The sequence below is a fragment of the Pinus tabuliformis genome, chromosome Q, assembly GCF_031772625.1.
Source record: "Pinus tabuliformis cultivar Carrire ecotype Pingquan chromosome Q, CPIR1, whole genome shotgun sequence".
NCBI lineage: Eukaryota > Viridiplantae > Streptophyta > Pinopsida > Pinales > Pinaceae > Pinus > Pinus tabuliformis.
Window position 1 is genome coordinate 972354181 of NC_142296.1, and position 72089 is coordinate 972426269.

A 72089-nucleotide genomic window follows, 5' to 3' on the forward strand; every position below is an offset into this window, starting at 1 on the left:
TACAGATATGTAGAGCACTTCTGATGGTGATCGTTCTGCAAGTTCCCTTGTTTTTGTATAAACTGAAGAGGTCGGTGATCAGTGTGGATGACCATCTCCTTCCCCAGAATGTAATGCTTCCATTATTGGTAAGCCTAGACAATGGAATACATCTCTTTATCATAGGTGGGATACTTTTGAATTGTATAAGAAAGTGTCTCACTATGATAGGCCACTGGATGCCCGTGCTGGGTGAGGACTGCACCAATAGCATAGTCTGACATGTTTGTCTCGATTTCAAATGGTTGTTGTAGGTCTGACAGTGTGAGTACTAGTGCAGAGAAGAGTCGGTGCTTCAACTCAACGAACACATTTTGTTGGGACTCGAGCCAGGAAAACCTTGCTTTCACACTACCCTTAGTAATCTGACTCAAATTCCAAGTGATATGGGAGAATCCCAACACGAACCTCTGATAAAAATATACAAATACCAAAAAACTGCAAAGCTCTGTTGGAGTGGTTAGGGCTAGCCAATCCCGAATGATTTGCATCTTTGTCGGATCCACATGCATGCCATGCTCATCTATGATGAAACCAAAATATTGGACCTGGCTCATGCCAAAGGTGCATTTCTCCAAGTTGGCACATAGTTGGTGCTGCCGAAAGGTTTGAAGGACCTGTCGAATATGTTGCAAGTGTTCTTCCCAACTCTTGTTGAAGATGAGGATTTCGTCTAGATAAACAACTATGAATGAGTTGATGAAGGGCCACAAGATGTCATCCATCAGCCTCATAAAAGTAGTAGGGGTATTTATCAACCCAAAGGGCATAACCAACCATTCAAAAAGGCCTTCCTTGGATTTTAAGGTGGTCTTCCATGCATCTATGGGCTCTATTGGAACCTAGTGATAGCCAGACTTCATATCGATCTTGCTGAAATACTTGGCCCCCTTGAGTTGGTCCATAAGGTAATCAATCCGTGGGATTGGATACTTATTCCTGACAGTGATTTTGTTTAGTGTCTGATAATCAATGCAAAGCATCTCGGTCCCATCCTTCTTCTGTACAAGTACAATTGGGCTCCCACAAGGTGAGAGAACTTGGTCGGATGTGCCCTTTGCAAAAACTCCTGGATTTTTCGCTTGGTCTCTTCATTTTCCAGAATGGAGCGACGATATATCATACCATTGGGTAGAGGTGCTCTGGGAGTCATATCGATCGAATGCTTGACCTGACAGTGCAAGGGTACCCATGTGGGTGAGGAGAAGATGTCCTTGTATTATTCAACAACTGTATCCACCTGCTTCTGCTGCATGGAGGAACCCTTCCCGGGGGCCATGGATGTGGCTACGATCTTCCCCTTAATTTGAGAGAAAATCAGAAAGAAAACAAATTTCCTAGTTTGGGAGATGATCTTACTGCATTTCTTAGCAGAGATCAAAGATATGACGGTAGGTGGGGATACCTCCAGTATCCTGTATAACTTGATACCCAAAGAAATAATAAGAGAGTAGGGCTTAGACTCATATACAACATGTCGCTTCCACAAGTATGGTTGTCATAATAATACAACACAAAATTCAAGAGGAGCAACATGACACAGTACCTCATCCGCGAAGGGCTTGATGCTGTAGGAAAGGTGGCACTGTTGGCTGACGCAGAGATATCATCCTTGGTGAAGCCACCCGATGGTGTACTACTGCAGATGTGTTGTAATCGATAGGCCCAGCCGCTTCACAACCTCTGCTAAAATGAGGTTTTTTGTCTCCCACTGTTGACAATGAATTGTAGTGGAGAACCCTTCACCCACATCTGTGAGTGGAATAGAAGTTCACCCTCCTCTAGATCTTTAGGCACAATCTTCTGGATCTTGGTGGTGGCCACAGTGGCACTGGGATCCACGAAAATGATTTTCTTCCCTTTGTCATTCCCCTTATCAGGATCTAACTCAGAGTCAGAACATGAGTTTGACTCAGAATACTTTAGCTCGGCCACCAGTGACTTCTTGGACCGACACTCACTTGTGTTGTGAATGGATCTCTTATGGAACTCACACCACTTTCTTGTGTCCTTCTTTATCTTTGTGGTGTTGTTCTTTGCTTGTGGCTTCGACGGGTTATCCCGGGTTGCCCTGCCTTGGCTTTGCCCTTTTCTCTGCAGTTTGGGGGCACCTTTCCCTTGCTTCAGATTCGTAGATCCAAAGTCTTGTTTTTTCTGTTTAAACTTCTGCTCAATCTTGATAGTGTATCGGTACGTTGTGCCAAGTGAGGATATGTACATGAAATCCATCTCATCTTGGATGTACCTGTGTAGGCAGCCACACTACTTGAGTACTAAATGTTTCTCAGAATCGTTGATACCCAAATTCGTGCGAAGGGTATGAAAAAAATTGGTAAACTCCAGCACATCTTGGTCCCTTCCCTATGGCAGCATGGTCCACTTTATGTATTTATCCTCATAGCTTCTGACAGGGTAGTACTACTCCTTGATGGCGTCCCAGAACAAATTCCAAGTGGGTGCGATCGAGAATAGTGAGGGTGTAATTTCATCCTTCTTCTCACAGTAGGTTTCCCACCAGTCCTTGATGTGGGGGGCGACATTGAGAAGTGAAAAAGTAATCTTTTCCCGGCTGGAAAAATCATGAAGAAAAAATATCCTTCTAGCAGATTTAACCATTTATCTATGACGTCCACATCTATCTAACCCTCAAATATGGGGATGATAAAGTTAACTTGTACCTTAAAGGGTGTGGCACTTCTAGAATAACTGCTGGAAGGAGACGTGTCGCCCTTGGGTAGCCACTTAAGGATCTAGAAAAAGTTGTCCATCATCGTGTTCCTTTGCCACTCGAAGGATTATTTGAGCAAAATTTTGAAAGGATCTCCTGCCCCCTCGTCTTTATTCTCGTCTGCCATCTGAGGCCATCAGGATTTGTGAGGCTGGTCTTGCAAAGGTTCAACTAGTTTGAGCTCTGACCTCGTTAGGGGCATGAAAAGAAAACTAGAGAAAGAGAACATTGATCTGATACCATTGATCTGAACTTAAATACAAACATAAAAAATTATATATATATATATATATATATATATATATATATATATATATATATATAACCATAAATATAGAGATGTAGTAGAAATAAAACTTCATTTCATTAATATTAAATATTGAAATATGCTTACAAATAGAATGGAAATAAGACTAGCTCAGGCAATGGTAGCTTATCTCTAAGAAGAGATGTGGTGGCTACATGCCTCTCAATTGTCTTATAATGAGGCTTGGAGGCCTATTTATTATTGAGAAACAATGGAAAACCCTAAACATCCAAAAATACAACCCTAGGTGATGAAGCTCCAAAACTATGGGCCCTATTTGGGTAAATTCGTACATGTCGTAACTTTGGAATAGGATTTCCATTTGATGTGCACAATATCTCGTTAGAAAGATATGTCCGAGGACTACAAATTTCGAGTGGCCAACAATGATTAAAGACCCATGATGGCCTTGATTTTCCCAACAAACGTTGTTTAGGGCCTCAAAACGGCTTCAAAAGTTTAGGACTCGAAAAACTGTCAAAAAATAGTAAACTGAAAAACTAAAAGAGACAGTGGTGGGGGTTTAAGTGGAATAGGCAGGTGGCTGCCAACATCCACCTAGATCATGTTTTTTATGATCAAACGACCAAGTGTGAAAATTGATAGTGGAACTTTTTAGAAGTTACATGATGTTTAACACATCCACCAAGCCAATGGTATAATATGAATTGATAGAAGAAATGACACAAAAACCCTAGTCGAATGACACATGGTGCATTGTGATCGGTCAGAAGAGATAATGATGACAACATAGGGAACATGACATGTCATTTGTTGACATCAGCAGGATGATATGGCATCACCAGGGTGTGACACGTGGCAAGGATAAATGACACTTTCTGGCTGGCATAAAGTAGAAATATGGGTGATATGGACTATTTCAGCTACCAAAATTAACCAAGATCTTTTACTTCTATGATGTTATCATAATTTCATATGAAGGAGTATGAAAAACCACATGTGAATACTTTAAATAGGAGGAAACATAAGGAATACCATCAAATCTAAGAACACACACACATTGATAATATAGTTCACCCAGTGTGGGTTACGTCTCCCGACCTGGTGTCAAGAGTGGAGAGAACGCTTCACTAAATGATGCAAGATGATGATGATTACATGGTATATCCTTTGTCATTACAAGGATAAACTCCCTCATCAAGAGTGGCATGTCTCTCCATGAGACGTTCTACTATAGGAACTCTCACTCATATGGGCCCTTCTTCAACATGACAAGATAATAAATTCTCACATGATGTGGCATACAAGTATCCTTCAACATAATGGTATCAAGGATCTCAACAAAAAAATCATCATCTCATCAAATCAAAGGAAAGACATGGCATCACTTCATCATATACCTCCACTTGCGTGGATGGCCTGAAAATGTACAGCTCTACTAAAGAAATGAATTGCATCGTTGAGTTCTTGGCACGAAATCATGTCAAATGACTCTAAACTCGACCCCTTTCTGACATCATCAAAATCTGGACCCATGGGAATCTCGAAGATTCCTTCTCATTGGTTACCTAGAGTTTTTTTACTCAGAAGGAAATTCAAAGTTCACCACTGCACTCCTTGCGAAAAATTGAGTAATTTGAGTATAAAGTTGCCTTGGTTATGAAACTATCGAAAATTGGCCCTTAGGGAATATTTTAGATTCCTCATGATTCCAAAAAGATTCCTCTCTACAAGTTGACTGAAGATCTGCTACTCAGATGAAAAATCTAATCTTACGATCGCGCTCCTTGCAAAATTCTAAGAAAAATGACTATAAGTTCGCCATCATTTTGCCTCTATAAAAAATCAACCTCTAAGGAAATCTTTTAGATTCCTCAAGATTCTATAAACAAATATTCTCAAAAAGATTTTGTCTCGAAAAATGTGTCACCATGGTTCCGCTTTGGTCATTGTGTTAGGATTCCACCCTCATCCCTCGTGCACACTATTCCTTTTGACATCTGTTGGCCCTCGTTGTGTAATAATTGTGGTTTAAATAGTTTGGAAGCGATGAACTTTACAAGGTTAAGGCCTGTGGGTCGTTGGCTGTCAAATGTGTTAATTGGGTGGAGGTCCCACGGTCAAGCCCGTGTGCCTCACCCATATTTCTTGGAGTCGCTTGTTTTTTTTTTGGAGGAGTCAGCGACATGGTCGGGTGGGTTCTAACCTCGCCAACCCCATTTGTGTTGACCATTGTCAGGTTGGGCGGGTCTACTGATGGGTGGCTTGCCCACCACATTATATATATATATATATATATATATATATATATATATATTGTTTGGGGGGTGGCGGCCCGCCACCCCTTTTTCTATTATTTTATTTTTATTTTTGCATAGTAATAGTTAAAATTTTGGTGGTGGTTTTTTAAGGGTTATTGGACAAATTAAAGAGGTGAAAAATTTGCCTGTTCTGGCTGTTGGAATCCATAGCTGATAAGTGCCAAATTGTGGCCTCGTTAGTGGCTGCCAATCAGCCTAGTTTGACCAAAACTTTGACTGCCTATAACTTTCACATACCAACTCGAATTTAGGTATTGTTTGTCCGTTGAAAATCTTACGACGGGATATTTGATCCGACCCCGATTTCACTTGAATCCAGCAACTTTGATATTTGATCCTTTCCAAAGCCACTTCTGAATTTTGAGTGTTTTTGGAGTCACCTGGATCATTCCTACCCACTGAGGAGCTTTTGGTCCTCCAAAAGCATGAACATAATCTGCAACTGTTGTGTTACATTGTCTGCATAACAAGTGCCTTGACATGTCACACTTCCTTCTCCTTCACCCTTGTTCTTTAGAGTCATAAGTGATGAACCGACACTTGCATCTGTTGCAAACCTGTAGTACAATCTTTGCAAACTACATGTTCAATTACATGACCAATCTTGACCCAACCATCCCCATACTTTCCAAGTGTTTATAACACACACTCTTTGGTCAAGTGTACATCAAAATAGAAACCAATACCCTAGCTATCAATAAAAGGCCAAAAACATCATCATTTCTTCAATAAGCGACGAAAAACACATCATTAATTTTACATTTATATCGCAACACATGATTTACAAAATGTGACCATGAAAAGCTACTTTATCTAATAAAACTATCTCTGATTCATCAAAGTGAATGGGTCATCATCCTGCAGCTAATTCGCTTATTGAACAACTTTTCCAACTGGTTTTTGCATGAGTGCTTTGTCGTGGAGATGCTAGTCTGGATCGAGACTCCAACATGTGGCTCTTTTATGTCCACCTCTATTGCAATGATTGCAAAAGGTCTTCTTCCTCCATACCTGCTTAATCTTCTTCCTTCCTTGATGTGGAGAAGGCCTTTCACACCTCGTCCTCTTTCTTGTTGTCATTCTCTTCCAGCACTCGGCAAACACGTGGTTATGCAAGCCACAAAAAATACATGGTTTTATACGCCATAATTTCTGCTCATCGTTAAAAATATGCTTGTAATCAAAATGAACTCTAGAATACTGAGACTTTTTATACCTCTCTTGACTGTCTCTGGTGCAATCCTGGCAATGAGAGCTTTCCTTAGCTCTTCCTCTGCAATGTGCACTGTCATGGGAGGATTGTGATGTGTTCCCATCACCCTCTTTCCTTGATGGTTTCTAAAATTCCTTAGAAGCTTCTACTACCTTTGAGCACTCTCCTTTAGTGTATCACATCTTGGTAAGGAGTCTCAGGCCGGTTCTTAAAATGGGTACCTCAAGGATTTCAACAAAAATAGCATCATGTGAAAATGAAACTAAAGAATGATCAACACTATTTACCTTAGCTGTCGATTTTGAAGCATGTGATGATTGCTTCGCTAAGCCTTTGTTGCACTTCAACTCTTCCAAGGCCTCTTCCGTGGCTTGTAACTGAAACTGAGATTTCTGCTCCTCCTCTTTTTCTTCTTGTAGTAGTCTCCTCAATTCAGCATTCTCTCCTTGAAGGCTCTAATTGACCTCCTCATTCGAATAATGAGAAGATGAATAATCACTAGAAGATGGAGATGGAGCATCGTCCTTTGCTCTTTCTTCTCTTATTCCTCCCTTGCCATTTTATCCTCATAATTTGCATACATTAAATCTACCATGTTGGCCATCCTGCAAAAGGCCTCGTAGAGATCTCTGTCATCCTCCATTTTCTTTCTAGTTGCATGCCCAATTACTCACACGTTCAATTCACATCAGCAAGAAGACCACTCTGATACCAAAATTTATCTGGATCTCTTCAGCTACCAGAATTAACCAAGATCTTTTACTTTTGTGATGTTAGAGAATTGCATATGAAAGAGTATGACAAAACCACATGTGCATACTTTAAAGAAGAGGAAACATAAAAATGACCATCGAATAAAAGGCTCAAGAGTGGGGAGGATGCTTCATTAAATGCTGCAAGATGATGATGATTACATGGTCTATTATTTGTCATTACAAGGATAAACTCCCTCATCAAGAGTGGCATGTCTCTCCATTGCGCTCCTTGCAAAATTATAAGAAAAATACTATAAAATCGACATCATTTTGCCTCTGTCAAAAATCAACCTCCAAGGGAATCTTTTAGATTCCTCAAGATTCTACAAAAGGAATATTCTCAAAAATATATTGTCTCGAAAAATGTGTCTTCATGGTTCCACTTTTGTCACTCTATCAAGGTTCACCCCTTGACCCTCGTTCTCATTATACCTTTCGACCTCTGTTGGCCCTTGTTGGGTACTCACTGTGGTTTAAATAGTTTGGGAGCAACATACTTTACAAGGTTAAGGCCCATGAGCCGTTGGCAGTGAATCACATTAATTGGGTGGAGGTCTCGGGGTCAAGCCAACGGGCCTCACTTGTATTGCTTGGAGGCACTTGTTTTCTTTTGTTTTATTGGAGGGGTCACCTGTTGGGCAGAACGACCTACACGACTGGGATATTTCGAACCCTGTCGACCCCATTTGTGTTGACAACTGTCAGGTTGGGTGGGTTCGTCGGTGAGTGGCCCACCCACCACATTATACATATATATATATATTTCGTTTGGGGGGTGGCGGCCTGCCAACTTTTTTTTTCTTAATATTAATTTTTGCATAGTAATAGTTACAATTTTGGTGGCAGTTTTTTAAGGCTTACTGGACAAATTAAAGAGGTGAAAAATTCACCCATTCTGGTCACCAAAATCCGTTGCCGATAAGTGCCAAATTGTGGCCTCGGTAGTGGTTCTCAATGGGCCTAGATTGACCAAAACTTTGACTGGCCATAACTTTCACATACAAACTTGGATTGAGGTGTAGTTTGCGCTATTTTAAAGCTTGCAATGAGATATTTGATCTAACCCTGGTTTCACTTCAATATAACAACCTTTATTTTTGAGATTTTCCAAAGCCACTTCTGAATTTTGAGTGTTTCTGGAACTAGCTAGATCAATGGGTGACACATGCCACCTATCATGAGCTGCCATGTGGCATGGTGACATCATCATGAGAAAGACAAAGGACCTCTAGGGACCCAGTCTTGAGGCATGGTTATTTTAACGAGGCATGGGAGTCATTGTTCCTAAGCCCTAAATCATATCAATTTTATTCGAAAAATGTTAGAGCACGAGAATATGACAAACCTGTTGGGATTCTTCATGCCTTGGGCTTTTAGGAATAAAATTTGGAGTGCAGTAGACCCTCATAGCATCAGACCACATAGATGGATTAAAAACACATACCCCCATGTTCCTCACAAGACATAATTCAAATCAGCTCATATGACTTAGTTTCAAATATAATGTGAACTTTTGGTTTCATCTCGTTATGTATGGATGTGAAGGATATAGTTTCTTGATTGTGTATTGACATATAAAATTTTGGTTTGGTTTCTTAGTTTTGGTTTCATTTGTGAACGAGTTTGTTTTGGTTTTGCTAGCCTTAATGGCTCCATTACAATGACAATCCTCTATTCTTGGTGATGGTTTTGGAATATGTCTCTGCCATATAAATAGATCTTGTATCCAATCGGTTGTGGCACAACCAACTAAAAGTGTGGATTGATTTAATTGGCACAATGAATGGTACGAAGACCTGAAAAAATCATTCGACAAAGGTAGACCACAGTTTGATTACATGCACAAGCTTTGATCTAGATGTGGACACTATTAGCACTCTATAAATCCATTAAAGCTAAGAAAAGGGATCCCAGAGGTAACCACAAACCACTTGTAGGTTAAGATCCAGTCCCACTAACCTTGGAGAGGGCTGTCTTGCTGGATCAACTATCAATCAAAGACTTATAGGATATGGATTTTAGACTAGTTATTAAGTTATGAAAGTAGATGATATAAGGTTGAATGAAAATTGTTGGTAATGAGGGCCACCAAAGTATAAAATTATAGAACATCAAGGCATGCAGAAACCATCTAGATAACAAAGGAAAGATAGGAACATATTTCAAGTCGATTGTAGATTGTAGAATAGTGAAGAATGAGGGAAAACACATAAATATTCAGTCAAATATAATAGAGCATAAGGTTATGAATTCTGCTACACAACTTATAACCAAATATTATGAAGAAACATGACAAAGCAATAAATAATTATATCATGTATAAGATCCACAATTGTCCTGAGCATATAAAAATGATTTCAATACAAAATTTTCAGAAATGGATATTAAATTAACATAAGGAAAATACAGACTTGAAACGACACACCACAAGGATCTCTGAAACTGATAACACAGTCTTCTTTGAGCTTTTTTATTAAAATGTTAAACATAGAAGGCCTCTTCCTAGTCTCAAAAATTCCACTTTTCTCCCTTATTACATTGTATACTCAGCCATTAAATACCCTTTTAGGCCAAGGGCCAGATACATTGCATTGATCTAACTAAGTGGATCAAAGGTGCATTTTAGCATGGAAATAGCAAGATTCAGGTTAAACTTAGGAACAACAATGAACTCAGCAAAATCATTTTTATCCTCATCTGCCCATAATCCTCTGGAAAATCCCGAACTACCTACTATGCTGCCAAAAATCCTATCAAAAATCCCTCTTGATGCCTTGCTACATTTTATTTCTGCCTTATCGGCCTCCTTCAAGCTTATTGGGTTCCTCTGTGCTATGTTGCAACTGCGTAACAATCTTTGTTGGCGTGCCTTAATACAACTCACATTTCTTTACTTTGTGACCAAGGGTGAGACCAAGGCTTATTATATTGGAGCTTTTAGTTATGTGTTGCTTTGGGCTGTGCCGGATGAGGAATTTCCAATATGCCTAGCCACTCTGTCCTTAGGCATTATATTCATGGCCGGGACCTGGGACTCTAGGCCAAAATATTTTTAGGGGCTAAACCCTTTGGTTGGGACGGGGGTCCAATTCTTTGTAATATTACATTATAAACGATCCAAACATGAAATACATGGGACCAAAACATATATGTGCATGGGCCCTTTAAATAGTAGAAGTCAGAGATTGGTGATTTTATAACGTTGCACATGGTTGCACCTTTCAAAACTTACGATCTATGATGAGTGACGCGGCCCGGTCCATGTGGAAAGGGAATAAGGGAGGGCCGCGCCAAGGCTTTAGCACATAAAACCTTTGCAACCCTTTTTTACAAACTTTATAATTTTAACATATAAACATATATTCCTTATACTGCTGCCTGCTTTGATGCGCCAATAACCCTCGATTCTTTGAGTTCTTTGTGACCGTGGTGCTAGCCCCCACATCAGAGCCCCTTAATCGGAAGATTTCAACCGACAAACTTCTTTAGAGAAATGATATGCCTCATCTTGTGAACGACAATTATGATATGAAGTCATCCTTTTCCATGTGTTACAAGGTGAGTGGTGACACATGTTACCCTTTTTTGGCCTCTTATGACCCCTGAAAGCGTCGAATCCACCCACCACATGTCCACCGTATAGCCACATCATTGCTGATGTCAACTGCCACATGGAATATCAGAACCAATTACTGCTCGCCATGTATCTCTCTAGAGGAGAGAGAAAATACCTCGTCTTGCTCTAGTTTGTCAAATAAATCCTTTGTAAAATGTTTTCGACCCTCTCGGCACTTTAACACTAACAACACATTTTATGACGATTTAATCGCATATCACAACTTTATAATATCACAACATTTTAGAGTTGTCACCCCTACGACATACGAACGTCAATTTTCCTTCGCTATTGCAATGTGAAATATGTCCCGGACCCTCCAACGTGTCGATTCGCTGATTCCAATGTGCACAAGACCCCGTCTATTGTCGATCCGCCTATATATCTGATCGGCGATCACAAATCACTGATATTGCTCTGTTGTGGCACTATGCTTGAACCTTCCAATCGCCGATATGCGATATCAGTGATCACTGATCACGTATTTTCTCTGACCTCCACTGCTCCTCTTTTCCAAATCTCTGATATGCAGGATCTGGGACTCATACTTAGGTATTTTCCCTTTGTTCTTTAGTTTTGATGAGCAAATTTCAACTAGCTCTATCTTTCGATCTAGAAGTCAGTTTAAAGAACCAGATATACTATTGGAAATATACTTCTGAGTAATTTACAATGAAAACACCTATATCATGTTCTGAACTAGACTTCATATGTGAAAAATCTCCCAAATATTCATACATGTTTTGACCATAGGACTTCAAGGACTGAATGGCTCCTTTGACAAGTAAACCTTTAGGCTATGACACCTTAGTGATCCATAGGCTAAACTGACCAAATCAATAGTAAGAGGCCAACACAATTGATTCCTATTATGGGACCCTAATATCAGCTCCAATGGGGATGACATCCTCCTAGTGAGGTGCCAAGAATAAAAATCAGACTAGTGGCCTAACCATTGGGCAAGGGAGTCAACATTAAAAACCAACTAACTGCAAACTGACTAACTGAATTACATAGCTGAAAACTTTAAATAAAACAAGAAATTTGACAGCACATCACCAAAGTCTTAGGGCCTTCTCCTCGGGCTTCAAACCATGATGATAATTGTCCACACCTGTTCAAAGTATATACACTAGGTGATCTCTTCTCTCCAATGTAACCAGTCAAGAAAATGGCTACTTGACTGAGTTCTGCTCATAGTTTCCTTATCAAATAGAAGAAGAAAAAGAGTGGAAACCCAAAATTCAACTGATCCTCGAAACCAACATTTATAAAGAGTGAAAGCTTCCACAAATCCTACAACAAACTGGCCATGGAATGGAAATCCTATTCTTTCACTGGTTCTAAGAGGCCAACAAAAGAATCTTCAAAAACATAATTGGTTACCTTCACCTGATGATCAGTAAGAGGACTCCATTCTAGAGAAAAGGAAACACTCAGTTCATCAATCTTACCCTCTTTAATTGAGGCAACCACCTTATCCACAACAATAATGTGCACAACCATAGGATCCAAGACACCCTTCTCTTCTTGAGCAAACTCTTCATTTTTTGAAACTGGAGGCAGATCTTCATGTGCAAGAGGTTCAAAAACAACCTCTCCTTTTTCACTTCTCTCCTCTTCTTGATCATTAACATTCTGTTGAATATATTCATTAGGCTCAAGAGGAAAACCTGCTGCATTTCTTCATGAATCTCTGTCTCATTAGTTTCGTCTTCAATTGTAGAAATCGTTGCCTACTGGGAATCTTCATGAATATCTGGGCAACAGACCTTTTTTGTTCTCCATTCTTGACATTGGGATGAAAATTTATAAAGGGCTTCTTTAATTTCATCATCCATAAATTCTTCATATCCATAAAATTTTTCGAGATGTTGGAAGAAATCTTCAAAACACGCACAACATTTTTCAGAAAGAGGTAGGGGAGGACAAAATTCCTTAAAATGTCCATAAACGACTTTGTGAAAATCTGCAAGAGAACACAAATTGGCAGGTGGAAAAACTTCATACCAGGATCTAACTTTGTCTTCTAAGGTTGCCATGAAAATTTTCATTAAACAATCCTCAGGAAACTTAACCCTAAGTTTATATACATGCAAATGAAACTTGAACAAATGTAAAGCAACACCATCTCCTTTTTTATCTTTAAACTTCAGCAAATAAGTTTGCCAATCTACACAAGGCATAGGATTTGGAAAACCTGGAATAATGATCTGTCCATAGGTGCAAACCTGAAATTTATTCTTGAACCCATATTGAAAATAGTCAATAAAAATTAATGACCTTTGTTCTGGATCCTTTGAAATCAGAGTTTCTAGGTGAAAGATTCAAAATTTCTATGTCTTTTAGTTGTTCACCATCAACAACCAGATTTGAAACTTTGATGATTTTTCCCAGAGAAAATCAAACCTTTATTTCTCAGCAATGGCGCCACTATGTTAGCACTCCGTAAATCCCTTATGGTTGAGAAAAGGGACCCCATAGGTAACCAAAAGCCACTTGTAGCTTAAGGTCCAGTTCCCCTAACCTTGGAGAGGGCTCTCTCGCTAGATCAACTATCAATCAAAGACTAATAGGATATGGATTTTAGACTGGTTATTAAGTTCAAAAAGTAGATGATATAAAGTTGAATGAAAATTTTTGGGAGTGAGGACCACTAAAGTATAAGATTATAGAACATCAAAGCATGCATAAGCCATATATATAGTAGAGGCAAGATAGGCACATATTTCAAGCTGATTGTCAATTGTAGTATAGTGAAGAATGAGGGAAAACATATAAATATTCAGTCAAATGTAACAGAGCAGAAGGTTATGTTGACGGTGCTGGACCCGCCAACATGTCAGGGGATATCTGTGGTAAGAAGTCCCAACTAGACCTCAAACCATTTGATGTAGGAGTCCTAGTAGTGGGTAATATGGTATCACCTTGACCACAGTTGCATGTAGAGGTAAGTAAGATGTACTTGTTGGTAGCAAGGGTGTGACATGTGCAACAAGCCAAGGAAGGTGCATGAATAGTTCTAACACACGGAAGGTGGAGTGAGTACGCCCCTTGGAGACCTGTGGAAACAGGTGGCTTGGAAGGGAACGCAAGAGCAAAGATGCATCACGAAGTAGAAGGCAAGCAAACCAACAATACAAAGTGATGGTTAAACCAACATCACATCTCAGTAAGATTCATACATACATATACAGAAAGAGTCTATACATATGTGCGTAAGTAAATAGATACATATATCATTGGAGTAACCAAGATAAATGAAATACAATAACAACATATGCATGAAATGTATTGGCTATGTTATATTAAGAAGTGAAAGTTAAAAACATACAGTACAACCATGACCAACCACTAGTCCTGATAATGGAATGCTACACTCACTGCCACCTACTCCTCCAAAGAGATGTACTAGCTCTGCACTGTGGAGAAGTCAAGGCTCGTTACAATACTCTCCAAAATTTCTCTAAGATACTCCTATCGGAAGCTTGGCTACCTAAAAGCCTATACAATGACTTATGAGGTTCTATAAATAGAAAAGGGTGGGTTGACCCTTGACATTCCCCTTTGTGACTCTTCACCTACCCTCATGACTCTTCACCTACTACATGACTGTTACATTCAACTATCGACACTTGGACTTTCACTTTACAAGATGTTACATACAATCTGCACATGTACCCATGTGAGACAAAATAGGCTTGAGCAAGCCATGCAAGCTATCACTAAGACTTAGATAGTTGTGGGAAGACCAACTCTTCGACATCCTCGTGATGATCGATGGTGGCAAACTGATGCCAAGCTTGGTCGTCCATGATGGTGTCTGCGTGCTCAATGGTGACATCCTGTTGAAAGAAATATCTTGCCCCTGTTGCATCCGGTTACAGTGATATGGCTCCTTTGTCCAACTCATCTGATTAACATGTGCATCATCGCCTTGAGTGTAGCTGGACCAGAAACATATTTATGCATAGTGTCTACGATGATCTTCAAGTGTGTGCTGGTGACTAGGCGCATCAACCTGTTGAAATACATGTTCAGCTTCGGTCGAACTTGGTTCTTGTCTTCGCCTAGGTGAGTCTGCTACTGAATGGGTCTATACCCTGTATGGGTGCGGTTTCATCATTTTGTGCATGTTGTGCCTCTTATTGTACCTATTCCTGCTGCAACTCCTTCTATTGTCTGTGCAACTCTCGTTCTTCCTTGAGTTTCTGCTTTGGCACCTATAACTCTTTCCCCATTTCTCTCTCTTCCTTCACGCTATCCTCTTGCCGCACCGTTGCTTCATAGCATTAATCTCCAAAGTTGCTTTCATCACGATTGGATCTGCTTTGAACTTGCAGCTATGCTCCGCCTCTTCGTTGTCAACAACATTCCTCTTGCATTCGTCGCACACAGGTGTGCTACCTTATGTTGTTGCTGATGGTACTACTCGTTATGATGCCACTGCCATTTTATCTTGATATCCTTGTCCATGAACAACTTGATGTCTTCATAGATAGGCAAGTTCATAGACAATTGATCGACCACATCCCTAGTTGCGCTCTCAACAATGTCTTTTACTTTGCTCTCCTAGAAATCATTCTACCTGTGCTGCTGAGAGGCAGACGAACACCTGTGATACTTGGAGACATAGAAACACTCATGGAAAGCAATTTTTCAGTTGAAAAACAAAATAAACTGGAGGAATGACACGCAACATACCTGTGTCACTATCTGTGAAGATTGTGCAATTTTCACCGGGAGGCTGAGAGACTGACTACCGGAACTGCGCAAAATACAGTTCGGACTATCGGGACGCTGACTGATTGTTGGAATTGTGTAATGTGCAATCCAGGCTGACCTGCTGGGGGTTGAGATTGCGCAATGCACAATTTCATTCAGTAAGGCATGCAAGCCCAGGGACTACATTGCGCAATTTTCTGGGCCAGTAGAGCACTGCCTCTCAGAATTACACAAATCAAGCTTGGAGGACAGTGTCTGGCCAGTTTTGCACATTTTCTGCGAGGAAGGAAGAGCCTTCTGTCTCAGAAATGTGCAATGTTGTCCGGGTAAGGCAAGGCCCTAGCCAATGTTGCCCAGATCCGCTGACGTGCGAATGAAAACATGTGAAGCTTTGAATGCATGGTGAAACTGAGTGTAGGCAAGAGTGAATGATCATGCATGAAAATAGTGAATGAAAGATTCAGAAAATGGGAAAACATGTATGCATGTGAAACGGATCGCTGCATCGGCGACCGTTGGTGAAAAAATAGTGTCATGCATGTGACAGTAGTAGATGCAAACGAAAAACTAAAACGGTTGCTTTTACATGCTAACATGATTGCAAACGACAACAAGAATTCATAGAAATCAAGCAGACAACACCCACACAAGCCAAAACACAAAAAGCGACAGTAATGTTGCACAAGACATGTAAAGTGGACTTACTCAGAAATAGCTGAGTTGGATGTGCCGAAGACTCCTAGATGCGATGTGGGATGTCAGAGCTCCAAGATTGGTGTGAAGAATGAGCTTTGCAGCGTTGAATAAATAAGTTTGCGACTCATGATGCATATGCCACAAATCTAGGGAAAAACAACACTTGGAGGGTAGTTTCTAAAACAATCTTTGCATGTAACCTCTAGTTGCTAAAAATAGATCCCTAAAATCTAGGGATGCCTTTTGCATGTTGCTTTTTTTTTTTTCGGGAAATGAAACCTATGCATGAAAATCACTTTTGTTGGGTCCCGAAGGAACTGGTCAACCTGAAGGCACATGCAACACCCTGCAAGCCTGGGAGAGGGATTTGCGCAGTTTCTGGGCGGAGCTGGGCTGGCTGTCCCTGAGGGATTGTGCAATTTATGGGGTCAGCAGGTGACTGTCTCCTAGAATTGCACAATTTCTCAGTTCAGGCCTAGTGTAGGGCCATATTGCGCAGTTTTATGAGGGAAGCTTGTCTGGCTGTTCTGCACAATTTTGGAACCGACCAGGCTGCCTAGCAAATTTGTGCAATTTTTGGAGGGAAGGTTGGTTCCCCTCCATAATTGCGCAATTTTTTGGGGGATCTGCTTAGCCAACAAATAGTCTAAGTCCGGAAAGGCAAACTCTGAAGGGAGTGTGGTAAACTGACATGCATAGGCTCGCAAGGCACTGGAAAACAAATGAAGCCTATGTACTTGACAGTGCAAGTCATGTTGCTAAGCATGGTTGGTAGGGAGTCTCCAAAACGAATCTAAGGAAAAATTTTGGAGGGTGGTTGTAGCCGCTACAACACGTTATGAATTCTGCTACACAACTTATAACCAAATATTCAGAAGAAACATGACAGAGCAATAAATAATTCTATCATGTATAAGATACACAATTGTTCTGAGCATATAAAAATGAATTCGAGACAACAATTTCAGAAATGGATATTAAATTAACATAAAGAAAATATAGACTTGAAATCACGCACCACGGGAATATCTGGAAATGATAACACAGTCTGGTATGAGCTTTTTTATTAAAATATTAAACATACAGGGCCTATTCCTACTCTCAACAATTCCCCTTTTCTCCCTTATTACATCGTATACTCATCCATTAAATACCCTTTTAGGTCCAGGGCCAGATATATTGCATTGATCCAACTAAGTGGATCAAAGGTGATTTTTAGCATGGAAGCAACAAGATTCGAGTTAAACTTAGGAATAACAATGAACTCAACAAAATAATTTTTATCCTCATCTTCCCTTAATCCTCTGGAAAATCCCGAACTGTTTGCTATGATGTCAAAAATCTAGTCAAAAAGCATTTAGGATGCCTTGGTACATTTTTTTTGCCTTATCAGCATCCTTCAAGCTTATCGGTTTCCTTTGTGCTGCGCTGCAACTGTGTAACAGTATTTGTTGGCGTGCGTTAATACATTCCCGCATTTCTTGACTTTGTGACCAGGGATGAGACTAAGGCTTATTATACCGGAGCTTTTAGTTGTGTGTTGTTTTGTACTGCATGGGATGAGTACTTTCCGATATGCCTAGCCCCTTTGTGCTTAGTTGAAATCTTCATGACCGAGACTTAGGGACTCAGGGCCAAAGCCTTTTTAGGGGCTAAACCCTTTGGCTGGGATGAGGGGCCAATTCTTTGTAATATTACATTATAAATGGTCCAAACATGAAATACATGGGACCACAACAAATATGCGCCTGGGCCCTTTAAATATCGTAAGTCGGAGATCAATGATTTCATTACGTTGCACTTGGTTGCACCTTTCAAAACTTGCGATCTCCGATGAGTAATGCGGCTTGGTCCACGTGGAAAGGGAATAGGGGATGGCCTCAGCCAAGGCTTTAGCACATAAAACCTTTGTTAACCTTTTCTGCCCAAATTTATAATTTAACAATATAAACATATATTCCTTATACCATTGCCCACTTTGATGCACCAATAGTCCTCGGTTCTTTGAGTTCTCTGTGACCGTGGCGCTAGCCCCCACATCAAAGCCCCTCAATTGGAAGATTTCAACTGGCGAACTTCTTTCGAGCAGCGATATGCCTCATCCTGTGAATGACAATTGCGATTTGAGGTCATCCTTTGCCACGTGTCACATGATGAGTGGTGACACGTGTCACCATTTTTTGGCCTCTTGTGACCCCTGAAAGTGTTGTATCCGCCTACCACGTGTCCACCGTACAACCACAGAATTGCTGACGTCAGCTGCCACATGGCATATCGGAACCAACTGCTACTCACCACGTGTCTTTCTGGAGGATAGAGAAAATACCTCGTCCTACTCTGGTTTGTCAAATAAATCCTTTGTAAAAAAAATTCAGCCCTCCCGATGCTTTAACACTAACAACATATTGTTAGGACTCTGGACACCACATATCTCCACAATGGTATGATATTGTCCACTTTGGGCCTAAGCCCGCATGGATTTGCTTTTGTACTTACCCCAAAAGGCCTCATACCAATGGAGATATTTGTCCATCCTTATATATCCATGATCCTCCCCACTTCTAGTCAATGTGGGACTTTGGTCGTATACCCAACAATCCTCCCCTCGAACAAAGGACCATCGAGCCTCCCCTCAAACGATTATCCCTCCGTCCACTCTCTACCAACCAGGATTCTCTGCTCCAATGCGTTGGAAGCACATGCCTTACATGGAAGCACCACCTGCATCGAGAGCTTGCTCTTCCCAGGTCAACTCCTCTTCACCGTGTTGGGACCAGGACACGTCCATGAAGAATCCGGAGCACACCGTCTGTCTAACCGAGCTCATCCACGGATCCCATCGTGATATTACCGGGGCCCACCACCTTCGTTCGGCATTCCGAGAATTCATCCACTTGGCTAACTTCGGGGCATGGCTTTGATACCACTTGTTAGGACTCTGGACACCACATATCTCCACAATGGTATGATATTGTCCACTTTGGGCCTAAGCCCGCATGGATTTGCTTTTGTACTTACCCCAAAAGGCCTCATACCAATGGAGATATTTGTCCATCCTTATATATCCATGATCCTCCCCACTTCTAGTCAATGTGGGACTTTGGTCGTATACCCAACACATATTTTCCGACGATTTAATCGCATATCACAACTTTATAATATCACAACATTTTAGAGATGTCACCCCTACAACATATGAGTGCCAATAGCTAATTGCGATACATCGATTTTCCTTCGCTGTTGCGATGTGCGATATGTCCCAGACCCTCCGATGTGGCGATTCGCCAATTGTGATCCACCGATATATTTGCTCAGTGATCGCAAATCGTCGATATTGCTCTGTTGTGGCACTATGCTTGAACCTTTTGATCGTCGATATGTGATGTCGGCGATCGTTGATCGCATATTTTCTTCCTGCCTCCACTGCTCCTCTTTTCCAAATTTTCAATATGCAAGATTCGAGACTAATACTTAGGCATTTTCCCTTTTTTATCTGGTTTTGATGAGCAAATTTCAACTGGCTCTATCTTTTGATCTGGAAGTCAGTTTGAAGAAGTAGATATATTGTTGGAAAGCTTCTTCTGAATCATTTACAATGAAAACACCTGCATCATAATATGAACCACAATTCATATGCAAAAAATCACCCAAAAGTTAAAACCCGTTTTGACCACAAGACTTCAAGGATTGGATGGTACCTTTGACAAGTAAACCTTTAGGCTATGACACCTTAGTGATTCATAGGCTAAACTGACCAAATGAATAGTAAGAGGCCAACATCACTGATTCCTATTATGGGACCTTAACAGACACGAGGAGTATGTATAGTATGGTGATTGGGCCTTACATCCTTTTCATTTGAATTCTTGGTAATTAAAAAATATATGTCAGAGGTGTTACACTCAAGCAACACAGGGCATCACAATTGGAAGTCAGTTTGAAGAAGCAGATATACTGTTGGAAAGATTCTTCTGAATCATTTACAATGAAAACACCTGCATCATAATATGAACCACAATTCATATGCAAAAAATCACCCAAAAGTTCAGACCCGTTTTGACCACAAGACTTCAAGGATTGGATGGTACCTTTGACAAGTAAACCTTTAGGCTATGACACCTTAGTGATTCATAGGCTAAACTGACCAAATGAATAGTAAGAGACCAACATCACTGATTCCTATTATGGGACCCTAATAGACACGAAGAGTATGTACAGTATGGTGATTGGGCCTTGCATCCTTTTCATTTGAATTCTCGGTAATTAAAAAATACATATCAGAGGTGTTACACTCAAGCAACACAGGGCATCACAATTGGTATTGAGTTCTAGTGGCAACTCCAAGGTCATAGGTTTGATTTCCATCAATTGCCAGGTTCAATTAATCACATATATATATCCATTCTATCAAACTTTTAGCAACCCACCAATGGGAATTTGTAGCACCGACGCCAAATTATGTTCATTTTGTAGAAGCACGCCCCAAAAGTGAGAAATTGTAGAACCATTAATTTATTATATAGTTTGGTTTGGTTTTTATGAGTTTTTGGGCTCAATATTGGTCCAAATTGAGTTCCAGAAGAAGTATGAAGATCATGACTTAATGGTGGATGCTTCTGAAGGCTTGGAAAGCCTTTTTGATGTTAATTTGGTTACCATAATCACTTTTTCAATTTTTGAGGGTCTATGAGCAGGTTGTTGTGGTTTTTGGATACATGGTGAAAATAGGTTCCAAGAAGTGGTTTGAGTGACCAGATCGATGAACAAGTTGGAAAAAAGTCTTGACAATAGCTTAACATCTAGCTGTAGTGGTTTATATGACTATCTTTGCAGTGGTAACAATATTTGTAGGTTTCGAATTTATTGCAGTGACAATATGTGCAGGTTGTGATAATAATGACAATATGTGTAGATTGTGATGGTGTCAATAGTGAGTACAGATTGTGATTATTTCTCTTTATTAACCATATATGAACAATGGATCGTGTTTGAAAATGATATGAAATAGAAGTCCATAAGGAATTGAAGAAGGAAGTGGGTGCCCCCACTAAGGTTAGAGGCTCAATTAGGTTCGAGCCTAGAGTATGTGGGAGCCTACTCATCGCTTGGGATGGAACCTCAATTAGGTTGGAGCTTAGAGTAGGTTGGAGCCTGCTCATCATTGAGGTTGGTTCCTTAATAAGGTTGTGGCCTATAGTGAGTAGTTTCTTGCATACTTTTGAGGTAGGTTCCCCGCAAGTGGCAACTTGCATTACTTTGGGGTGGTTTCCTCCAACAAGTTGGATCCTGCAAATCTATGTAATGAATTGAAGATAAAGAAGAAGAAGGATTTGTAGTTTTCTTCCATATGAGTTTCTATGTAAAAATATTGTGTCTCTTTGTGATGTGATGACTTCTTGATGTGTTATTGATGTGATGGTAGCTTTATGCTGCATTGTTTCTTTGGATGATATGATGCATATGGTTATGGTTTATTGCTATATGATTGTTTGATTATGAAGAATTATGAAATGTTCATTTCCATAATGTACACCTCAAAGCCACCCTAATGCATGGGAATGGTGTCTCTCTTATGATCAAAGCAGTAGCATAAGGGTATGATTAATCTCCAAAATCCAACCTCTAGCTTGTGGATGGTAGTAAATATATAGGAGAGGATGGTAGTTTAGGAATTCTTATCCATTTACCAATCTAGGCTTGAGATCCACTCTTGATGGGAGGATGAGCTCAAGGGATAAGAAGGTGAAAACTCCAAGGTAGGGGAGATAGGATTCAAAGTTCTTATCCAAGGTAAATGGTTGTAACAACTCTTGGAAGCTTCTAGAAGAGGAAGCTTCAGGATTCTTCTTATTTTTCCCAAATTTTCTTGATCAATGCACCCCCAACAAGGGAAAACTTTCTTTGTGTTGATTTCTGATAGCATCGGATGTGCTCTAAGCCTCAAAATTTGCAAGGAGGCTAGGACACATGTATTCTAGAATACCCAAAAATAGTTTTGTGAAATTCCACCCAGAGACAACTTTATTAAAATAATTAATTATTTTTAATCGATGCCTAAGTCTAAACTTAGGGAAGTAAAATAATTAAAGGGTATTTATTAAACTGGGGGTGAAACTTCTAGAAGAAGACGAGGATCAAGACAAAATTATCTAAGCCATTGATTAGAATCTAATCTAGGCCGTTGATTTATCAATGAGAGGATTATAAGAAGAGGCTTGATGGGCATTTGGAAAACACATCAGGTGAGAGATCAGAGATTGATTTTCTCAAGAGAGTAGTGCAACAATTGCTGGAGAAGGTGATCGAGGAGATTTTTTGCAGTGAGGGGCAGGGATAATTTTTTTGAGGAATTTTTCCTGATCCAGAGAGTTCAAGGCATAGAGGGCAGAGAGTAGTCCAGAGACGCAGCATAGAGCTATACTGTGGCAGTGCAGAGCTTCAGAAGGAGTCTGTATTTTTGTTGGGGAACAATCGGGATCTAGTGTTAGAGCTGGGGTGTGAGATCGGGAGGCTAGAGGGCCGAAGTTTCCAGCGAGTAGAGGATCAAGGGGAGGTGCAGCACAGTCCCAGCAGTAGTGACGCAGTAACTGTGTGGGTGTGACACATTACTGCGCAGAGACAGTGCAGAGGCTCATCTCTAGTGCAGATCGGTGCCGAATTTCCCATTGACAGGGTGAGATCATCTCATTATATTTTTGTCTAGTTTGATCTCTATATAGGATTTCTAGTTTGGGCATTCGAAGAATTATGCTTAGAAGTTACTGCATAATAATATAAATGCTTAGCTACTGCATCGGTTTTCCCGCATTGGGTTTTTCCAGGGACATTTTTATAAAAACAACGGTGTCAATTGAGTGTGCTATTTCTTTCTTGCTCAGTTCTTGTTTCCACATATTATTTAAGTTGTGAAGGCTGTAGTTGTATTTATTTCGATGTTTAGTGTATAATATTGTAAATAACTTGATTAAGTAGGAGAAATATAATCAGTTGTTGCAGTAGTGATTCGGGGTTTCCGAATTTTCACATGGTATTAGAGCACATGTGAAGTAAGAGAGCATACCTGAAGAGCCCAACTTTGAAGAGAAAGAGGGAGATCAAAGTGCTACATAGGCAGCAGATCGAATCCCCAGAAGGATTGCACAGTCTAGTCCAGGAGGGAAAGATTCTCAAGGAAGATCTCTCTCTGTGTGATTTGACATAGATGTAATATTTACAAATCAAGATTTGTCAGCGACAGAGGGAGTAGCGCAACAGAAGCTTCAACGCGGAGTAGTCTTTAGGTGAGACACAATTTTCTACAACAGTTACAGGGCTAGAAAAATGTCAGAATAAGGACGGAGACACTTTTTGAGGGAATTTCTTCCTCAAAGAATTCCTAGCCAAGGAATTTGATTTCTTAATTGTTGAGCAGTAGTAGAAAGGAGAAGATCTACTAACTCCAACAGGGAGTGCGTAGGCCAGTCTAGCAGCAATGTAGAGGAGAGAGGAGGTAGTTTTAGATTTTGTTAGCAGATATGGCAGCTAATGGGATGATAGATCAAGATCGGTTGGATGGAGCATCCATGTGATCTAGAAGGCCATGATCTCCTTCCTTTTCTATGAGCATAATCTCAAAGCCTATGTCGATAGTGTGGTACCTGAACCTACAGATGCAGATCCACTCAAGAAGTACAAGGCTAAGATGGCGAAGGCCAAGCAGTTGATCCTCGGTGGAGTGAGGGATCATATTGTATGTCACATAGTTGGAAAAGGGACTTCCAAGGAGATGTGGGATGCCTTGGCTACGTTCTATTAGGGATCTTCCGAGCAACGAAAGAGAGAAAATGAGATATGTGAGGATGCAGAAGGGGGAACGCATTAATCTGTTCATATCAAAGCCTCAGGAGTTTCGAGACTCGTTGGCAGCTGTAGGATCAGTGCCTTAGCCCACCGAGATGGTGAGGTTGGCCCTAAATTCAATCTCAAAAGAATGGAAAGTGTTTGTCCAGAGTATCTTGGGCAGAGAGAGATTGTCGGATTGGGAAGGGATGTGGGTCGTTCTTCAGCAGGAATAGATGACGCGAGACTTAGTCAAGTGCAAACTCGATAGCAACAACAGCAGTGGGATGAAGCCCAATGAGGAGGAAGAGAATGCAACCCTTGCATCAAAGGGACAATAGGAGCAGCGGAGGTGGAAGAAGGACTCTAAAACATCAAATGTTTCCAGTGTGGTGAATTTGGTCACTACGATACATAGTTTCCTCTCAAGAAGAAGGACAAGGATGAGAAACATGATTCGTAGGCTGCAACTGCAAAGATCGAGGAGGAGGAGTTTGTCATGATTGCCCATATACCTCCAGGGGAGAGGTGGGGTGATCTAGTACTATAGTTTGAAAGAACTACAGATGGGCAGGGTCCTTGAGGAGTCAACCTCTTGGATCAATACCTTACTATGGGAGCCCATATCAGAAGTAGTAGGATGGACCAATTTCAGTTGGTGCAGGTGAGTGCCGAAGTGACAATTGCAGTGGCTAGAAGTGCCAGACACTGAGCAACTCAAAGCAGAGTTGGCAACAATGCAGTTTTCACAGTGCAGAGTCAGCAACAATGTAGAGACTAGCAGTAGTCAGAACTCCAACAACAGATGCATCATGCTAAACACCTGTTCAGTATTTTGGATGTTTTTCCATTGCAGTTGTTGTAGAAGGCAACAATAGCAGTTGGAGCAGAGTTGCAGTGCATATGCAGTTGGCAACAACATGTAGAGTTAGTGGAAACACAGGTGCAACATTTTCACAGTAGTTGGTGGGGAGTGATGTCATGCATCAACGATGCAAAGAGAGATGTTACATAGTTAGGGTGATGCTTTAGCAGGTTACATTACTAGAGCACATTCCTCGCTAAGAGGGAGTGTCAATATTTGATAGCATCGGATGTGCTCTAAGCCTCAAAATTTGCAGGGAGGCTAGGACACATGTATTCCAGAATACCCATAAATCGTTTTGGGAAATTCCACATGGAGACAATTTTATTAAAATAATTAATTAGTTTTAATGGATGCCTAAGTCTAAACATAGGAAATTAAAATAATTAAAGGGTATTAATTAAACTGGGGGTGAAACTTCTAGAAGAAGATGAAGATCAAGCCAAAATGATCTAAGCCATTGATGAGAATCTAATTTGAGTCGTTGATTGATCAACGAGCGGATTATAAGAAGAGGCTTGATGGGCATTTGGAAAACACATCGAGTGAGAGATTAGAGATTGATTTTCTTAAGAGAGCGCAGTAGTTGCTAGAGAAGGTGATCGAGGAGATTTCTTGCAGTGAGGGGTAGGGATAATTTTCCAAAGGAAGTTTTCCTGATCTGGAGAGTGCAAGGTAGAGAGGGCAGAGAATAGTCCGAAGAGGCAGCGCTGGGCCATGCAGAGGTAGCATAGAGCTACGTTGTGGTAGTGCAGAGATTCAAAGGGAGTTTGTATTTCTACTGGGAACAATCATGATCTAGTGACAGAGTTGGGATGTGAGATCGGGAGGCTAGAGGGTCGAAGTTTCCAGTAGTTTCTAGTGAGCATAGGATCGAGAGGAGGTGCAACGCAGTCCCAATAGTAGTGATGCAGTAACTACGTGGGTGTGATGCAGTACTGTGCAGAGACAATGTAGAGGCTCATCTCCAGCGCAGATCAGTGCCGAATTTCCCAGTGATAGGGTGAGATCATCTCACTATCCTTTTGTCTAGTTAGATCATTGTATAGTATTTCTAGTTTGGGCATTCGAAGAATTGTACTAAAAAATTACTGCATAATAATACAAACACTCGGTTGTTGCACCGGTTTTCCCGCATTGGGTTTTTCAGGGACATTTTTCCAAAAACAACGGTGTCACTTGTGTGTGCTATTTCTTTCTTGCTCAATTCTTGTTTCCACATATTATTTAAGTTGTGAAGGCTGTAGTTGTATTTATTTTGATGTTTACCATATAATACTGTAAATAACTTGATTCAGTAGGAGAAATATAATCAGTTTCTACAGTAGTGATTTAGGGTTTTCAAATTTTCACACTTTGATCAGAGTAGGTACAGAACTGAGCAACCTACCACTCAAAGCAGTTCCCTAAGGGGCCAAGGTGCGATGGGCCTTAAAAGCACTAAAATGAAGCAGTAAAGGTTAGAAACTCGGGGATTTAAGAGAGTCATGCTTAGGGCTTTGTGTAGGGAAGATGATAAGGTGTTAATGGATGTTGATGGATCGAGTTTGTAGGCCTATTAACTAGATGTGACAAAATGGCCTATAACAAGCAAGAACATGGGACGACTTCCATGTTGGTCTTAGATCAAGCCCTCAAACTCTCGGCCTTACTCTTCAACCTTCAACACCTTTGCTCCCTTGACGACCTTCTTAGAACATGAGTATCTTGGCCTCCTTCAGTAGAACTTGTCCCTCCTAGTTCACTCTTAGCATAAGATAAATTACATCTTCTCTTACACACAATACATCATATGAACCTCTTCTTAGGCTTCTTTTATACTTTTCCTTGGGTCGCTTAGGAAACCTTCTAGATCTAGGGTTTAGCCTTTTTGACCCTTAGAATAAATAATTATTTCTATTTTGGTCCTAAATCCACTGCTTGGGTCCAAAACCCCACTTTTGGGTAAATTTTCGAACAAATAACTTTTTGGTGGGCTGTGCTCTCTCTTGGAAATACCTTCCAATCTACCAATAATCTAACAGTCAATGGAAGATGTATCACTAATACTATATACATAATTGAAAGATACAAAATAGGGAGCGACGTGTAAAACAAAGGAGCAACATACAAGAACTATGATAAAACAAAGCTGAAGATATAAAGAAGGGATCTAACACCGGTGCTTGCTCCTTTTGGTTAGTGCCTGCATTTCTTAGGGGACTGGTGTCTCCTTCTAGTTGGTGCTAGTAATCAATGCAATAGTAGATTGGTGGCTAAAAAATCATTCAATAATAAAGGTTTCAAACACACATATATAGTGAATTCTTATGTAGCTGATGTGATTGATCTTATATATGTAATGAAGTGTTTTTATTGTTGATTTACCATTATTCTGATTCACCGCCACCCCCTCCCACAGTATAATCATATTTCCAACAAGAGATTCATACCTACATTGTCATTAAAGAAAACTACCCAAACAAAAACATATATGTAATGAAGTGTTTTGATTGGTTGATTTACCATTATTTTGATCCACCGCCACCCTCTCCCACAGTATAATCATATTTCCAACAAGAGATTCATACGTACATTATCATTAAATAAAACTACCTAAACAAAAACATACTATACAGAGATGTGCACAGTGCACAAGACTAGTATGATCACATCTCGTTAGTGTATATTCCCCTCCCACAATATAATCATATTTCCAACCAGAGATTCATACATAAATTGTCATTAAAGAAAACTACTCAAACACAAACATACTATAAAGAGATGTGCACAAGACTAGTATGATCACACCTTGTTTGTGTATATTCATATCCCAACATACTTAACCCATTGTCATTAAAGAAAACTACCCAAACAAAAACATACTATACAAAGATGTGCACAAGACTAGTATGATCACACCTCGTTGGTGTATATTCCCCTCCCACTATATAATCATATTTCCAACAATACTATACAGAGATGTGCACAAGACTAGTATGATCACACCTCGTTGATGTATATTCCTATCCCAACATACTTAACCCATTATCATTAAAGAAAACTACCCAAACAAAAACATATTATATAGAGATGTGCACAAGACTAGTATGATCACACCTCGTTGGTGTATATTCCCCTCCCACAATATAATCATATTTCCAACAAGAGATTCATATGTAATTTTTCATTAAAGAAAACTACCGAATTAAAGAAAACTACCCAAACAAAAACATACTATATCATATTTCCAACAAGAGATTCACATGTAAATTTTCATTAAAGAAAACTACCGAATTAAAGAAAACTACCCAACACTATGAATCTTGTGCATAAACTTGAGCACACTTGAATCTCGTGCATAAGCTTTCAAAATGTCATCCACCATATATGCCATCAGCTTTCAAAATAATATCATCTATTCCCCTCCCACAATATAATCATATTTCCAACAAGAGATTCATATGTAATTTTTCATTAAAGAAAACTACCGAATTAAAGAAAACTACCCAAACAAAAACATACTATATCATATTTCCAACAAGAGATTCACATGTAAATTTTCATTAAAGAAAACTACCGAATTAAAGAAAACTACCCAACACTATGAATCTTGTGCATAAACTTGAGCACACTTGAATCTCGTGCATAAGCTTTCAAAATGTCATCCACCATATATGCCATCAGCTTTCAAAATAATATCATCTGCCATATATGCAATCACAAGGTAAGAATTGTTGGAATTGCAGATATTAGTTGTTGAGATTACATATTTTGGGTTTAATAAGGGTTTTAACGCAGTTTAAGTAAAAACTATGTGTTCCAAAAAGCAGTTTAAGTAAATGAAAAATTACCTAGAATTGCATATATTAGTTGTTGAGATTACATATTTTGAGGTTAACAAGGGTTTTTCAGGATGCTGAATCAATCTATTTAAAATTACCTAAAATTGCAGATATTAGTTGTTAAGATTACATATTTTAAGGTTAATAAGGGTTTTTCAGAATGTTAAATCAATCTATATATTCAAAAACATAGTTTAAGTAAATGAAAATTACAATCACCGACAATTACATAACCAAATTCTGATTATAGTTATCTAAAAAATAAAATAAAATAAAATGAAATGTAATATAAAAATATAAAAATAAAAAGATAAAATATTTTTACTTATCACACTATTAATTAAGACTATTATCTATTCCCTTGAAATTATCTATTCTATGATATAATATAATTAACTAAATTGCTAAAAATAATAAGCCTACAGCAATCCAAATAATATAACTAACTAAATTGCTAAAAATAATAAGCCTATAGCAATCCAAACTTACATAGACAACTTTTAAAGAAATCAAACTACAAAATTAATATGGCAGAGGATAAAGATTACAGAATTCAAAATGCATAGACAACAAACTTTATGAGAATAAATAAAATTATGCAACATCTACTTTATCAACAAGAAATAAAGCGTCCCCACAGATATACTCTATTTCTACATAAAGAAGGAAGGCATTAGACAACGTGCCTCAGGAGTGAGCCAAATCTAAGGAGTGAGCCAAATCTAAATGAGTTAGAAATATGACGATTATAGCAACGTTCTTGGTTTCCCAGAATAACCCTAAATCCCATAACTACCTCTAGCTATCTCTTGAAAGATCACCCATTTTCCCGAGAAGTATGAAAATCTTACCTAATGGAGAGTGCGAGGTGGACTTTTACATGCAAGGCTTCCACCGTAATTTTCATTGCATGAAGAATCCACCCAAACATGTTATGAAGTATCTATAAGTAGTAAGTAATCAATTTTCTTTACCATTCAACTGCCATTGGTGTCTTTGATTCTCACTCCTTTCATTGCATGAAGAATCCTCCAAACATGTCATGAAGTATCTATAAGTAGTAAGTACTCAATTTTCTTTACCATTCAACTGCCATTGGTGTCTTTGATTCTCACTCAAAGAGCTTTAGATAATCATTAACTAATTTATACTTCAATTAACTTTGCACTTTGCACCTTACCAAACTGTCATTACGTAAATGTCATTTTTTTATAATTTATTTTCAGTTTTAGTTTTTCATGTCAGTATTTTCAATTAGTGATTTGTTATAATTGTTATTATTATGCAATTTTAAGGTCATGCCCTTTGTTTGTGGGACAAGGGACGTGTATGAGACTCCACCAAATGAGTGTATGAGACCCCCCTTATTTGTGAAAGACCCCACCAAAATTGGTGTATGAGACAAGGGACCCGCACAGCAATTTCACTACTAATTTCACTACTAAGTCTACGAAGGCATACATACTCCACCCCATATTTTGAACCTATGACCTCTTAGGAAAAAACACATGCTCTTAACCATTAAGCCAACTTATGCTGTATTGAAATATAAAGAAATACAAAACACATTATGATTGTCATAGACAAAATAAACATTAAGCATTATGGTTAATTTGATTTTATTTTGGGGCACCAAATTCACTTTCAAAACATTTTGTAATAAGCTTTTGTCATCTTTTGGTTAGAAATTAAAGTTAATGTTGATTACTATAAGAATAATCTTTAGTTCAAAATGAATATAGTCAAATAGCAATGAATTTTTTCAGTTTAAATTGTGGATGTACTACATGATATCCAGCATAAGGAAAGACAAGCAAGATGGAAGTCTCTCTCCATTTCAAGAATGGGTCATCAAAGAATATGCTTTAACTTGCGTACAAAAATTGTGCCTTTGCAGTGTATTTAGAATTTAGAGTCTTTAAGAAGACTAAGAAAGTCAAGATTAAGCCCATCAATATACAGAAGAATCATATTTATTTAAATTTTGTATTCTATAAAACACCTTGCACACCATTGAAAATGGTGTTACTGTCTCATAAAATTTCACCTGAATGGAAGTTTATAAGTCACCAGACCCAGAGTACGGTGAGATGCATTTTTGCAATAGAATGACCTTCCAAATTTACCCAAAATCCCTAAATCCTGAGGCATATGAGAACCTGTGAATCAACACACGGTTCAAATGCAAAGTGAAAACCTTGCTTTGCCTTCACACCGAGTTGTCACTGACCATGCCAAAACACCAAAATTCTACTATAATTTTAAACTGTTCTGAAATCCTTGCTGGTTATAGAACTTCAGGCAGAGACCAGGGATTTCCTTTAAGAAAGTCGTTAGAGTTGTCTTCTGTGAAATCTTGACAACTCTGATTTGCCTGTTGCACTGCTTTGGGAGCAGGTGAATTTCCAATCATTGAAGAGGACAGGGTCATCAGGTTACCCTTCTGTTGAATGTTGGTTGGGGCAGGTGATTGCACATTAACGGTTCCAGTCAGACTTGCCATGCAGAATGAAGGGATTCCTTCAACTTGAGCTGAATCTGTTGGAACAAATGATGTTGGTATTTGGCAATCTGCTTTCTTCCATCTTGATTTCATGTTTTGAAGCCACATTGCCGCTGAAGCAAGGCACTTGCCCGCTTCCCCAAGTGGATCGGTTGATGCTGCAAAGGAGGCTACCAAATGTTCAGCAAGTTGCTTTCCTTCTGTTGCAACCCTGTTGTCATGGTTGGACAGACAAAGAACAATGTTTCAATTATCCCATTTCAATTATTTCTACAAATACAAACATCAAATATAATTCTCTGTTCTGCATAGCAAAGTACTGATATTTGTAATTTGGTCTCTGTTTTCTTTTTGGATAAATTATTCATTTCTTAGAATGAGTTGTTTTTCTGAAGAAGCTCAATATCTTCGTTTACAACCCAAATTGTTCTTTATTGCAAATAATATTTCAATGCAAAGTACTAATAAGCGGACCTTAACATACCTTGGCATAGATATGCAGCCAGGAAAGCCTCCATTACCTCCAATGTGTTGTGGTCCAAAAGGCGGTAGCTTCTCAAAACCTGTCCCTGTCCATGGATTAAAATCACGACAGAAATTCGAACCAATAGGCGCCATTTTATGATGTGGAATGTTAAAGCCACCTGGTGGGAACATACCCCGAGTCATAGCCATGTGCTCTTCATTTGTGACCTGCTATTTTTCAATAGGAAAAAAAATGGTACCATGAGACCTTTACTAAGATGTTCCAATCTGGAACTAGGAAAATGGGGACCTTGAGCCGACAGAAACATTTTATGGTTATTTTGTTACTCACCCTTGTTCTCTTATTTAGATTCTTTTGTGGGTTGCAAGGGAGGATATTTTGAACTACTTACCATGGGATAACCCATTGCCACTGGTTTCGGAAAATCTCCTCTGCTGGTGTTTAATGACTCTAAGTAAGCTCTAACAATTGCATCCCCAGCAGGGCCTCTTTTTTTCTTGCACTTATGGCACTGCATGAATAAATTTTTCAAAAGGCTTAAATTATGTGATGGGTAACGAGACTTTCTGAAGTTCAACATGCTGATAATAATCAGCAATACATACTACCTGGGTCCTTCGAGGATAGTTTACATTATTGCACTGGGAATCTTCACAAACCCAATTTCCATCTTCCAGTGCACGAGGCTGTTTGCTCCAGGAATCACCATTTTTTTGCTCAGCTGCTCCTTGCATCCTGTTTCCATAACACTAGCAATTAGACTTGCAATAACCACATTAAAACCCGTCATCCAAAAAAGTGCACTACCATATCTAAAACTGGTAGTCTTAATCTTGTGCTTATGTGAAGAGTATCTGAAGAGTAGCTGCAATCAGGAATTGAGGTGCTCTACAGTTTAGGATTAATAAAAAAAGGTTAGGTGCTAATCTCAATATTTAATAAATATTTTATGATGACGCAAAAATATTGAAGTTACCAAGAGTGTTTTAATCTCTTTCTGAGCTGAATAGACCATGGTTAAAAAATACTTATGCAACTGCAATGAGGAAGTGAGGTGCTCTGCAGTTTAGGATTAATGAACAAGGGGTCAGGTGCAAACCTCACTATTAATAAATGGTTCATCACGATGCAAAAATATTGAAGTTTAGCCACCGCTTTTTAATCTCTTTCGGTGTTTAATAGACCATGGTTAATCCATGTTAGTGTTACAGCATTAAATCATAAAAGTTTCACAGATTGCAAGGATGTATATAGAACTAATAATTTTATATGAAGAGTAATTGTAATGAGAAAGTGAAGTCTTCTGCAATTCAGGATTAATTAAAAAAAGGTGAGGTGGAAAACTCAGCATTTAATAAATGGTTCATGATAATGCAAAACATTGGGATTTACCCTTCAAGTTACTTAATCTTTTTCAGTGTTTGATAGACCATGGTTGAAAAAAAATCCATCTTAATGTTATAACCTAACAATAAAAGTTTGCTATAACATTAAAACTTTTAGAGATTGCAAGGATGAATATAGAATTAATAGTTTTGGAATTATTCTGACATGAGGTCAATGCTAGATTGAGGCATTTTCTCAGACTTGAAACTTTGATGTATTATCTTTAAGAGCTGTAACAGTATAGGTTTTCAATAACAAAAGTAAAAACTATGCAAAATATTATTGGATGATCATTTTAGAGCACAATATAAATTAGACTACTTGCAAATCGATTTCAAACATCAGAATTCTAGAATCCAAAGTTAATAATAAAACTTTCTTTCATATTACTTATATCCTCCTACACTACACGCAAGCATATAAATAACACCTCTAAAAATAAAAATAAAAATAAAACTGATAGACCTGTGCTTTTTTGAGATTAAAGCATTCTGCCAAACAAAACCATAATAAAATAGATAACAATTCATGTCCTTAGGGCATCGTTCTCATGAGTGTTTTATATCCTAAACATGGTTCAAATCATTGGAGACACATGTTGTCTTTAGTGGATCGCCTTGCTGATGTAAGTGTGTCCAAGCAACTGGGCCAAGTACAAGTCTTAAGGCAAATTTAACAGAATACATACCCCACCCTTGGCTGCTACGCTCCGTTGTTATATTCCAAAATTGGGAAAAAAGCACTGGGCAAGATTAAAATCAATTCAGAAGAATCGGAAGGATTGTGATACCTGTGCTGGTGCTGGTTATTCGTCATTTGACACGACCTATATTCTGGCGAATAATGTTGCCCCAATTACAAGAAGACTGTTACAAAAGCAAACACACGCAAAAGTTGACCTATTATTGAAGATGCAGATGATTGATGGCGAGGAATGGATGGTTGGAGGAGGCGAGGGGTTGGAGGCCTCTCGCCCTCTTACTTCAACTTACCCTCACCTTCATCATCATCGTTTGGAAAATTGGTGGTTAAGTCATGTCCGGATGGCATGTAAGTTAGGCAGTTGGTGGCAGTTAGCAAACACCACCCATACCTTGTCATTTTCCCACCGCCAACGGTTAACATAAACTCATTTCACGCATTAAACTTAATCCAAATATTCAAGTGGGTGGGCCTTGATATAGAGTGGAGTTGATTCGGACCACCACTTATATTTTATTTTTTTTGGGTGAATTTTAGGTGAATCCATTGGCTTGACATGGAGTGGAGTTCATTTGGACCATCGCCATTATTTTTTCCCGGTGAATTTATTTGGGTTCTGTACATGGTTCACAAGGCTAATTAAGGAGATTTGAACTTCAAACCACTTACTTCACACATATTCATATCACTGTCGTTTACAAGGTTAATTAAAAGGATTTGAATGTCAAATCACATACTTCACACATATTTCATATCGTCATGGTTCACAAGGCTAATTAAGGGGATTTGAACTTTAAATCACATATTTCATATCACCATTATTACCAATTGAGCTACCACGAAAACAATACTTATAAGCTTTTATTAAACTACTAATCATTATAAGGGTGGAAGCTATATGACATTTGTACTATAGTACAACTTGCATGGCATAGATTGTATTTCACATTTGTATGTCATAGACATGTATTTATATTAGACATGCATCATTCTCTATATTATGCATATATCACACTCAATGATGCAAGTATGACACATTTTATATGTTCATATATCTTTGTTAGTATTATTCTAGATTCATGTAATTGTTACCTTTCTCATATTAGTCATAGTTGTATCACCTTGCTTAAACCCTGCATTTCTACAACTTTGGATAAATGACATTTATTAAGTGCCCAAGTTTACTTGCTTTCTTGAGGATAAGTAATTGTTGCAAAACATAATATTGCATTGGTTGTAAGTGATTTGTAAAAGTTCTATTTATCATAGATATTATCATTTAGAACTCACTAGAACTTTTATACTTCAATTTTTTCTTAAATTTATTAAAATTAACCATAATTAATTAAGAGTATTTTAATAATGAGACTTTTAAAATTTGATAAAAGTGGATAAAAAACTTTATACTATAATTTTTTTGTGGAGTAAGTAGTGACCTTTTTGCTTGGAGTGCCTTAACAAAACACTCATTCATCATCAATCCAAAGCCCCTTGGAAAACTTTACACTATATTACTAAATATATAAATAGAATATTAATTTTATTTAAAGAAAAATTAAACTTTACATTCAACACTAAGTCAAACTTTCCTCTTTTGAAAAAAATGAGGCTTCCTACATTTATTTGTAAGGCCTACTTTGGTAAAGGTTTTGATATCCATGCATATGTTATACAATCAGGAGACCATGGATGTAAAGATACCTCAACATATGTTTTTAGGTTTCTTTCCTTCCAATTTATTTATACATATTTTAATTCTAAATAATTGATTTGCATGCTTCTAATTCATCATAGGTTTGTTCATCTTAATGTAAATGAATATGTTGTAGTTTTAATGTTTATGCTTTGTAGCATTTTTAGCCATTATGAACATTCTAACATTATTGCTAAAGTGAGGCGTTATATTGTCATATAAATGATCTCACCATCATTGAAAGAGAGGATGGAGAGAGTGGAGCTGTCACTTAATGGTCGAGAGAAAATGGAAGTCTTGGGAAAAGGTGAAGACCAAAGGACTGTCCTGAAGAGGGGAACCAGTCAATCTGTATGGGTCAAGGTCTATTGGGGCAAGTGTGACCATGTTACTTGCAGAACACTGCCCAGAAGCACTAAAATCAAAGAGCGGCAAGATAGAGATCATGAATGTTTGGGATCTTGTGTTGAGAGTGTTGTTGTTGACCATAAACAAAGTGGCTGGGGCTCAAGTGTTAGGATATTCCGACACATAGGATATAGTTAAGTTCAACTTGGTCTAGTATAGAGTTAGGTTAGAGTTAGGTAAAGTGTGTTTCTTTACCATTGTACATTTTGTAACTTACAATCTGACGGTCACGATATGTAGTGATCCGACGGTTCACTCTCACCTCGGTATTACCGACACTTGATCCGTGGCTTGACACCCGATTGGTCCATGAGTTCTATTTAAAGTGCATGGAGGGTCATTGTTCGGGTAATCCGTGCATGAGAGAAGCTTATGTAAATTTTCATTCTTTGATTAATAAATTGCCTGTAGTACCCACGTTGGGACAGGCCGTGGACTGTTTCCCTCCTTGCACTTTGAGGGTTTTAACCACGTCAAAAATACTGGTGTATTGATTTGAGATCTGGTTGTGAGCGGTGTCCTTTTGGTGTTCTTTCTGAGGAACTTACCCTGTAAATTCCTTCATGGTATTAGAGCTATTTGAGGGCCGCGTCCGTTGGTGATCCAAATCTGAAGCCGGTAGAACTGCATGCGGCTGTCGTTTCCTAGATCTGCTGTTTCTGACTGCTTTCGGGCCGAGAGGACTGCTCTGTTGCGTTCGGAGCATCTGTTCCAGTGAGGAACCCCTTTCGTTTCACGCGAAAAGGTTTCCGGTAGCCCTAGCTGCGTCATTTTTCAGATCGGGAGGTATACAATGTTTTTTTGCAGTTTACTGTTATTTTCTCTCTGCTTATTTCGGTCTCAGTTTATTTAGCCTTTTTTTTTAACCGGATCTATACCTTTCATTTCTGCGTATGCTCTTTGCCCTGCGACTCTGTGCGATCTGGGCAAATCAGAAACAGAAAGGAAGGATTTTTCTCATGCGTATGCTCTTTTCCCTGCACCTTAGTGTGATCTCGGAAAATTAGAAACATTGAGAAAAATATTTAGTTTTTCGGCTAAAGCTAACTTTGAGATTTTTTTTTTAAATTTCTAGTTTTTTTGGCTAAAGCTAACTTCGAGCCACAAGGTTCGTTTTTCTTTGCATATTCGTGTTGGGTTTTGTGTTTTGTAGGGAAAAAGAGCTTTCTCAAGGCAAGCACGCAAACCAAGGCCCCCCCCCCTCTCTCTCTCTCTCTCAATTTTTTTGTATAGATCAATTGGTTCAAAGCTATTTTAAGAGAGTAGAGGTCTTGGGTTCAAGTCTCCATTTTGTGGGGGCGGATTTTTTTTCATTCCCGCACATTCGCGCACTTTGCCGGCAACATCAACAATTTTTTTTCAAAAAGCCATAACTTCTTCATCCGGAAGCCTTTTTCAGAGCCGTTTTTTTTTAAACCGCCTATTTTTTCGAGATCTATCCATTGGAACACTTACTTTCAGCATCTTCAGCTTCAGTTTTTAAAAAAAAATGGAAAGTCCATGCCAAGTTATTCTTGACAGCACTAACTACTTCCAATGGGTAGCCTACATGGAAGATTTACTTAGAAGTAAAGGTCTCTTCAGAATAGCCACAGACCAAGAGAAGAAACCAAAAGATGAAGACAAGGCTGCAAAATGGGAAAATAGACAAGATCAAGCACGTGGTTTGATAGGGATGTCTATTTCTCCTGATCTTAGATTCCACATTGCAGAACTTGAGACTCCTCATGAAGCATTAGAAAAACTCGCTAAAGTTTTTGGGATTAAAAATGAAATTAGAGCCCATCAACTTGAAAATGAGCTGCTTACTTTGGATCCTAATAATTTTTCTTGCATTGAAGATTTCTTGTCCAAATTCAAGACCCTTAGATATCTCTTGGAAGGTGTTAAAGTTAAGAAAGAAGATGGTAACCTTATTTATTCCATCCTTACTAAGTTGGGACCAGCCTACTCTGTATTTGTTTCCACTTTCCATTCTACAAGGGAAGCTTTCATTTGTCAAGGAAAAGACTACAAGGCCCCTTCCTTTGACTCCTTTTGTGATTTCTTAATAAGAGAACAAGAAAAACTCTTACACCTTGGTCTTCTTAATCTTGGAAACTCTTCCACGAAAGCGTTAGCTGCCCAGCAGCAACCAAATTCAAAGAATCCTAAGAAGTCATATCCTCAAAAGAATGGTCCTAAACCATCTCAGCCTCAAAATGAAAGATCATTTCAGCAAAATGATAAGACCAATAAAAACAAATGGAAGAAGACTGATAGACATTGTAACTTTTGTAATCGAGATGGCCACTTAGAATCTAAATGCTTTAAGAAGATGGAAGCCTTGGAAGCCGCAATGAAGAAACATAACATCCATGTGGAGCCTACTTCAACTTCAACTTCCGGAATGGCACTTTCTGCATGTCATTGTCAATCATCTCAGTCTGGTTATGCATTAAATGTATCTTCTTCTTCTTCTCATTCTCATGAGTGGCTCATTGATTCTGGAGCCTCTTGTCACATGGCCAAAAACCAAGCCATGTTTTCTTCTTTAAATGATTGTAACACCAAAAATATATATGTTGGTGATGATAGATCTCTTAATGTTGTAGGGACTGGAACTGTTCATCTAGACAATGGTCAGTTTAATGATGTATTATGTGTTCCAACCTTATCCTGCAACCTTCTATCTGTCTATCAGATAACTCATTCAGGTGAAGGTAAAATTGTTGAATTTTCACCTCATGATGTTGTAATCAAGGATCTAAAAGATCCTCAACAGATTCTAGCTACTGGTCTTGTTGATGATTCCAAAAGGTTGTATAAGTTTCACAACTTTGGGTCATCAAATCTTCCCTCAGTATTTGTTGCTCATAATGATGAAGTGAGCAAACTTTGGCATGAGCGATTTGGTCACTTAAACTATCGCTCCCTTCAGCATCTATGTAAAGAAAATATGGTGACAGGTCTTCCTATGGTATCTTGCAGAGATGGTGTTTGTTCCGGATGTGTACTCGGAAAACATCATCGGGACAGTTTTGACAAACGTGCCTCTTGGCACGCCTCAGCCCCTTTACAGCTTGTGCACAGTGATTTATGTGGTCCTCTTCCTGTTGCTTCATTCTCTGGCTGCAAGTACTTCTTAACTTTCATTGATGATTTCTCCAGACGCACTTGGGTATACTTCTTAAAACTCAAGAGCGAAGTATTTAACACCTTTTTGGCCTTCAAAGCCTTTGTTGAAAAACAATCTGGACATCAAATTCTTAAGCTAAGAACTGATAATGGTGGAGAATATGTTAAAAACACATTCATCAACTTTTGCACCGAAAATGGAATTCAAATGCAACATACTGTTCCATACACTCCACAACAAAATGGTGTAGCTGAAAGGAAAAATCGCACCTTAAAGGAAATGGCTAATTGTATGCTGCAATCTAAAGGACTCAGTCTTAGTTTTTGGGCCGAAGCAATTAATTGTGCAAATTATATAATCAATCGCACTCCTACTAAGGTTCTAGAGAATATCACTCCAAAAGAAGCTTGGAGTTCCATTAAACCAGATGTAAGTCACTTTCGTGTGTTTGGAAGTGAAGCATGGGCCCATATTCCAGATGAAAAGCATAAAGCTTTAGAACCTAAGAGTGAGAAATGTACTTTTGTTGGATATTCTGAAGATGTAAAAGGTTATAGACTTATTCCATTTAAGTCCAAAAATGTTATCATTAGAAGAGATGTAAAATTTGATGAAAATAAATCGGCCTGCGAGCCTAGTCCGGCGAATGTGCCACCTCTTCCTATCTCTTCTACTTTTGAAAACATTTCTTCTTCAGATGATGAAAGCGAGGATGATAATCCTCCCCCACCTTCTCAGGATCCTCAACTTCCAAGATGGGTCCGTGCTACTCGGGATGCAGCAGGTGATCTTGCCGATGATCCTACAGATCAGCGACGTACACGTTCTCAGTTTGAAAGAGCCTCTTCTTTACTGGCTCAAGCTCCAGTAAATCATGATCCTGACACTTTTGCAGAAGCTTCAGGCCATCCACATTGGGAAGCAGCTATGAATGAAGAATATCATTCATTGATGACAAATGATACATGGGATCTTGTTCCTCTACCAAAGGGACGCAAACTTGTTAGATGTAAATGGGTTTACAGAACCAAGTATGGACCAGATGGGAAAGTTGATAAACATAAAGCTCGTCTCGTTGCTAAGGGCTTTTCACAGGTTGAAGGCATTGACTACACTGAAACCTTCTCCCCTGTTGCCAAAATGAACTCTATCCGCCTTGTTCTTTCCCTTGCTGCCTCTTTAAAATGGGAAGTCCATCAGATGGATGTTAAATCTGCCTTCTTGCATGGGGACTTGCAGGAAGAAATCTATATGGAACAACCCATTGGCTTCATACAAACAGACTCCAGCCTTGTTTGTCGACTTAAGAAATCCCTTTATGGCCTCAAGCAAGCTCCTCGGGCTTGGTATGCCAAAATGGATAGCTTTCTTTTAGAATCTGGCTTTTCTAGGTGTCATTCTGACAATACTGTCTACACCAAGAAAGTGGGCAACTCTCTTATCATCCTTGTTCTTTATGTTGATGATCTTATTCTTACTGGTAGTGATCCCAACCTTATAAACCATGTGAAGTCCAGCCTTAAAAAGAAATTTGAAATGACAGACTTAGGACACTTACACTATTTTCTCGGTCTTCAAGTCTTGCAATCCCAGGAGGGTATTTTCCTTTCCCAGTCCAAGTATGCTTGTGATATTCTTCGTCATTTTCACATGGAAGACTGTAAGCCAGCCCCTTCTCCCTTTCAGTCTGGAGTCAAACTTTCAGTCTCTTGTACTTCTCCTGAAGTTGATGCTACCTTATACCGTCAACTTGTCGGAAAACTCTTGTATTTAACCCATACTCGTCCTGATCTTTCCTTTGCTGTTGGCCTTGTTGCTCGTTTTATGCAAAACCCCCGTGAAAGTCATTGGAAAGCAGCTAAAAGAATACTTCGTTATGTTCGAGGTACAGTACAGTTTGGGATTCATTACAGTGCCAAAGCAGCTCCTCTGTTAGTTGGTTTCACTGATTCTGATTGGGCTGGTGACCCTGATGATCGGAAGTCTACTGCCGGTTATGTCTTCACTCTTGGTTCAGGACCTATTACATGGGCTTGTAAGAAACAGGCTGCCATTTCTCTTTCGTCAGCAGAAGCAGAGTATCGTGGTGCCGTGGAAGCTAGTAAGGAAGCCTTGTGGCTTCGTCAGATCCTATCAGAGTTTGGCTTTGAGCAACAACATCCAACCACACTTTGGTGTGATAATCAAAGTGCCATTCAGCTATGCAAAGATCCAGTCCAGCATCAGCGCAGCAAACACATTGAACTACACATGCACTTCATCAGAAAGCTCATTCATGACCATGTTCTTGAAGTGCAATATTGTCCAACAGATGATCAGGTTGCAGACATCTTCACAAAGGCTCTCACAGAGGCGAAGTTCACTAAACTTCGATATATGCTTGGAGTTCAGGAAGTTGTCACTAAGGGGGGATAGGCTCTAGTGCCTCCTTCCTTCTCCTATTGTGTCATATTTGTAAATCCTTCAATCCTATCCCAAGTTGTTCTTAAGGGGGGATGTTAGGATATTCCGACACATAGGATATAGTTAAGTTCAACTTGGTCTAGTATAGAGTTAGGTTAGAGTTAGGTAAAGTGTGTTTCTTTACCGTTGTACATTTTGTAACTTACAATCCGACGGTCACGATATGTAGTGATCTGACGGTTCACTCTCACCTCGGTATTACCGACACTTGATCCGTGGCTTGACACCCGATTGGTCCATGAGTTCTATTTAAAGTGCATGGAGGGTCATTGTTCGGGTAATCCGTGCATGAGAGAAGCTTATGTAAATTTTCATTCTTTGATTAATAAATTGCCTGTAGTACCCACGTTGGGACAGGCCGTGGACTGTTTCCCTCCTTGCACTTTGAGGGTTTTAACCACGTCGAAAATACTGGTGTATTGATTTGAGATCTGGTTGTGAGCGGTGTCCTTTTGGTGTTCTTTCTGAGGAACTTACCCTATAAATTCCTTCATCAGGCACATCATGAAACCAACAAGTCGAAGTTTCAGTATGTTATCGATTGTACGGCGCCGACTATCTTCAACTGAGCGGAAGCCATTAAGGTAAACATCAAGTGCCAACTATCAAAAGCCAAGGCGGGAAACCTGAAGCAGTTTTGCTACGGTTCTGTTATAGTGACCTTCTTTTTGGAGCGGATCCGCTATTTTACTACCAGCTTGCTGAGGTGGAACGCCATTGCCACGAGACCCACGGATGGTCCGTTGGAGTGCATTGATGCCTAGGATTACCGAGGGCCAACAGATGTCCTATAAGCTCGCCTTCTTCTCATTTTAACAGCAACAAATGATCGTAGTAGAGGATTAGCCCTACAAGGGTACCGACTTCCGCAGTGACTAGATATGCCGCTCCCAAAAGGGAGGATTATGATGATGGAGGTAAAAAAAACAATTTTAATTTTTGATATTTTATTGTTTTTTGAAATATATGCATTCATGACATTTCGATTTTATAAATGCAGATGTGGGACCAGAGTGTTCTGCCAGGATGTCCTCGATTGCCAGACGCGTTTCTCGGTAGTTCGATGTCACTCCTTATCAGGAAGGAAGCGATAATGAGGAGGAGATCGTGCAGAATCTCGAGGGATTGACCCACGGTATCCCAGAGTATGCCCGAATGGGTGACATCCCATGCCACTATCAGAGGCAAAAAGTGGGGGTATCAGATCGGATCCGCCCACTACTGACTCGTGTAGTACGAGAAGTTACGTGCTACCATGAGCATCATGCTGAGTAGTGCATTGGTATATCATTCCACATTTTTGAGGCCTGCGAGCCATGGATGTATTTGAATGCACATATTATTGTTTGTGGTTTTGATGTATGACAAACATTATCGATATATATATATCTATATGTATATGCTATATTTCCTTACTTACTATGGTACAAATGTTTTGTCTTTGATTTTTTTACATGTTTGGCAAATGTCTATCCAACATATAATTAGCTAATGCATCTGTCAATGTATTCATATGCCTAGGAATATGATGATATGTAATGTAATCAAAATTTCTCTCCAATAGATGAATACGTAGATACATTCTCAATATTTGAGGGTTTCTGACGGAATATTGCTCGTTGAGTTGAAGAACAACAAGTTGTGAATCAAGGTTGACAACCAATTCCCGGATGTCAAGAGCGATAGCTTCTAACAACAATTCGATAACTATGCTATACTTAGCAATGTTATTAGTTGTTCGACCTAGACAAATACCTTGAAGATCAATCAACTCACCATGGGGGTCATAAATGGCCCATGCTGCGGATGATAGATTCTGGGTACTACGACAAGCACCATTAGCGAAACCGATGTGAGGAGACACCGACATCTGCAAAGCAGGTAGAAACATAATAAGCAGGAAAGTTGCTTGCAAAACAACACACCAAACCACACTGCACAAAAATGAATAACACACTATTGTACAAAAGTAGCCATGCAAGATGACCTAAGCATAGTAATTTTTGAGATAAATCCCATTACGAGGCTTGTCTAAGGGATTTCCCTCATAATCAATAAGCTCATAGGCCCCTTTCTATAACACACATTTAACAATGTAGGGCCCATGCCATATAGGTTCGAACTTGCCTGCCCCTAGCTTATCATTAGCCTGATCATACAAAAGAACCAAATCACCCTCGAAAAAAGCTCGAGGAGAGATAGATTGGTCAAAATGGGACTTGACCCGCTTTTTTTGTGCTTCAATGACCAAAGCAACAAGACGATGAGTCTCATCCAGTCATTCTAAATACAAGAGGTACTCTTCTTGAGGTGAGGTCTTGGGGAGAAGTTCGATAGCCAACTTGAGGGATGGAATTTTGCACTCAATCCGTAAAGTTGCTTCCAGACCGTAGACTATCTGGAACGGAGTGAATCCAGTTGCGTCCTTGGTCGATGTTCGGTAAGCCCACAGAGCGGAAAAGAGAATGAGATGCCAATTTGACTTGTGCATCCCGATGGTGTGTTGAAGCATTGTAACCAAGACTTTGTTCACAGCTTCAACTTGGCCATTGGGTTGAGGGTAATATGGGGTTGAGCCATCGTGGTGCAAACCCAACGTAGAAGTCAGCTCAGCCATCCATCAGACTTCAGTTACGAAGCTTCTAGACCTGGAAGTTTCGACTCCATATTTAAAAAACTTTCCAAAAGAGGATCGGTGCGATTGGAAAAGGGCTCAGTTGCTCCGTATGGCGCTAGTGCTAGTTTTAATCTCTACAAATTGGCGCGAGTAGGAAACTGGTCAGTAGCACCGGTCTCGTAAACTAGGGTAAAAGGAAGATTCTTGGGAAATTATGCAAAAGGGAATTGTTTTTCTCATGAAGAGGGACATGATGGGAGTTTCTTCATGATGGGAAAGCATGTAGGGTTCACTGTATAGGTCCTCCTGGATTGTGGACGGGGATTACAGGGACAATGACAACATGTTGTGTAATAGGGAGGGGAAGTGTGGACATGGGAGTTGAAATTGCTTAGTGATCATTAAATAGGGGCCAAGAGTAGGGTTGAGAGGCCATCGTGTGTTTCTTGAAGAGTAAATTTCAACATGGTCATGAGGCAAAGGGTGGATGTTTGATTGAAATGATCTTGATCATCTAGCAACAAAAGGGATAAGGTTGAAAGGTTAAGGGGAGTAAAAGTCTTGTAGCAAATAGAGGGATGACAGTGATGTGGGGCCCATTAGTAAAGGGTGATGAATATTGTGGAGGATGTTGGCAAGATGGGAAGAACATTGGGGCTATGTGGGGTTCATTGGTTAGTAAAGGATAATGAATATTGTGTGGGATACATGAAATATGGGGAAAACACAAGGGCTATAAAGGTGGTAGTTCCATAAAGGGTGCATGGGATGTAGTAAGTGGAGGCCACATAAATGACTTGGCTAGAGGTTGGTAGAGTTTGGTGGGATGGTGGAAAAAAGGAAGGAAAGTAGTAGAGTAGGAAAATCAAGGGCATTCAAAACATACCTAGATCAGAGAGAAAGGGAAGTAATGTAGAGATTAGAGGGAGGAGTTAACCTAGAGAATAGAGGTAGAAAAAAATAACGACAAGATAGTTGCAATGAGTGGTTGGACAGTTGCAAAGAGAGGAAATAAAGAGAGAAGGATCTTGTAACTCATAGAGTAGACATTATAACTCTTGATGAACGAAGTAGATAATGGGAAATACAAAGCAATAAAAGACAATGGTAAGAGACAATTTTGTTGCTTGACAAAACTAAAATTATGGATAAAAGATGTTAATGATCACATGTAAGGAAAATATTAGGGGCTAAATTTCACAATTTGGCCCCTTTTTGATTTTTGATTTTTGATTTTTTTATTTGCAAAAAATATTTGTCAATTTTGATTTTTCTTCAAAAATGATTCACCCAAACTATATAAGCTAAAACTATTTTACTTACAAAATTGCTAAAATTTTCTAGAAACCATATAAACAAGGATACGTACTTGACGTGAACGTTTCAAGTTCTTGTTTTTTTAAAGGTTGTTTTTCCCCTATTAAAAAATTGGTGTTATTAGTAGTACCTTTTCTTGTGAGTGAAAAATAAAATGATGCCCTTGACAACTAGTACCATTATGGGAAAAAGCCTTAAAATTAATCTTGAATAAAAAAGTGATACTCCCAATAGCATCCCATTTTTGTTTCAAGGTAAATTGTATTTCTTTTTTTTCACAATTATACTGATTGTTAAGGTCACAATTTCAAACAACTTATAATTTTAAATATGATGAAAAAAGGTTACTAATGGGAGCATCACTTTTTGATTCAAGAGTCTAAATTTTAAAGATTTTGTTCACAATGATATCAATTGTTAAGACTTTTTCAATTCGGGGGTATATTTTGTTTTGTTTTTATCTAAAATATGGGTTTTTAGTGCTAGAGTTCTTGTTTTGAGGTCATAGTTCTTGTTAAGTTGGTAGCAACAATTATAAAATCACTAGAAATTTAAACATTTTTACAAAATTATCACCAAACGCTTTATAGCTAAAAATATTTAGTAAGCTTCACCAACATTTCTACTTTTCAAGATAAGCATGGATCTTTATGATTTTCCTTGGTCACATGTTATAAACTTGAGAAAAGACTAAGACTAGTGGGCATATTTCGAAAAATAAAAAAGAAAAGGCTCGACCCTTGCCATGTTTTCTAATAAGATAAATTTCATAGATTTATGTTGTCTTATAATTCTATTTTTAGTTAATAGAAATAGGTTGCATGTTGTTTTTGTTTCCTCTTGGTGCAAAATGTAAACATGTATGGGTTATTTATCTTCCATGGTGTTGTGTTATCTAAATATCGTAGGGGACCTATGTGTTTTCATTGCGTCATTTGTTATCAGATACGGAAGAATTTGTAGGGAGGCAAGTCCAACCACAAAGTTCATTAGTAAAGTTGTTGAAGGCAATAAGACAACATTGGGAAGGGAATTACTAAGGATAACTATGTAGGGTGTATGACAAAGTTTATAGAGAAGATTACAATGGATTGATTCCATGGTGAATAAAGGAGTTTGGTTCAAAGGTAGGATCAAACCTCACAAATATGAGGGTGAAGTTAGGGAAGAGGTACAAAGGAGATTTGTATGTTTGGAAGCCTTAGATAAGGCTCATTATAGAATAAAGTGAAGGAAAAATGGCTTATGAGAGTGAATACGAGTGGAGGAGGTGTATCAAATGTATCTTGAAGAGGCACCACATCTTTCCTTAGAAGTTGAGGAGAAGGAAATAAAAAGGTTGCAAAATATGAAGATGGTGAGTGGACATCATGAACTAAAAATCTTCACAAGAGGGAATGTTTAGGAAGGGAAAAAGCATAATGATGAGAGAAAATGAGCATGATGTGAAGAAATATAAAGATTAGGGAGATATCCAAGATGAAATGAGGGATGTGGTGGATTTCATGCTTAAGGGAGAGATGGGGGATTGTCTTATAGAAGGATTCTTGCAAGGAATCTTAAGGTTCTAGCCAACAATAATGATAAAGGAGACATCATTAGAAAAGTTTCATATGGGAACTTTCATTCCCATTAAGACAATATGTGTTGGCTTGGAGGAAAGTGGAGAAGAATATGTAGTAGATAACAAGAAGCACAATAAATTAAAGGAGAAGGTAGAAGGTACACATGGATGGATGTGTTTGTGGAGGTCTTAGTGTCAAATGACAAAGTACATGCAAAATGACTTCAAAAGGTAGACGTGCATAGTGAGTTAAATGAAGGAAAAGTTGCTTCTAGTGGTAACAATGGAGAAAATATAGTTGAGGAGAGTGACACATAACTCATGCATCATGCATTGAGGATAACATAAGGAGGAGTGATGGCTACTAAGCAAGTTCATTGGTTGCAAGTCAATGAAGTGATAATGAGTACAAGAGGGAATAGGTTCATAGAGTAGAACATGGGAATGATGCAATCCCATGATATGGTGGTTATGGAAGTGAGGAGTATGTGGTGAAAGAGGATGGGTTCCTAGTGGGAAGTGCACAACTGTGAGTTGTTCAAATTTTAAAGGACGCAAAAGAAGAAAAATAGGTAGAATGCATGAGGTTATTCTTTTACTAACTTGGGAAGTTCAATGCAAGAGCATTGTTAGAGAAAATAATTGAACCTATTCGTAGCATGTTTGAAAGGATAAATGTAGGGAGTTGGCTTGGGAAGGTGAGAAGGAATTTTGATTGAAAGGTAGACTTTACTTGGGTAATAATGATAAGGAGTCAAGAGTGGGGCTAGGGAGCTTAATGTGTTGAATGAAGAGGGAAGGAGCTTGCAAGGCAAAGGTTGTTCATCTAAGCAATTAATTCTTACCTACCCAATGAAACAAGGGATGAGGACTAGAGGTCAAGGGTAGGACTAAAATTCCCACATTTAATACAAGGATGCAACATCGCATACAACCTATTGGTCATCAAGGGTAAGGAAGACCATGGGGGATGGTCATCAAGGGTAGGGGAAGAACATTGGTGCTATTAAGGTGGTAGTTACAATGAGCATGTGTAGGAAGCAATCCATAAAGGACACATGCATGATGTGGTTGGAGTTTGGTAGAGTTAAGTGGAGGTTACAAATAAGGAAGAAAAGTATGTTTGAGTAAACAAGGTATTTCATATAGGACAAACACCTTCAGTAACCACTCACACACCTAGATCAAAGATCACAATGAAAATATTTTAACGTGGTTAAAACCCACTAAGAGGGAAACAATCTATAGCCCGAGCCAACCTGGCCACTTGAGGCAATTTTGTTAATGCAAAAGAAAGTAGTTTACATAAGAGAGTTCTCAGAATCGATCATGAGCCATGAACCTCCATGCCCTTTAAATAGAGCTCATGGACCAATTGAGCATTAGTCCATGGATCAATATTTGTTAGTATTGAGGAGAATATGCCATTAGATCACTCCATGTATAGAACATATTGTGATTGTTTGATTACAATGCTACTAATGCATACTAAAGAAACACACTTTTACCTAATAAACTCATTAGACCAAGTTGAACTTAACTAACTCCTAAATGTATAAATATCCTAGCATCCCCCCTTAAGAACAACTTGGGATAGGATTTAAGGATTTACAAAGGTGACACAATAGGAGAAGGAAGGAGGCATTAGAGCATATACTCTATTAATGACAACTTCATGAACTCCTAACACAGAATGTATTGGAAATATTGAAAGGGGGGGTGAATCAGTATTATATTAATTTCAACAACTATTTATCCAATTAAACACATTCAATAATAAAACAATGCATCAATCACATAAATAATTGGACATAGTATGTTTAGGTGAAAACTCATATGGGATAAAACCACAAATATTATTTTTAATTTTAATGTAAATGTAAGCACCAACTTCAATTTACACTAGATTTTGGAGGAACCAACCTATAAAAGGCTCCAACCCACTTTTCTTTGCAAGTACCACTTATTGGAAGCACTAAATGCCACTTGTTTGTAAGCACTAACCTGCTATAGCACTAAATCCCCGATCTTTACAAACACCAACATGAAAGTGTAACAACCCTAGTGAAAATTCCCTGTAATAAAAGTTAATAAAGGCAAAAATAATAACCACGGTTGATGGTGTTGGAATTTCTAAGTGTAACCCATTAGAAACCCTTCATGTACTTTACTGATTTATTCCTACCTACTTGTTCTGTTAATTAACAAGTTATTTACCATGTAACTGGAAATATATACAAGTACATGCTCAACACATTACAGGTCATCAAATGAAGGAAACAGAAACAAGCACACAAGTGACACCGTTGTTTTTAGACTAATATACCTAGAAAAACCCAATGCGGGAAAACCGGTGCAACTATCTGACGGTTTGATTTATTAAGCAGTTTCAGAATACAATTTGGGTGCCAAATCTGGCTCATCCAACAGAGAAAAATCTTGGCAGTAGTACCTCTCTACTTGGAAGTAGATATTTTGGTTGAAACCTCGGATAAACACTCCGACAACTCCACAGCTCCAATATGCCCCACGAAACCTCAGTGTCAGCCTCTAGGGACTGTGTCAGCTCTTTTTGGCCCAGCGTTAGCCTAACATCGTCTGCGTCAGCATCTAGAGGCACTGCATCAGTCCTCTGGCCCTCTGCGTCACTCACATTGGCCCTCTGAGGCACTGCGCAGCCCCTGGCTACCTTTGCGTGAGCCCTGGCTGGCTTTGTGTGAACCATTGGCTAGTTCTGCATCCCTCTCTCCGGATACTACAATGATCATCCCGGTGCTATCTCTGCCTCTCTGGTTTTGTATTCACTACCCCTCAGCTACAACTCTGATCACTCTCTCAACTTTCTCAGCAAACCCAACCCCAGAAAGTCGAAATCTTGATCTCTTAGTGTGTTCTCCAAGTGACCCTCAAGCCTCCTCTTATACTTTTCTCATTGACAAATCAACGGCCGAGATTAAGTCCCTAATCAACGACTAAGATTAGGTCTGGCTTGATCCATGACTTTTGGATCATTATAACACAGTTTTATATTAATTCACATTAATATTTTATTTTCCCTAAGTTTAGACTTAGGGACTCCATTAAAAATATTAATTATTTTAATATCTCCCAAACTGTTTAGAATCTACACAAACCCTTTTTGGGTATTGGAGATCTCATGTGCCTTAGCCTCTCCACCAATTTTCATGGCTATATCACATCCGATGCTACCCCAGATCAACACTCCCTCTTAGCAAGGATTGTGCTCTAGTAATACTCCTCACTGAGTATCACCCTGATCATCTGGCATCAGTCCCTGTGCTGATGCTAGGCCTATTGCCCATCATCTGCACTGCTGCATCATGTATTACTACCCATGGACCTGCCATTGCCACTGCTGCATTTGTACAACAGCTCCCTTTGCATCGGGCTTCTGCCCATGGCCCTGCCACTGCCACTGTTGCATCTGCACTACAACCTCTCTCATCATGTTGCATCGTGCTGCCCATAGCACTATCATTGCTAACTGTTGCACTGCAACTCAGTTATTGAGAAGTAAGTAATTGATCTCCTAACTCTGACATCTCTGTCAGGCTAGAGACACCCATGAAGCTCAAACTCCCTTTATAGATGACAAGTGCTCCCTCTCTGACCTCTGCGCTACTACAACTACTCCACACATCTCGCACTATTGCACACCTCTCTGTGCCATCTTACACTGGTGCAACACTCCCGTGCTTCTTGCACTATTGCCTCATGTTGTCTTGGGAATCCTGCACTGTAGCTCCCTTTGTCGCTCCATCCGCATTCGTCTCTACTTACATCTTCCAATACTGCTACTCCTATTCGGAGCTCCCGTAGCAAGGTCTAATCCAAGAGGCTGGGTACCTCGAGGATCCTTCCCCTCATCGCCTGTAGTCCGTCTGACTACAACTCAACGTTTCCCCACTTCTACTCAAGTGGTGTGTGTGCACTCATGGCATAGTCATAGTCTGTCTCCACTTCCTTCTCTGCCCTTGCTGGCACAGCCTTGGTCTCGAAGGCCTATCCCTTGCTCTTATTCCTTGGACACTTGGTCACATAATGACCCAACTCACCACAATGGAAGCATTTGACCTTGGAGAGGTCCTTCTTCTTCTGTTTCTCCTGCTTTCCCTCAGATGCTAGGGCAGCATCCACCTCCTCCTCCTTCTTGATTCTAATCCCCTTGTCGCTGATTCTCGCCTTGCTCAGCCTTCTGATATCTTCTTGGCGAAGAGCAGCCCACATTTCCTCCCAATCTAGAAGGGTCGCCATACCCAATATGCTTTGGAAAAACACCTCCCAGTCTTTTGATACAGCGTTCAGGGGTGTTCTCACCATCAATTCTTGATTCGGCTTGGCCCCTATAGAAGTCAGCTGATCTTGGATCTCCTTCAATCGACGGAGGAAGGGGTCGATTTGTTCTCCCTTCTGCATATTGTATGATTGCAACTGATTTTCTAGTAACATCCTTCTCTTCACATAAATATGTTGGTAAAATTTCTTTAGGGCCTCCCACATCTCATTTGACGTGTCCTTTTCGGCAATATGTGGTACTACATGGTCCTTGAACCCATAAAAAATGATGCTCTTGGCCCTCGCCATTGCCTCCTCGTACTTGTCATTATCAGGTGGGTCAAATGGGCTAGCTATCGTCCTCAAGGCAAAGTGCTTGACACGATCCTGTCTAGAACAGATAGGATTCTGGCCTTCTAGACTATGAAGTTTGAGGCTCTGTCCAATTTATCATGGTCTCTTACCCCATTCAGTTCCATCTCGCTACTCCTCTACTTCCCTCTTGTAATTTCTTGGTGTGACTCCCTTTGAGCCTTGATTTCCCTCTTGGAAACCCTTCTACCAATGTCGAGATTCCCCCACTCCGATCGTTAGTTCCACTGCAACACTGATCCAGATTTCCTGGCTAGAAATCCTTGGTAGCAACTCCCTCTTCCTTGGCCTTGCCCTCTTAGGTATTGTTCTGACTACAGAACCCCACCAGCTCCACTCTGTAGCTTACCCATAGCCTCCTAAACCCCAGCAAACTAAAGGTTAGAGCTCCTAGGCTCTATGCAATCCCAGTACCGGAAAATTAGCTTCCACAACCAACTGCGTGAGCCTTCTTGGCCTTTGCGTGGCTCCGCGTGAGCCTGTCTTTGCCTCCCTCAGCCTTTTCACTGCCTCTTCTTGGCTCAAACTTGATGACGCAGGGATTGCGTCACCCCTTTCTTGTGACTTCTCTGCTAGGAACAACTTCTATCACTCGGGACAACTGTTTTCTATTGTTGTTGCTCTGCTTGGCTGATGTCCTTAGTTCTCCTATGATCTGCAACCACGCTCTGATACCATGTTGGAATTTCTAAGTCTAACCCATTAGAAACCCTTCATGTACTTTACTGATTTATTCCTACCTACTTGTTCTGTTAATTAACAAGTTATTTACCATGTAAATACTGGAAATAAATACAAGTACATGCTTAACACATTATAGATCATCAACTGAAGGAAACAGAAACAAGCACACAAATGACACCATTGTTTTTGGACTAATGTCCCCAGAAAAACCAATGCGGGAAAACCAATGCAACTATCTGAGGGTTTGATTTATTAAGCAGTTTCATAATACAATCTGGGTGCCAAATCTAGCTCACCTAACAGAGAAAAATCTTCACAGTAGCACCTCTTTACTCGGAAGAATATATTCCGACTGAAACCCTGGATAAACACTTTGGAAGCTCCACAACTCCAATCTTCCCCACGAAACCCTAGCGTCAGCCTCTAGGGACTGTGTCAGCTCTTTCTGGCCCAGCGTTAGCCCAACCTCACTCTGGATTGGCCTGCGTCAGCCTCTGGAGGAGGCACTACGTCAGTCCTCTGGCCCTCTCCATCACTCACGTTGGCCCTTTGAGGCAGTGCGCAGCTCCTGGCTACCTCTACGTGAGCCCTGGTTGGCTCTGCGTGAACCCTTGGCTGGTTCTGCGTCCCTCCCTCCAACTACTGCTATGATCCTCCCAGTTCTATCTCTGCCTCTCTGCTTCTGTATTCACTGCCCCTCATCTGCAACTCTGATCACTCTCTCAACTTTCTCAGTAAACCCAGCCCTAGAAAGTCGAAATCTTGATCTCTTGGTGTGTTCTCCAAGTGATCCTCAAGCCTCCTCTTATACTTTTCTTGTTCACAAATCAACGACCGAGATTAAGTCCCTAATCAATGGATAAGATTAGATCTAGCTTGATCCATTACTTTTGGACCATTCTAACATAGTTCTATACTAATTCACATTAATATTTGATTTTCCCTAAGTTTAGACTTAGGGACTCCATTAAAAATATTAATTATTTTAATATCTCCCAAACTGTTTAGAATATGTGCAAACCGTTTCTGGGTATTGGATATCTGATGTGCCTTAGCTTCTCCACTAATTTTTGTGGTGAGAGCACATCCGATGCTACCCCAAATCAATAGATGGGACACGTATTCAAAGCTGAATGGTGGGAAAAATATCCTAGTGGGTGTTCATTTCGGTTATTATGGATAAAGGAAATTGAAAAGGAAATGGCAAAGTCTTTGGAAAGACAAAATGGAATTTTGGCACATTTATGTATGAAAATAATGGAAATTAGGAGAAAAGGAAGGTGAAAGGTCACAGGTTGCATGTGAGGAGGAAATTGAAGGAAAATAATGGAAAATGAAGAAAATAGAGGCCACATTGATAAAAAGGCTTTTGAGGATCAGTTGGCATGTTTTTGCTCAGGTTTTGCATTGGATCAAGAAAGGAAAACAAGGCAAGAGGAAGGAAGGAGCAAGCAAAGAAGAGCATGATCAAGCAACTACAACAATATTATTTATAGGTATTAATTTGCATGTGTGTTTTCCTTGCTAAATTTGGCATGCATGGTATTGCATGTGGTTCTTTTGTTGTTATGGCATGGGTTTTTCCATGTGTGACAGTGTTTTCAGCCTAGCCTTGCCATTTTTGGATAGCCATGGTGTGATGGGGTTCTCATGTTTTGGTTGAGTTGGATTACCGAATGGATTTGAGGCTGAGTGAGGTGGATCTATGAATTGTTGGGTTGTGTTATATTCTTTCCACGACTAGCACCGATTACATAGCGGGGGGTCATAGGGGGTTTGAGGGGTGCAGGTAACCCCACTCTATGGGGTCCGGGGTAGCGCCCCGGAAAATTTTGGTTTTGGACCCTATGTTAGGTTGCGCAGACCCACCTATGGTTTTGTGCATGATTTTCGCACATGGTTTTGGACGCGATGGTTTTGGGTCCATGGTTTTGGATGCGATGGTTTTCAGTCCATGGTATTGGATGTTTCGACATGTATAAATATGTATTGTAATGTTGAAAGGAACATAATGAAAAATCAAGCGGTAGTCCCGGTTTTGGGATCTAGGGAAAATCTCTGTGTATATGTGTTTTATGTGTTATGCTCTCGCATTGTTTATTTTTTGTGTTTTAGAATTCGTATGAAGATAATTTTTGTATGGGGTTAAAACCTACATGAATGATAGAGCACATGGCCTAGTGGTCCCTGAACCAGACTATGGATCACATTAAAGCCACTGGCCTAGTGACCCCTGAGTCAGAATATGAGTTGCAGTTAATTCAGGATTGTGTTGCCTTGGTGGGCCTAGGAATCCTTGTTGGTGAATGGTAGGATATACGGTAAATCCAAGTGGTGGTTTTCTCTCCATTGGGCTTAGTAATCCTGTGTTGGGATATGCGGTAATGCCTAGAGAGTGGGTCTCGGTTTAGGGCCTAGTGATTTGGGATTGGACTCCGGTAAAACCTGAGAGACTAGGAGACAGGAAAATTCCTCACGGTGTAGGTGGAGAAATCCAGTGGAATCCATGCGTGTTTGGCCTAGTGATCAGGTGGAGATCATGGTAAATCTCGTTATGACATGTTTATTGTGTTGGAATAGAAATTCGGGATGGATCATAGTAAAACCTGGTTTCTATTGATGAGGGTGAGGTGGTTTATCCTCATGATGCCCTGGTTGGCACTTTTGGTTTGAGTCCCACATTCATGCTTGGAATATGGCACAAGGGTGAATGACTGAAGAGAGATTTGGCTCAACCATTTTATGGTCTGGTGGAACGTGGTAGTCCCATTTGGGGTTTGGATTTTGCATCATCAATATGAGGTTACTTCTCATTGTATTTCTATGAGTATTATACTAATGTATATGTGGATCGTATGGTTGTGATTTCATTGGTATTTCTGCTACTATTATGTTGGTTATGTATGTGTTTTATGACAGTGGCTATGTATGGCTCTCATTGTGTTTTTACTTGTAAATTAATGGAAAATGTATCTATGACCTAATAGATGATAATGCAGAAAATGATATGAGGTAACAATGGTTCTTAGTGGTTCTCATATAAGTATGAGATCCCTATGATTAAATCTATTTTTTACACTTGTATATTCCATATTTGTGATATGTTTGACGAAATGCTTGTCATGGCTAGTGGGGGTCTAGTTAAGGGCTTGTTCAAGTATTTTCTTTTGCATCATTGTTTTCTTGTTATCTTATTGTTCTAGAGATGTAATTCAATTCTGGGTAGTGACCTAGGCTCTGGGCCTGAAAAAGTGGCTCAAATCCCATGCACGTTGGAAAAACACTGAGCAAAATATTCCCTGGACGTTGGCATGCCTTTTCATGAGAGCGTATAGAGCCTCCTAGATGTTGGTAGGCCTATATGTGAGCGTCCAGAGGTCAAGTGATCAAATAATTCAGTGGGACCTGGGGGCTATCTACCTGAAGTGTTGGGATGGTTCTCAGGGGTCCTGTAGTTGAAGTGGAAGGTTGTTGATCAGTGGTTGTCATTGATGTCAACCCAAGTAGCACCAGGGGATACCCCAATCTTGCAAGGGAATTTTGACTTGACAACTCATTTTATTTTGCATCAAATATCTTCTCAATGGATTATACTCGTCGATATTTTTCCGTTGATATATGGTACGCCTCCCTGTTATTCACGGTTTGAGAGTTATTTGCGTTTGAAGTTAGTAACCCCAATTAGTGGGCTAAAACCCTATGGGTTTGTGGCATGGAACTCATAATTGGTTGTGGTCATTGAATAGTCAATAATTAATAATAATTTTTTTCTCCTAAATCCCCTCCAACGTTCACTTGATGAGGACCCTCTCAACTCAAGATATTCATATAAATAATGACCCTCATATCCTCGTCTAGTAGGGATTTCGTGGCTTCAAACAGGTCATCGTGGAGTTTTTGCTATAATTTTTTTTCTACGAAGCTTCAGAAGCTTAAATTAAAATCCATTTGAGTCAAAATATTTATGAACCTCTTGATCAAGTTTCAGATCTTGGTTCGCTATATTTTCGGAGATATGATCTGAGGAAGTTAGGGTTTTTGCAGGCTCCCGAATTCCATGTCAAACATGTGATGTTGGGAAAATTGTCATAACTTCGCTTTGAGCATTAGATTCAAATTTTGTAAATAGTCACAGAAAGAGGACATACTGTAGTTTTTTTGTTAGCATTTTCATGGCCGAAGCTCGCAATAGTGACACATGGCACTTCATACAAGTTCACTCTACTGAACTATTCTATAATCAGGTAATTGTGGGAGATTGGGCATAATTTTTTCTTGAAGAATCCAACCTTGATCAGACCTATGGGGTTGGAAAGAGGACTCAAAGGGATACCACAGGATGCAATTTCAGACCCTAGAGATCCAAAATTACATAGATACAATAGATTCAATATCGAGCTCCTAGAAGGAAAGAAAAATCATGCATTCAAGGATCACTGCAGTAAGGACCACACATCAATAGTCAAGGGTAAGTCTCCTACAACAAGGTATGTATGATTAGTGTTTACATTTGAATTTTGAGTATCATCTCTGACATATGTTTTTGCAGGACAATGTAAGTATATACAGTGTCTCGGTTATATCTCTATGTCTCTATATGTCACAATTAGTTTTTCGGATGTCCTATTTTTGATACTACACATTTTATGCTACATATTCTTGATGCTACACCAAGTTTTCTAAATCTATATGATGTTGTAAGTTCATGTTACTTGTCTTGTCATAGTTGATAGAATGGTCTATGTTGTTGCTTAGAACTTGGTCCACCACAATTCTAGGGTTTGTCATCAGTTTTTATTGTATATATCTTTAGGTCAGTTTTGGATATAGTCTTGCATAGAGTTGAGGTCTATACCAAGAGTGGGAGTCTTTGTCTACTGCTGCAACAAGTCAAAAACAAAAGTGACAAGCACACTTTAGGTACGCATTGTAATTTTAATTTGTATTTATTCATTATTATGTACTTACATGTGTTTTGTAGGCAAAGGTAAGTTGAATGGTATTTTGTTTTGTTTTAGGATTGGTTTCGTCGGGAAAATTTTGCATGCAGGTAGAAGAAGATTCAAGTACAACTTCAAGCAAGAATTCAAGAGCATAAGTATCAAATCAAAGGAAGCATTGCAGTGGGACATACTTTGAAGACATGGCAACCATCCGTATATTGTGAAGAAGTGTCAAGGCCAAGAGTCATCATTTTAAAGTTGTAAAAGAGTCATTTGTAAAAGTGTCATCATTGGAAGAGTCATTATTGTAAAAAAGTCAATCTGCCTAGAGTCAAAAATGCATTATTGGGAGGTAAAGGAGTCTCTGTTGGGATGATGTCATAGTTGGGTTGCAGGTCATAGTGTGATTGGGTGTTCGGTCAAAATCATTGTAAATCATATTGTATTGTGGATTGTTGTCCCTGGTATGGGAATCCACACTCTTGTCTCATTTAAGTCATTATAGGGTGGCAAGGAGGTGCTAGGCTAGTGCATGAAGTCGCCTACAGGTTGGAGCCTATGAAGACTTCGGGGTGGTAGGTTGGTCTAGGATGTTGGGGCATCCATTCAGTTGACTAATGAAGAAACCAGGGTGTTGGGGCGCCCTTCCAGTGGGAGCTGGAGAAGAATGCTTTTCTAGAATTCTAGGAAGTTGTTGCTTTCATTTTAGTTGGGGCTGAAGATTAAAGAATTTATTAGAAAAGTGTTCGGTGGTTTTTGACTTGATGGGGGTTTTCCACCTAAAATTTTTGTGCCTAATGTGTTATTTTATTTACTGTTATTACTGCATAAATGTTAATAATAATTACAGATTAACTAATGCTCTGAAAATATTTAAAAGTGCTAATTGCCAAGGAATACTGATTCACCCCCCTCTTAGTGTTTCCAACAAAGGTTTGGATGTTGTGTTTCTGTTGATTACACTTCCTTAAGGTCACATAGGAGGCTGAATTCAATCACAGTAGCCTCTCGATGCACGTTTACCCCGGTTGGTCGGTTACTTGGGTAGATGTGGGAAGAGGGTGTTACTGAGTGGTATTAGAGCATGGTTGTGCTCTCCTTGGGTGAATGTGTTTTTCATGCATTCATGTTGGTTGCATATGTGTTGCTTATGTTTGTAGTCCATGTGCTTGTTGCATTTTCATGGTGTTGATCATGGTTGTAGTGGTGTCGCCATGTGAAGGTTGAGGGCATTGTTGTGGGATGTGTCGTCATGAGTGTATGGATGTATATGCATTTGTTATGCATGTATGGTAGGTTGGACATGCATTGTGAGGTCATGGTATGCAATTAGGTCATCATGATGTTGTTGGTTGTTATGATGTTGATGTGTTGGCTGAGATAGAGCAGGGGATGCAAAGCATTAAAGTGAATTTGCAGCATTGGACCTCGAGGCAAGAGCATGTCATCATACAAGTTTGTATGTTGGGTGTTTAGGTATGTAGGTTAAGAAATTTTATATGAATTAGGGTTATATAAATTAGGTTTATGTACATGTCTATTGATGTTATATACATGATAGATGCTACTTGTTTAGTGTAGTCATATGCACATGTGTTGGATAGTGATGCATGATAGTAACATGTCGTGGTATGCATTGCTATTGTTGTTTTATGATAGATAACTTGATGATTATGTTACATGTTATATGTTGTTGATGAGTATGTTATATATTAACTTCTTGTTGTTATATGATAGTTAACTTGATGATTGGGTTATATATTGATTGATGAGGATGATATATAACTTCTTGTTGTTATTTGCTAGTAACTTGATGATTAGGGTTATTACATTAAGATCTTGATGTTATATGTATCATACTAAGCTGGATTGGTATATGCAGATGGTTATGGTTATGATATTCAGGTATGAGATAATGTACTTATGACAGTGTGTTGTACTAATTTATACTGACTATGCATATGTGATTGTTATGCATGAATAAATTTTTTTTATGAGTTTATGATGTGAACATGTTAGCTTGTTATTGTTATGGATATTATGACCTTATTTATGTTTGAGTTGATATGTTGTGAAGTTATGTCGTGCTAATCTAGATTGATTGTTAGGCCCCTATACTACTAGTGTAACCCCTTATTGTTATTAGTATAACCCACTTATTATATTGTTGTACCCATGTAGTGCCCATATTGTTACTATTGTGCCCCATAGAAGCCCACTATTGTTATTATTGTGCCCTTACATTATTATTGTTATGTCGGCTCTGATTATGTTATGACCCCTTAGACTCCTATATATAGAAAGGAGGTCTTTTCATTTGTATCATCCAAGAATTGTTCATTTATGTAATGTAAAGGAGGTTGCCCCCTCGAAGAGGCTGAATTCTAAGGCGTTGATCTATCTTTTCTATCTTTTCTTGAGCTGGTTTCATAACATTTGGTATCAGAGCTTTGGATTCTAGGGTTTCGCTACTCCAAACAGGTCATCGTGGCATTTTCACTATAACTTTTTTCTGTGATGTTTCAGAAGTCGCAAAAAAAAACCCATTTGAGAAGAAACCGCGCTGAACCTTGGGTCTGAATTTCAGAGCTTTTCATGCGATATTTTCGGAGATATGATCTGAGGAAGTTGGTCTTTTTGCAGACTCCTGAATTACATTCTAAACAGGTGACCTGGGGAAAATCGTCATAACTTTCTTTCTGAGCATCAGATTGAAATTTCGTAAGAAGGTACAGAAAGAGGACGGACTATAGTTTTCTTGTATATATTTTTCAGAGTCAAAGGTCAAAACAGTGACACGTGGCACTTCATATAAGTTCGCTCTACTGAACTAGTCTATAATCAGGTCACTGCGGGAGATTGTTTCTTGGAGAATCCAATTTGGATCAGACTGGTGGCATTGGAAAGAGGACACAAAGGGCTACTACAGGTCGCAATTTTAGAAATTAAAGATTTGAAAGTACAAAGTTATAGTTGTTTCAAGGTCGAGCTCCTAAAATCAAGAAAAAACAAGATGAGGAAGTTTGATGGCAAGGATTCGGTAAATTGGATACTTTAGATGGAGCAATATTTTGATCTACATGGTGTACAACTATTACAAAAGGTATGTATTGCATCTTCATATTTAGAACCAGATCAATTTTTATGGTACGAAGGGCTTTGTTCTCGTAAACAACTTGTTACGTGGTCAATTTTCACGGAGGAAATGATAGCACATTATGAGGATACAAAGAGCAACACCTTCTTTAGAGAAACACCACAACAATTGGAAAGAGTAAAAGGGCTTTGTGACATAGTGGAAAGAAAAATTATGGAAACCAGGAAGCGTACCCCTCATAACTATAAAGATGGAAGTGTTGTTTCTCCTAGCCTTCCACAACCTACAAGGGTTACAGCACAACAATTGGAAGAAAAAACAGAAAAAGGGCTTTGTTACAATTGTGATAGCAAATGCACTAAAGGTCATAAGTGTGCTGAGAAGAAATTATTTTACATAGAATATGAAGAGGAGGAAGAAAATGATCAAGAAACATCAAAAGAAGAAGATATACACCAGGACCCCACCCCAGAGAAAGAAGAAATGAATCAGACCATATCTTGTAAAGCATTGGCAAGAATTACCACTCCTCAAACTCTCAAGATAGAAGGACATATCAAGAAGAAAAATGTGCAAGAAGTGAAAGATCACATCGAGAAAGAAGAAATGAATCCAACCATATCTTGTAATTCATTGTTCGAAATTACCGCTCCTCAAACTATCAAGATAGAAGGACATATCAAGAAGAAAAATGTTCAAGAAGTGAAAGATCACATCGAGCATCAAGAAATGAATCTGACCATATCTTGTAAAGGATTGGAAGAAATTACCACTCCTCAAACTCTAGAGATAGAAGGACATATCAAGAAGAAAAAGGTTCAAGCAGTGAAAGATCACATTGAGCATCAACAACAAGTTCTCCAACTTTTAAAGGATAACGCCACTTCGGTGCAAAATCAAACGAAACAACAGGTAGATAAACATTGTATTGAAAAATGTTTTGATGTAGGTGATTGGGTATTTTTACTGCTACATCTCAAGCAAGCTATTTATGAGAAGGAAATGTTGGAAATACTACATGCACTTAAAAAATGATGACCTTATCGAATGGGAAGACTCTTCAAGGATGAGGATGTGGAAGCATTGTTTTGTGCTATTTATATTATCCAACCAGATTGGATAAACGAGGCAAGGGATGAATGGAAGAAGGACAAAGAAGTATGGCCACTTATTCAGAAGTTGCAAAAGATCCCAATTCAAACAATATTGCCAAAAATTGAAGAGGAAGGAAAAATCATATTGGAACCTGGAGCAATCACCGAAACAAGAACCCGACAGCTACGAAATCGATCAATTTCAGAGTATCTCATCAAGTCGAAGAACTTAACCGCTGAAGATTCCACATGGGAGGACAAGAATTTTATACAGAAGCATCAAGAACTACTCAAGCGTTGAGGACAACGCTTTTTGAAGGAGAGGGGCATGTTAGGCCCCTATACTACTAGTGTAACCCCTTATTGTTATTAGTATAACCCACTTATTATATTGTTGTACCCATGTAGTGCCCATATTGTTACTATTGTGCCCCATAGAAGCCCACTATTGTTATTATTATGCCCTTACATTATTATTGTTATGTCGGCTCTGGTTATGTTATGACCCCTTAGACTCCTATATATAGAAAGGAGGTATTTTCATTGATTGTGCAGAAAAGATAGCCTCCCCTGAGATACATTAAGGTATGAGTTTGCTTAGGTCGTCTATTTGGTGCTTGACTGTTTGATTATGTCGTTTAAGTTGGATGCTTGATGAATTGCATAGTATGGGTATGTGTTCAAATGATCTTGTTTTAAGATGATCGTACTAACACATGTGTTGAGATAATTGATATGTACTTGAGTGTAAGTAGGTGATAGTTGTAGCATTAGGTTTAATGACTATGAGTTGGATATGGATCATAACATGATTGTTAGTCTTGGTAAAGGTTGATTGCAAATTGATAGATATGATTGTCTTGATATTAGGAACATGTTGTTTACATGTGTAAACAGTTTTAGGAAACATGCTTGGTATTAGCGTGACAAGGTAACAATTGATGTGTTTATATAAATGCTAGTTAGGTGATGTGACATCACATAGTAAGCCTCAATTCCAATAAAGTAAAAAGGTAGAAGAAAGGAATTGGGCAAGAATTCCTTTCGCTATCTTTGGAAACCCTAATTCCAAATGAATGAGTGTTTTGCATACAGGAAATCTTCTTAACCTTGATTTTGTCTGACATTATGCGGATATGTGCTACAATTATGAACATTTATTTGACAGCTACATCAACTAGTTTCTAGTTATAGCTAGATTTGTTAAAGGATTGGAGTCCCTTGAGAGATGTCGTGGATGTGTTGAGTTGCAAGAAACGTTCTTGGCACAACATGGTAAGGTTACCAAAGTTTTATTATGTTTAATTATGCACTAACCGTTATGTGTTTGTGGTTGTATGATGCAGGGAGTTGCATGGCAAGAGAGGTTGCCATGAAATCTTGAAGAAGGCTCTGGTTGAGATTTCCTTGGGAACCATGGGATTGAGTCATGGTGTTTATTGTTAGTCTTGTTCTTTTTGTCTTTTCTGATTGTTGCGCTTAATTTGTGATTTTGATTGTGTCTGATGCAAGGCCTTGCCACTTTGTTTGTGTTGTCGTATTGTTGTTGGGTTTCCATGGTTTTATTCTTATTTCTCTTCTTTGTCTTGCCTTTTATGTTTTGAGAGTCTTGGGAATTGGTTGGGGAAGGAGGAAGTTAATGGAGCTGGGGGAGAGTTGTGTGGTACCCAACAAGTAAGGTAAGACCTAGATGAAGCTCAGTACATGTATAAGGGAAGTTGAAGGCAATAGTATGACATCCAGTTGGACTGGTTGGGTCCATTGGTGTAAATCGATGATGGCAGGATAGTCATGGGAAAATTAATCAAGAAAGGTGAAGTAAATGGATTTGAGGTCTCAAATGCCTTGGCTATGTTGGGAACGATTGTTCTCAATGTTGTGCATGTTGTGCATGAATAAAGGAAGTTCTCTTAACCTAGACCTTATGTTATTTGGTAATTATGATATGATCATGATTATATTGATGTTTATATATGTATACATGTATGTATGTATGTATGTATGTATGTATGTCATGTCCAACAGGGCTGTCATGGATCATGGTTGTTTAATGCTAATGTTTGTATATATTCATGTATGTATGTATGTATGTATGTTGTTGTCTGACGTGATCATGTTTATTTTATGCTAATGTTTATGTATATGTATCTATGTATCTATGTCACTATCCGACAGGGTTGTCAGAGATCATTCTTGTGGAGGAATGATTGCTTATGCAGGTGAATGACATGAAGAGGTTTTTGGTTTATGAGGAATCAAGTGGGGAGAGTAGTCATGAAAAATATATGAGGTTAGTATCATGTGGTTATGAGTTGATATTATGTGATTATATTATGTTTATGTTATGGATAGGATAACGCTGAGAGATACATTGGCGAAATGAAAACAACGTCATGCGCAACATGCTAGGATAAGCATGGATGGCGAAAAAACACTGGAAGCAAGGTTGCTTGGTAAAGACAATGTAGTTTTGGATGTGTGGTACTAATATTGTGCATATGTTGTATATGGTGTACATGTTGCGATGTTGTGTGCATGCGGTATTGTGTATATATAGTGTGTGTACATGTTGTTTATGCAATGATCAAGTACAAGGTGGTACAGATAGTGTTGCATGAATGTTGCATATGCAGTGTTGGGTATAGATGGTGCTATGTAGATGTTAGATATGCAGTGTTGTGTACATATTTTACTATGTGCATGATGTATATGGGGTGTTGTGTGCATATGGTGATGTGCACATGTTGGATATGTGGTGTTGTGTACATAGGGTGCTATGTGCATGTTGTATATGTAGTGTTATGTACATGTGGTGTTGTATGCATGTTGTACATATGGTGCTATGTACGTATGGTGTTGTGTCCATGATTGTACAAGTGGTGTTGTGAGCATGTGGTTATGTGTACATGTTCTACATGTGGTGTTGTGTGTAGGTGGTGTTGTGTACATGTTGTGTATGTGATGTTGTGTACATGTGGTATTGTGTACATGTTGTGTGTGTGGTACTATGTACATGTGGTATTGTGTACACGTTGTATAGGTGGTGTAATGTACATGTGACATTGGGTACAAGTTGTGCAGGTGGTGCCATTTACATGTGATGTTTTGCACATGTTGTGCAAGTGGTGCGATGTACAGGTGGTATTGTGTAATGTTGTACATGTGGTATTAAGTGCATGTTGTACATGTTGTGTTGTGTACATGCGGTACGATGTAGGTGTATTATGTAGTCGTGGTATCGTGACATATGTATTCATTGTGTTGTACTCTGTGTAGTACATGTATATGTGTTCTGTTGTATGTCAGGTGTAGGTTCATGTATTGCATGGTGTTGTATGTGTGTGATGCACACTACGTCTATGTGCAAATGGTTGAGGCGAAGGCATTAGGTGTTTGTCAGGTGTGGAAACCGATCTGGAGTGCATACAGAATAAGGACAGAGGTAGAAGCTAAGGATTGATTAAATGATAAGTATCAGTATTTTATTTCAGTTTTATTATGAATGTGATTTATGATTCTGGTCTATGATGATTACATGTGATCTACGATTCTGGTTTATGATGGGTACATGTGATTTATGATTTTTATCTATGATGGTTATGTTTTGATTTAACACGATGTAATATGTTTATATATGATGATTTGGTCAAAGATGCTAGTTTGAATTGTTGTGACAGGAAGTAAACAGGATTTCAAGTGTACCTTATTGATGAGCTACCAATGACGTATGATTTGAAGTTATTTCAATTTAATTTAATCTAATGGGAGTTATGTGATTGATACAGGAAGCATAGAAATGCCTGGTTGAGTGGTTGAAATCGGCTGCAAGCATTAGCAACGACAACAAAAGAAATTGGAACATGCAATAGTATGATGGTAAAGCACTTCAGGAGCGGGGCCATTATGGGACACGAGTACCCAATAGTGTCCATTGATTTCCATGAGCATGCTATGACTGGTATGATGGTTTGAGGCAGGTATATGCCTTGGTTGTTTGACTTTCTGATGCGAGGAATCCTTTCCAAGGGATGGATCACCTGGGATAGGGGATCTCGGGGAACTTGGAAGGTGAGTGACTGCATGGAAAGGGGTGACCGGATTTCCCGAGGGACTATGTAGCAGAGAAGGGAAGGCTAGGGATATATTTGTTTTGGTCATTAACATTTCTAGATGGAATCAGATGCATATTAGGAGCGCGCCCTGGAACAATGAGCCGTAACTATTCACTGAGAGGACAAGTACTTTACTAGATGCAACTTTGACTGTGGGAGTGGATTCTGAAATTCCTGGGAAGGAGGTGAATGCTCATAAAACTTTTGAGGGTGGAGGTGTGGGCCTATGGATTCCTTTGTTATGTATGTAGGCATCGTATCCTTTTATTTGTTGGTTGAGAAAACATGCATATGTGTATATTATTGTAAATATTGTATCGAGTTGGTTTATAAATCTCCATAGACAGTATGATTATTTGTTGGATGAATAATCATACTGGCGACCATACTGGGGAGAAAAAACTTGTTTGTGGGTTGATGTGTTTGTTTCATAAGTCTTAGACGGAGCCTGAAGTTATGCCAGGTAGCCTTCGAAACGCTTTTGCTTTGAATTAGCGGCAGTAGATAAACGCTGCTTCAGTCAATCTCCGTGAGCTTGTGAATACAACACTTCATTTGCATTTCACCCCAGTACATGTATCAAGTTCAGATCTGATTGTTGATGGTGGACAACGATCAGACACTTGAAAGGTTGAAATCATTCACTTGGCGACTCTAAATCATTTTCGAGATCAGATCTAAAGACTCCACTGGAGGATGATCCTAACCAGCAAAAACATGAAAGGACAACACGGACAGATCAGGTATTCAAGTTGGAATTTCATCCAAGACATTTTGTTCTTTGTCATAAATTATTTCTTCTCTTTTCCCAAGAATGTCAAGAAGGCTTTACAAAGTATATTGTATTTGAAAAGAGATCCTCGGCCTGCAGTTGATTCTTTCCTTTTGAAGATTGTGCATAATAAAGATTTGCATGCCTTTGAGCTTGATCAAGATCCTTTTTCTAAATTTTGTGATGACCATCTTCAGATTGATGAACCTCAAGAGACCAAGACTAATTCTATACCTGCTGTACATACCCCTACACCTTGTAAAATTCCAGATCGGTATAAACCTCTTGTTTTACCTTCTGTTCTTCATGCTTTCCCCAAAAACTATGATCTATACTTGCCGAGGTTTGACGGTGAAAGTAAGAATGTCAACGCTGAGCAACATGTGCAGAATTTTGAGTCTTTTCTAGACCTTTTTGAAGTTGATAGCGAAGATGTTAGTATAAGGCTTTTTGCTCTTTCTTTGCAAGCCAAAGTCAAGAGTTGGTTCAAAACCTTGCCTGATGCGAGCATCTCAGATTTCCAGCAGTTTGTCAAAGTTTTTCTCGATAGGTGGATGATCGGGTAGAACCTTTTCTTGATTGTAGAAGAGTATAACCAGCTGAAAAGATTGCCAGGGGAGACAGTACAACCGTTTTCAGCCAGATTTAACCAAGTTTATTATTCAATGCCAGTTGAGATAAGGCCTACTCCTAGATTTGCTCTCTTGCACTATCCGGGCGCCTTTGATCCGGAGATGGAGTTTCAGCTGAGAGAAAGGGATATTGCAACACTTCACGAGATGCAAAACAGTGCAGTAAATGTAGAGGCTCATCTGCTGATCCGAAGGGCAAGGTTGAAGGAAGAAGAGATGAAAAACATAGATCCGGCCGAATCAACATCTCTAGAGGTGAAGCTTGACATTTTGGTAAGTGCAGTGGAAAATATGATGGACAAGATCAACGCAAGGAATGATTATGATGTTCAAGCCCATGGCGCGCTGATTGAAGAAGAACAAGTTGCTGATCCAAAACATTTTGTTTCTTATCCCAATTGTTATAGATCTGATGATGATTGTTTTGTAGATCACCTTGGCGAAGAAAGAACTGTTGATATGACCTGCATGCTTGATGATGTCTTTTATACTGATGATTTGCCTCAGTTTGATCAGTATGACGATGATTATGTTCTCCAAAAAGAAGCTAATCTTGTAGATAAACCAGCAGTTAGTTTGTGGGAGGAGGAAGTTCATTTTCAGCAGCTTGAATACAATGTTCAGCCATCACATATCAGCTATGACATTGCCGAGGAAAGTGCATCAAAGTTTGAAGTAAGTGAAGGATATTTGCCTTTTTGTTTTGATTCGTTTCAGTTCATCAGAGATAACTACCATGCAATCATCTTGAGAGCAATGATCATACTGTCTATGGAGATTTATAAACCAACTCGATACAATATTTATAAATCTCCATAGACAGTATACGTGGTTGTTATTGTAAATACCGTAATGAGCTATGTTATAAAGCCCTAGTAAACGATATGTTTGTCATGTTTATGCACTGGTAATTGTAAATACTGCAACGAGTTGTGTTATAGAGCTATATGGGCAGTATGTTTTGTTTTCAGTAGTTTTTTTGGTTATCGGTGTCATTGAACACTGAGGATAGTGTTCCCCCAAGGGGGAGGGTTCTGTAACAGCCCTGGTGAAAATTCCATGTAATAAAATTTAACAAAGGTAAAAATAATAACCACGGTTGATGGGACACGTATTCTAAGATGAATGGTGGGCAAAACATCATAGTGGGTGTTCATTTTAGTTATTATGGCTAAAGGAAATTGGCAAAGGAAATGGTAAAGGCTTTGGAAAGGCAAAATGGAATTTTGGCACATTTATCTATGAAAATAATGAAAATTAGGAAAAAATGAAGGTGAAAGGTCACAGGTTGCATGTGAGGAGGAAATTGAAGGAAAATAATGGAAAATGAAGAAAATAGAGGCCACATTGATAAAAAGGCTTCTAAGGATTAGTTGTCAAGATTTTTCTCAGGTTTTCCATTGGATCAAGAAAGGAAAATAAGGTAAGAGGAAGGAAGGAGCAAGCAAGGAAGAGAAGGATCAAGCAGTTACAACAATATTATTTGCAAGTATCAATTTGCATGTGTGTTTTTCTTGCTATATTTGGCATGCACGGTATTACATGTGTTTCTTTTGTTGTTATGGCATGAGTTTTTTCCAGGTGTGACAATGTTTTCATCCCAACCTTTCCATTTTTGGATAGCCATGGTGTGATTGGGTTTTCATGTTTTAGTTGAGATGGATTACCAAATGGATTCGAAGCTGAGTGAGGTGGATCTCTGAATGATAGAGCACATGGCATAGTGGTCCCTGAATCAGACTGTGGATCACGATAAAGCCACTGTCTTAGTGACTCCTAAGCGAGACTGTGGGTTGCAATAAATCCAGGATTGTGTTGCCTCGGTGGGCCTAAGAAACCTTGTCGGTGAATGACAAGATATACAGTGAAGTCCACAGGTGGTTTTCTCTCCATTGGGCCTAGTAATCCTGGGTTGCGATATGTGGTAAAGCTTGGAGAGTGGGTATCGGTTTAGGGCCTAGTGATCTCGGATTGGATTGCGGTAAAGCCTGAGAGACTAGGAGACAAGAAAATTCCTCATGGTGTAGGTGGAGAAATCCGGTGGCATCCATGCTTGTTTGGCCTAGTGATTGGATGGAGATCATGGTAAAGATTGTTATGACATGTTTATTATGTTCGCCTAGTGATTCAGGATGGATCACAATAAAGATTGGTTTCTATTGATAAGGGTGAGGTGGTTTAGCCTCGGGATGCCATGGTTGGTTCTTTTGGTTTGAGTCCCACATTCATGCTTGGAATATGGCACAGGGGTGAATGGCTAAAGAGATATTTGGCTCAACCATTCTATGGTCGGGTGGAATGTGGTAGTCCCATCCTGGGTTTGGATTTTGCATCATCAATATGAGGTTACTTCTCCTTGTATTTATATGAGTATTATACTGATTTATATGTGGATCATATGGTTGTGATTTCATTGGTATTTATGTTGCTATTATGTTGGTTATGTATGTGTTTTATGACAGTGGCTATGTATGGCTCTCATCATGTTTTTACTTGTAAATGAATACAGAATGTATCTATGACCTAATAGATGATAATGAAAAAAATGATATGAGGGAACAATGGTTCTTAGTGATTCTCAGATAAGTATTAGATCCCTATCCTTAAATCTGTTTTTACACCTGTATATTACATATTTGTGATATGTTTGACAAAATGCTTTTCATGGTTAGTGGGGGTTTGGTTAAGGGCTTGTTCAAGTATTTGCTTCTGCATCATTATTGCCCTGTTATCTTATTGTTCTAGAGATGTCATTCAATTATGGGTGGTGACTTGGGCTCTAGGCCTAAAAGAGTGGCTCAAATATGGGGGATGTTGGCACAACATTGAGAAAAATAGTCCCTGGACATTGGATTTCATTGTGATGAGAGCGTCCAGAGCCTCCTGGATGTTGGCATGCTTATATCATGAGAGCCTCCATAGGTCCAGTGGTCAAAAAATTCAGTGGGACCCAGGGGCTAGCTACCTGAAATGTTGGGATGGTTCTTAGGGGTCCTGTAGTTGATGTGGAAGGTTTGTATGTTGTGTTTCTGTCGATTCCACTTCCTTAAGGTCACATAGGAGGTTGAATCCAATCATAGTAGAATGTCTTCGCATGTTTACCTCGGTTGGTCATTACTTGGGTACATGTGGGAGGAGGGTGTTATAGAAAAACACTCCAATCCCTTGATTTGCAAGCACCTACTTCCTCTGGTTATTTGATTCAAATGGATTTACTTTAGATCATAACAACTCCCTTATAATTCTACACATGGACACAACTCTTTCTCAACGAATAAATCTTCAACAATTCAAACCAAAAAAATTCTTATACACAACAACTTCATATCTCATATAATCTTCAAGTTTATCCTCTACTCAACTCACCTCTACACACTTCATATCCACTTCATATTTATGACATTTAGTAATTTCAACATCTACCAAGTACACACTTTATCTTAATTCTTCCCAACAATAACTAAGCTTATATAAATTTTCTATAACTTCATTCCTTCTCTCAAAATTCCAAATTACTGCTTGTCTACCGTTGTAATATACTAAACAAAATTTTTTTCCAGACTCTGGGATTTTCAACTCACAAAATGCTTCAGATAAAATTCCATTCAATTAACAGAACATTGCCATGTAAAATTCAACAATATAGAAAAACAAATTAACAAGATAATGAGCAGGGATTCTCAACTTTATTTATAATATATATAAACGACAGGTTTTACATGTTGAAACAATTGTTGTACTTGAGATAAAAATTGGCCTCAAGAATTTGTTCCAATGTTTCCCTGGCTCTCCAAAAGTGAACTGAAATACAACTGTTGGGCTCTCTTGTGAATTCTAGATGAATTCACCAAGGGGAGATGGGTACTCGCCCAATCTCACTAAATCACCTAAGGGTTTCCATCCTGGGGCTACTACTGAAGTAGAGAATCAGGTTCTCAACCTCTCATACAAGAAGAAATACCAAATACAAGATGTCCTCCAATGGCCTCCTCCTCCTCTTTTATAGATCTGATGGACCCCTCTAGAACCTCCTATTTTATTATTATTTTAATCATCGGGCATTTTTCCCTCTTTTATTTCAATTAAATTATCCTTTTTAATACGGGAAAAGGGTAAATTGGCCACCATGTCTCCTCAGGTCACTGAAACTCACATCTAACCATCACATCTTGTAGATATTCTCGTTCCGGTTCCAATGAGCTATTATGCTAAGGTGTTATTGCAAGTATTCCTCCCGGAATGCCACCTTAAGCGTAACTAGTTGAGTTAGGCCCAATAATAACTATGTTTTTTGAAAGTTATCGTAATGCACCAGAACGATAGGAAAATTGTGCTGATGATGGAATATATCAAGCGAATTCCATCATACCTCATAGAAACTCTTCAAAACCCCTCCAAAAGCCCTCTTTGATGACATCAATCTGCACCTTTGACCTATCTACCCCCAACTCTAAAACTCCATCCTAACCATGTCATAAGGAACACCAGAAAGAGGAATATTACAAATCCTCCCGCCCCAATATTTCTTTCCCTCAAGCAACCCAAACTTGTGGACCAATCTAGTGGCCCAATGTAACTAAGATCCAATGCCTAGATCCCATACGAACAACTGGGTGATGCTTTGCCTCTGTGTCAACCCACCATGAACAAACCCCTCAATGCCCAGATCCCAGACCAATCTTTGATTGAACCTTTCATCAACAAATCCTCCTGGATCCCAATGCCACCAAGAACAACCATCAATTCTCCATGGCTTTGGTTGTGCTATAGATTTTCCTGTGAATGTTGCCCCATCAATTATGTACCAACTCATCAGCTCTCTTCAGTCCAACACCTGACTCAATCCAATTCTAATCCTACTCTCCTGATGCCGGGATGGAATGCTGAAGAGTTGTTGACTTGTATCCCACTTCCAATAGAAGCATGTAGTCTCTGACATTTCTGGGGGTCTCCTCTATACT

At 39.1% G+C, this 72089-nt stretch overlaps 1 protein-coding gene across 5 annotated transcripts; it reads right to left on the bottom strand.

The window, feature by feature from the left end:
- Nucleotides 1-30762: 30762 nt before the first annotated feature.
- LOC149222730 (uncharacterized) lies at nucleotides 30763-34267 on the bottom strand. Of its 5 annotated transcripts, none has more exons than XM_089383141.1 (6): nucleotides 34035-34267; nucleotides 32467-32593; nucleotides 32250-32369; nucleotides 32031-32064; nucleotides 31856-31934; nucleotides 30763-31582 (listed from the first exon to the last, which is right to left on the bottom strand). In XM_089383141.1, exons 1-6 carry the CDS (start codon nucleotides 34058-34060, stop codon nucleotides 31156-31158), a joined length of 813 nt encoding a protein of 270 aa, XP_089239267.1. In that variant the 5' UTR covers nucleotides 34061-34267; the 3' UTR covers nucleotides 30763-31155. The 5 variants fall into 5 exon arrangements, with proteins under 5 accessions (XP_089239267.1, XP_089239266.1, XP_089239265.1 ...); XM_089383140.1 differs by having other exon boundaries at nucleotides 32031-32067; XM_089383139.1 differs by having other exon boundaries at nucleotides 30766-31582; nucleotides 31856-32067; nucleotides 33933-34049.
- Between the last annotated feature and the right edge of the window lie 37822 nt (nucleotides 34268-72089).

Coding starts and splice junctions, on each gene's coding strand:
- LOC149222730 (XM_089383137.1), bottom strand. CDS start 34,060: ATGACGAATAACCAGCACCAGCACAG. Junction 32,594..34,034: donor AATAACCAGCACCAGCACAG/GTATCACAATCC, acceptor TTATGGAAACAG/GATGCAAGGAGCAGCTGAGC. Junction 31,583..31,855: donor GGCTGCATATCTATGCCAAG/GTATGTTAAGGT, acceptor CCATGACAACAG/GGTTGCAACAGAAGGAAAGC.